Genomic DNA, 56,467 nt, shown 5'->3' on the forward strand with positions numbered 1-56,467 from the left:
TTGCTCCATAAGACGTACTCCCGTCCCCCAAAAGTGGAGAGGAAAATGCCCATGCATCTTATGGAGCAAAAAATACGGTACATTTTTTTTTTTCCTTTTTACAGAGACAGAGAGAGAGTCAGAGAGAGGGACAGATAGGGACAGACAGGAACAGAAAGAGATGAGAAGCATCAATTATTAGTTTTTTGTTGCGACACCTTAGTTGTTCATTGATTGCTTGCTCATATGTTCCTTGATCGTGGGCCTTCAGCAGACTGAGTGACCCCTTGCTCGAGCCAGTGACCTTGGGTCCAAGCTGGTGAGCTTTTGTTCAAACCAAATGAACCCATGCTCAAGCTGGCAACCCTAGGTCCTTCCGCATCCCAGTCCAATACTCTATCCACTGTGCCACCACCTGGTCAGGCATGGTACATTTTTTAAAAAGATGTTTTTAGAAGGTAGTGCTTTTGTGGTTTTAGCAAGGTATCATGTAACAAAACAAATTAAGTAAACATTATGAGAGTTTTGCCCTAAAATAATTCCTATTACTTCAAGTAACTCCATCCTAAATATATGACATATAAAAATGAAAGCTGTAAGTCAGATCTGTTTTTTAATCTTTAGGTAAAAGTAACCAATAAATTTATCCTTCCATAGTATCCTTTCTATAAACTATCAGTTATTTACTGTTTTAAAACTGGCAGCTTAATTTAGGGTACAATCTCCGAAGACTCACTTACAGTGTTTTTGTTTGTTTGGGTAGAAGAATTCATGAAAGTGGAGAGATGTTGCCTGATGTTTTGGTTAATAAATTGGATCAAGTCACATTTTTAGCCCAGAACTTTTGTGGTTCATACTTTCAGAGAAAACATGCCAAAACATAAGTTTTGCGGTTATAAAAGTATTTACTACATTTTGAATATAATTTTTAGTACCATCTTAATACTAGATATAGAATGCAGAATATGCCTTTACATTTGACTTTCTTAAAAGAGATATGCTTTAGTAATGCTTAATTTGCTCAATATTGGCTCAGAAATTTAAAAGGGGATTTTACTTAACATTAACTGTTTTTGTAACTATAAAGCTCATAATTTCAACATTTGGCTTTTCTGCTATACTATTTCTGAATAGTAACAAAACATTATACTATTTCATTTGGACGATACTGATATACTTAACCAAGAAAATTTCAAATCAACCCGCTACCAACCATGAACTCAAATGCATAAGCATTTTTTGACGATCACCTGTATTATACTAAAATACTCAATAACCGTTACTTGCACATTACATGAAAATTTAATTTTTAACAAAACTTTATTTAAAGCATTAGGAAAATCATATTCAAAACACAGAAACAATCAGACTGTAACAATGCTGCATAGATACAAGTTCCCTGATGCTTAGTGACCTCTTCCTAAAACTTCAGTTTTCAAGTCACCAGAGAGAAAGTGGTAGAGAAATTATTTCATCTCTCTGAGGTTGGAATAATGGCTTTAATGGTGGGAAGTGACACCATTTAAACAAAGATTAGGTTATTCCCCAATTTAATTATATTCCCTTCTTATTTCCCACAGATAAAAATTCAGGATGTAAGGATTATCAGAAGGAAATAGGAGGTGTATTACCTCTTAGAAAATACCGTGGTCAGTGCTTGCTTTCATCATAAAAAACACTGAATTAAGTTTTAAAAATTACAACCACACCATTATGCTTAAAATTAATATGAATACATTTTTACATAATACATGTATACAAGAAAAAAAGATGACCTGTTTCCAATCCTTTCACCTTCAGTTAAAAAAAACCTGTTAATGGAGATTTGAAAAATAATGTTCATTGTGGAACTTTAGAACTTGAACATTATAGAGATTAATTTCTGAATACTGAAAATAGTCTAATTCAAGAAATTGCCAAATTTATAAGATTATTTTTCTTTTTTATTTTACTGAAGTGAGAAGCAGGAAATAGGAAGATTCCGCATGTGCCCTGACCAGGATCCACCCGGCAAGTCCCCCTATGGAGCAATGCTCTCTCTACCCATCTGGGGCTTTTGCTCCATTGCTCAGCACTGGAGGAGGAAGACACGGAGCCATCCTCAGTGCCTGGGGCCAACTTGCTCCAACGAGCCATGGCTGGGGGTGAGGGAGAGATAGAGAAGGAAGAGGGGGATGGGTGGAGAAGTAGATGGCCGCTTCTCCTGTGTGCCCTGACTGGAAATTGAACCTGGGGCATCCACACACTGGGTCAATGCTGAGCAAACCAGCCAGGGCCAAGATTACTGTTCAAAAGGGAAGAAAATTTATTTGGAAGAAATTTGTAGCTGAAAACATTGTTCATTAAAAAAAAAAAAAAGTTACCCTGAGACTTTTATATTGCCAGTACTAACAATTCAAGGCCCCTAAACAATTCAAGAAGGAGCAACTTTTAGGTTCTAGCCTCATATCGTTACCTACAGTAAAAAAGTTTTGACCTAAACAGTGATTTGGGCTTCTCTGCTATATTGGTAACAGGTCACAACCAAGACATCTGCATATGAAGGACTATAAGCAAATTCTGCATTCATTTCAGGTAGACTTCTTTATTTCTCTCTTAAGAGAGTTTGTAATTCTTCAAATAGTCTTGGACTCAAACCTACTGTTCACAAAAATAATCTTCTGTAAGCAAATTCGTAGTTTTCTTACAATAGTAAACAAATTGGTCTACATCCTCTAATCTATGCCTTGAAAATAAGGCATAAAAAATTCTTCACTGGCTATACTGCAGAGCACAAATATTTTCTTTCTAATGCAAACATTTCTCAAAGTGCACTGTTATTTTAACATCTCTTATGCTTTTACAGTCAGAATTTTTGAATCTCTAGATACTTTTAGTATAAAAGAATTCCAAACACCATACATACCATAATTACTTGAGAAAAGACAAAGTTAGAGCAGCTACAGAAGTAGCAGGATATTTTTCACAAATAAAATTGTACAAAAAAAAAAAAAAAAAGAAAAAGAAAAAGCAAATTAGTGGTAACTGGTAGTATGAACTCTCAATAAAATTCTACTTTGGCTTCCAAATTATGATTTGACAAGTTTGAAGCCTTGTCCTGTGTCCAGCACAGTAGGAAGAAACCAACTCATTTTTAATCTCTTCAAGCACCTAAAACAACTTTGGCAGATCCAAAAAAGGTTCAGACCACACAACCAATTTGCCAAATGTACTAGTGGATATGTAATACGAGGAAAGTGTAACATCCAGTGCTTGGCCACATCGCTTCCCGTTGGCAAGTGCAGAGTGTAGTCACTCCACTGTTTTGATACACCATATACTGCTTTCACTGTGCGTCCCTTCTCAGTCCAGCAGATGTTATTATTGGAGTTGCAGTTATATTCTACCCAGTCTTTTGTAAAGTCACCCAGTTGTGGTGGGTCAGCTTCTTCAATATCTATTGTCTTAATCATCTCTGCTCCTTGTACTGCTATGTATTGGTCATTGATTTTTCTTACTTCTTTCACCCAAGGGGTTGAATTCTCAGAGTCTAATACAATAATAAGTCGGGAACAGAAGGAACCATTCTTTTCTCTCCACCATTCTAAAAGTGTGTCAAGGCGTAGGATGTCTCCACCTATAAACAAATGAAAAAATTCAATAGAGTAATAATTTCTGAAGCCTTTCAATAAGAATACCCTTTTGTCTTAAGTGTATTTTCTTTAAATTCTTGGAATTAAATGTTAATAGAAAAATAGAGCCTTCCTTTCAAAATACCTTTTCAGAAGGTTTTTTTAAAAAAAAACTTTCAACTTCAGGTAAATAGAATATAACAAAACCAATTAACCTTGGTACTCACAAAAAATGAGGTATATTGCCCTGACCAGTTGGCTTAGCAGTACCATCAACTAGCGTGTGGCGTGTGGAAATCCTGGTTCAATTCCCAGTCAGGGCACATAGGATAAGTGACCATCTGCTTCTCCACGATTCCCCCACCTCTTCCCCGCAGCCATGGCTCATTTGAGCAAGTTGGCCCCTGGCACTAAGGATGGCACCCATGGCCTTGCCTCAGGCACTAAAATGGCTCAGTTGCCGAGCAAGAGTGCAACACCCCAGATGGGCAGATATCACCCCCTAGTGGGGCTTGCTGGGTGGATACTGGACAGAAAGTATGCAGGAGTCTCTCTGCCTCTCCACCTCTCACTTAAAAAAGAAAAAAGATACTATAATAATTTTTTTTTTTTTCATTTTTCTGAAGCTGGAAACAGGGAGAGACAGTCAGACAGACTCCCGCATGTGCCCGACCGGGATCCACCCGGCACGCCCACCATGGGGCGACGCTCTGCCCACCAGGGGGCGATGCTCTGCCCATCCTGGGCGTCGCCATGTTGCGACCAGAGCCACTCTAGCGCCTGAGGCAGAGGCCACAGAGCCAACCCCAGCACCCCGGCCATCTTTGCTCCAATGGAGCCTCGGCTGCGGGAGGGGAAGAGAGAGACAGAGAGGAAAGCGCGGCGGAGGGGTGGAGAAGCAAATGGGCGCTTCTCCTGTGTGCCCTGGCCGGGAATCGAACCCAGGTCCTCCACACGCTAGGCCGACGCTCTACCGCTAAGCCAACCGGCCAGGGCCTACTATAATAAATTAAAATAGTTTTATATGCTTAAATTTGATGAAACAAAATTATGAAGGAAAGCTTATATTTTACATCAAAAGTAGCAAATATGGCTGATGGTCTAAGTCCAGCCCATTACCTATTATAGTATAGACTGAAAGCTGATAATTGAAGTTACATTTTTACATGGTTGAAAAACATTTTTAAAAAGATATTTTGTGATATGAGAAATTACATTTTTCGCTCCATAAGATGCATACCCCCCCCCCCCAAAGTGGAGGGGAAAAATGCCTGTGTGTCTTATGGAGCGAAAAATATGGTATTTTATTAAATATTTTAACACACCATTGGTTCAGAATATTTTATTTTCTTATTTTCCTCCTTAAAACCCTAGGTGTGTCTTATGATGAGATGCGTCTTATGGAGCGAAAAATATGGTATATAAAATTTTATTTCATATCATTGTTTCCATAAATAACACTCATTTGCATTCTGTCTATGGCTGCTTTCAACTACATTGGCAGAGCTGAGTAGTTGCAACAGGGACATTATGGCCCACAGAGTGAAAATGCCTGGTCCTTTACAGAGGGTCTGTCATCCCTGTTGTACACCACTCGTATATAGATAGCTACTAAGTGTAAAAGAAACTCTTTTTTGCTAAGAATGAATTTATAATAAATTTATTTTTAAATCAGTTTTATCCCTGAAAAACAACAAAGAATTAAAAATAGTTTACTGAAAAAGGTGTAAAGTAAATAAATTTAACCTTAAAACCTGTCTTATAGCTAAGAGGCTTTCCATCTGGTTCTTTGTGGGTAGTTTTTGCATTAATTTTAATTTTTAAATATGCTACATTAAAATATTATCTTGATAATTTGATTTTTGGTACATGGATGAGACAAGTGCCATCACCTCACCCCAGTCCTGGCTCTGTCTCAATGGTACACTGTATCAATTGTCCCAATTCTAGATATTTATCCTAAGGAAAGAGCAAATATTGGGGCAAAAAATTACATAGAAAGATCTTTTCTCTGCTAAGAGAGTATAAAATCTGAAACAATCAGTTAACAAACAATAAACTATGGTAAAACCTTATGAAGGAGCTTTATAGTATAGTGATATTTATAAAGAAATTTTAATAATAAGAGAATTATCTATGAAATGAGGAACAAGTATGACATAGAAGTGTTAAAAATAACAACTGGTTATTGCTGAGTGTTTAGATTTCAGGTGGTTTTTATTATATTTTCCAAGTTTTTTAAATTGAGTATGTTACTTTTAAAATTAGAAAAACATTTTAATATGCTACAATTTACTAGCACAAGATCCAAAACTTAACTTCAAAACATACATTTATAACAAGAGCAACCATCCTCTTTTCTAAACTATCAAAATGACAATACTAGAGTGAGAAAGAATCCTTTATAGTTCACATCCTATTAGTAATATAACCTCTGAAGCCAGGGTATATTACATTCTTTATGAATAATTAATTTTCTTTTATTCATTAGCTCTGACAATGAAAAACTTGCTTTATGAGTTGGTCTTACACATGCATATCATTTCAGAGACATTATTTCAACACATGGCCTCCACACATTACTAGTGTTTTGCATCACAGATACTTTCTGATATTTACCTTTGCAAAAATGGTGACATAACTTTTCATTATTGCCAATTCTATTACATTTCTCTAGAGATCAGAGGACGACATAAATTACATCTATTATACAAATTCCATCTACCACAAAACATCACTACCTAACTTGCCTTCTACAACTATTTGAATAAATATTCTTCAGCATATTCTACACTAATTATCTCATATATATGCTCTTCAGATATTATCAAGACTTAAAGCAGCATTAAAACCTTTTAAATTATTTATCTTCTCTTATTTTGTTTTGCTCTGCTTTCTCCTATGAACTGGAAAAAATTCATTTTTGGCCCAGATACAAAGTACTTACATTTACCTTAGGTAACAGCCATTTCATGCAGTTCAAGTAATTGAGATTGCATTTTAAAGGCTTTGTTAGTCTGTGATAAAGTGCTTTACAGATTGTCTACATATTTTTCATTTACAAAGTGGGGCACAAGTACGTTTTCAGTTGTTCCTATGGAAAATATTACAATAATTAAGAAAATAATAAAAGAATAAACTTTTTTGTGTATTCACAACTGTAAACCTACTTTTGTCCCACGCTGTATTTCTCTCATCATTACCTCAAAAAAAGAGTAAAAAATACCAGATTCCATATTATAAAACCCCATAAATGTAAGAAGACTACTACATATTCTAAGTAGTACTATTAGTAAAGGTATGGGATAAAGGGCCAATAGAGATTCTCTTTCTCACAGTGATATTTAGCTCTGGACCTGCTCCTAATTTGTTAACTCAAGAAAAATCCAGTGATGATTTCTTGTTTTAAAGATTTTTAGAAAGGTAACTATTAAAAAATTCTTAGAGCTTAGCTGGACCAGTCGAGCACTGACCTGGGGCACTGAGGTTCCAGGTTAAAAAACCTGAGATTGGGCCCTGGCTGGTTGACTCAGTGGTAGAGCATTGGCCTGGAGTGTGGAAGTCTTGGGTTCGATTCCCGGTCAGGGAACACAGGAGAAGCTCCCATCTGCTTCTCCACCCTTCTCTCTCTATCTCTCTCTTCCCCTCCCACAGCCAAGGCTCCATTGGATCAAAGTTGGCCCGGGCACTGAGGATGGCTCCATGGCCTCCGCCTCAGGTGTTAGGCTGGAATGGCTCCGGCCGCAATGGAGCAATGCCCCAGATGGGCAGAGCATCACCCCCTGGTGGGCATGCCAGGTGGATCCTGGTCGGGTGCATGCAGGAGTCTGACTGCCTCCCTGCTTCTAACTTCAGAGAAATACAAAAAAAAAAAAAAAACACAATAAATAAAACAACAGAAAACCCGAGATTGCCTGGCTTGAGCACAGGCTTATCTGGCTTAAGTGTGGGGTTGGCAGCTTGAGTGTGGGATCATAGACATGACCCCATGGTCACTGGCTGAAGCCAAAGGTCGCCAGCTTGAGCCCAAGCAAGCAGTCACTGGTTCGAGCAAGCAGTCACTGGCTCCACTGGAGCCTCCCATCAAGGTATATACGAGAAGCAATCAATGAACAACTAAAGTGATGCAACTACGGGTTGATGCTTCTCACCTCTCTCCTGTCCTGTCTCTAAAAAAAAAAAAAATTCTCAGAGCTTAGAGCTCTTTGTCACTTGCTTTATAATGGATTAAAGCATCTTCTTCAGAGCAGGGGTATCCAATATTATATCTGAGGTAGATTCAGCCACTGAAGGCTATGTCCGGAGCAGGCTAGGGCAAGAACTGAATGCACAGAGCGCTCAGCCTCTAGGCCTGGTGCAACCTAATTACCAGCAAGTGGGCCAGATGCTTCAAGCTGTGAGAGTATGCAGTTGCTGAATTCTGGACAAAACCTACCCCTCTTTAGGGCTGTGTCAAGCCATGTCTCTCCATTGTTACCCTTTCTTTTTTGCTTTTGATAATAAAGTCTCTGACATGCAGAGTAATACATGTAGGAATAAATCTTCTTGGCTAACAAGGGAAATCCATAATGGAAAACTTAGTGGTGATATACTTCAAAAAAATTATAAAGATAATGTTCCAGAATGTAATTGCTAGACAGTTACTTAAAATAAACCCCTACATTAGAGATTTTAAGTTTTCACAAATTACTCCTGATAGTGAATAAAAATTTAACAAGATCGATATACCATATTTCTCCATGTATAAGACACACCTTTTCCCAAAAAAATTCAGGGTCTAAAAACTGGGTATGTCTTATACAGTGGTTGTAGATTTTGTTACTTGCACTTCCCGCTTTTTTGTGTGGATGAGGAATTGTATGAATTTTATGATGAATAAAACTTGAGTTCAATAACTTTATGTAATTAATTTTTTAATTTTGGGCCCCAAAATTAAGGTGTGTCTTATACATGGGAGCGTCTTATACATGGGGAAATACGGTATACAGTATTTATTTTGGTGTCTATTTACTTTTCCTAGAAAAAAAGTTGATATAAGTAACTAGGGTCTGGCCTAGTGGCTCAGTTAATAAAGTGTTGTCCAGTACACTGATGTTGCAGGTTTGATCCCTGGTCAGGGCACATAGGAGAAACAATCAATGGGTATACAGCTAAGTGGAGCTAGGTGAAACAGCCAGTTGATGCTTCTCTCTCCCTTTTCCTGCTTCTCTTCCTCTATCAATTAAAAAATTAAAAATATATATATTAGTAAAATGATCATCTAAAATTTATTTCTGAAGTCATCTTTTTTCTATTCTTTTTTTAAGAGAGAGGAGGGGAGATAGTGAGATGGACTCCCGTATGCGCCCTGACTGGAATCCACCTGGCAACCTGTCTGGGGATCAATCCATTTGGGGCTGATGCTGAAATCAACTAACCTATTTTTAGTGCCTGAGGCTGACTTGCTGGGACCAACCACCAACCAAGCTATCCTCAGTGCCCTGGGCTGATGCTCGAACCAATTGAGCCCACTGGTTGCAGGATGGGAAGAGGTAGAGAAGGGAGAGATGGTAGGGTATAGAAGCAAATGATTGCTTCTCTTGTGTGATCTGACTGGAAATCAAACCTAAGACGTCCATATGTCAGGCCGATGCCCTATCCACTAGGCGACCAGACAGGGCCTCAAGCAGTTTTTAAGTTGACTACCTTCTACATTCTAATGTTTTGAAAACAGATCAATCATGCTAACAAAAACATCTACAAGCCAGAATATGCCATTTCCCTATCTTCATGTTTTTTGCCTTTGGAGGCAACTTGGTACACTGGGGAAAAAATACACTTTAGGAGTCAGGCTTATCTGAGCTTGAATCATGGTTCCTCACTAGCAGTAGTATAAGCAATAGATAAGTGATGTAACCACTTTCAGCTTTCATTTTCTCCTTTGAAAAATGGGAATGACAGAGCTGACAGTATTTACCTCAAAGGATATCAGGTAAAGATTAACTCTAATGTGTACAAAATACCAAGGACAGTAGCTGTGCTACATTAAAATATTATCTTGATTATTTGAGGGACAAATACATATATATGGTGACAGAAAATGATTTGACTTTGGATGACAGGTATACAACATTATCAACAGTTCAAATGCTATAGAAACTGAGTTACCACTGAGCTACCTGAAAGCTATGCCCTTTTTTTTTACAGAGACAGAGAGTCAGAGAGAGGGACAGAAAGGGACAGACAGACAGGAACAGACAGACAGGAATGGAAATGAGAAGCATCAATCATCAGTTTTTCGTTGTGACACCTTAGCTGTTCATTGATTACTTTCTAATATGTGCCTTGACTGTGGGGCTACAGCAGACCGAGTAACCCCTTGCTCAAGCCAGTGACCTTGGGTCCAAGCTGGTGAGCTTTGCTCAAACCAGATGAGCCTGCGCTCAAGCTGGCGACCTTGGGGTCTCGAACCTGGGTCCTCCGAATACCAGTCCGACGCGCTATCCACTGCGCCACCACCTGGTCAGGCCCTACGTACTCTTATTGATCAATGTCACCCTGTTAATTTTCTAAATTAAGAAAAAAAAAGTAGCTGTGCTTTAAATGTGCCCAGTAAACGTTAGCTCACCGTCATTCCTAATCAGCCATTAATTTGTTCAATATTTACTCACAGAAACAATATATTACAAAAATATTTTTCTTTATTATAAAGCCCTGGTTACACATCTGGCATGAAATTACTAAGACCATGGTTGTTTAAAATCATGTCTACATAACCATAAAGTTTATTTCCTTCCTTCTGGAACTTGTATATTGGCAACTCTGCCTCTGTCCTCCTATACTTCTGTTTATATTTTTCTTATCTGAATATCTATTTCTACTATTTTATGTTTTGTATGTGTCCTTGGTATAAATGTAAGATTTTATGAAAAAAAGCAAGATATAATTATACCAAAAAGATGTATTTCTAATCTAAAATAAGAAAATTACCCTTTTTAATGATTCATCTGATGATTTTATCCATCTACTAATTATTTATGGGCCCTCTACTATGTGCCAGACTCTGTTCTAGGTGCTAAGCAAGTATTTAATAAACAAAGCCCTTAACTTACAGAATGTCTTATTCTAGTTGATGAGAGCAACATATTTACATATAATATATAGAGAGATCTCATTTCTCCCTTGGGAGGTGGCTTTAACATTACCCCTTCATTTTACAGAAGAGAGAACTGAAGCCAAGAAAAGTTAACTTGCCTAAAATAACACTATTGTTACAAATTAGGACCCAAACCAAGGTCTCCTGACCTAAGTGTTTATCATATTACATCATCTTCTGTTTAAAATTCTGTTGAGGGCCCTGGCCAGTTGGCTCAATGGTAGAGCATCGGCCAGGTGTATGAACATCCCAGGTTCGATTCCCGGCCAGGGCACACAGGAGAAGCACCCACCTGCTTCTCCACCCTTTTCCCTCTCCTTTCTCTCTGTCTCTCTCTTCCCTTCCCACAGCCAAAGCTCCACTGGAGCAAAGTTGGCCTGGGTACTGAGGATGGCTCCATGGCCACTGCCTCAGGCACTAGAATGGCTCCGATTGCAGTCCCAGACGGGCAGAACATCACCCCCAGTGGGCTTGCCGGGTGTCCTGGTCGGACACATGTGGGAGTCTGTCTCTCTGCCTCCCTGCTTCTCAATTCAGCAAATACAAATAAATAAACAAATTTCTGTTGAGCATCCTAAATTAAATAAAATTGAATGTGTAAAATACTATTAAAGTCAGCATCTATAAAACTGAAGGACTTAAAAGCACTAGTCAAATTAATCAGCTTCTGAAAACTGTTACTGTATTTAATAATTCTGAAAATACTTTAAAAGGAAAATGATTATCAAAGTCTAAAATCAGTTCAATTTTTTTCTTTCAATAAATATAAGACATAATTCTCAAAACCTTTGGAGATTACTAAAATTATGCTATATAGGTAAGCTAGAGCAGTGGTCCCCAACCTTTTTTGGGCCACGGACCGGTTTAATGTCAGAAAATATTTTCATGGACCGGCCTTTAGGGTGGGACGGATAAATGTATCACGTGACTGAGACAAGCGTCAAGAATGAGTCTTAGACGGATGTAACAGAGGGAATCTGGTCATTTTTAAAAAATAAAACATCGTTCAGACTTAAATATATATAAATAAAACCAAAATAATGTAAGTTATTTATTTTTTCTCTGCGGACCAGTACCAAATGGCCCACAGACCAGTACCGGTCCCTGGCCCAGGGTTTGGGGACCACTGAGCTAGAGAAAAGAAAAAAAGTCATATGTATACTTGGTGAACATAAAGTAGAAAATTGAGAACTTTGACAATTTAATGTTTCAGTGTAGACAGATTTCTATATCAAGTGCATTTTCACAACTGTGAAATTGCCAAGAAGTGACTTTACCTGCAAGAGCCCACTCTCCAGTACTATGGGTGTGCCCACTGTAATACAGAACATAAGTATCATGTCTAGGTCCATCCACAGTCCGAAGTTCAAGAAAAGCTTTCAGTTTGGAATGTAGAGTATCAAAAGACAGTCCACTTGTGGAATAGTCACATCCATAGGTCTCAATCATATGATACGCGAAAAATCTTTGGATAGCATTGAGCATGCCAGTAGACCTCAAATTTAACTCCTGTACATGTTCCGGCGGAAGAAGTGTTGGCTGGCCATCAGGACTGAAGAAAGAGAAAAAAAGATTATTTTTGGATTTAAGAAGTATTCATTTTTTCTCATATTGATAATTACTTAAAAATCCTAATAGTTGCTAACTAAATGGCAGAATTTTGAGAAAAAGCCATCTTTTTTGAATTCTGGATGCTAAGAACTAAGCTTTCAAAATCAAAGCCTAGTTCCTAAAAATTATATTTATTAATAAAGCAATAAACAAACATAAAGGTGGGAGAATAGTATCTCCAAATGCAGTCAAGAACACTCTATGTTCTTTACTCAGATCTTCTCATCAAAAAATTAGTATTGAACAAGACATTTTAAAAACAAAATTATACTGCCCTGGCCAGTTAGCTCCGTCGTTAGAGCGTTATAGCAAAATGGCAAAGTTGTGGGTTTGATCCCTAGTCAGGGCACATACAGGAAGCAAGCAATGAATGCACAACTAAGTGGAACAACGAATGAATGCTTCTCTCTCTCTCCCCTGCCCTTCTGTGTCTGTGAAACACTTAACAATAAGTTATATAAAAATTAAAAGCAAAATTATACTACTTTTACCGTCAATGGGTTTCAAAAACAGATGTGAGACTATTATGAAAACTTTTCTTTCTTGAGGAAAAAAAAGTATGAAAACAATATTTTAAATCATATATTTCATTTTTATATTTAAAAGGAGTCTTTACAAATCAAGTTTTACTAAAATAAGGTGCATAAATTACAGAAAAAAATTACCTATTAGTAAATGCCATTTTAAAACAATTATTAAAATATAGATCCATTGCCATATCCTACTGAACACCAATTGAGGAACCAGATCAGCCCCTGAAACAACTGTAAAGTGATACTCTAGTAAACATGATAGATCAAGTCCTGCAACTAGCAGAATCAAAATATTATTGATATAGAGGGGTGGGGGGCGGGACGGTGGGAATCATCAATCCTATCCAGAAAAGAAATTTCTATGAGAAGTTTTGAAAACTTTACATTTTGCTTCATAAATATTGTAACTGCAAATAAGATTTTAGTTTTTATTACAAGAATTAAACATTTGATTCCATACTTATATCATTTAACAGTCATAAAAAAGTAAAAAAAAAAAAAGGCATAAACAAAAATAATGGAATAAAAACCTAACCATGCAAATTGCTTTTTCCACACACTCTTTCTGCAGAGTTATCACATCTCACTTTATGGGACCCTTCTAAATCTATTTTACTTCTCATGAGAATCTCCAACTTTTATTAAGCCTTTAACATGGAGAAAAATATTTAATATAAATAATCCATTTGGTGTTTTGGGGTTTTAAGAGTTTTTTAAAAAATATTTTATTTCTTGGGTGCTAAGGACAGCTCTATGGCCTCTGCCTCAGGCACTAAGAAGAGCTCGACTGCTGAGCAATGGAGCAACACCCCAGATAGACAGAGCATTGCCCCCTGGTGGGCTTGCTAGATAGATCCCAGTTGGGGCACAGGTGGGAGTCTGTCTCTACTTCCCCTCCTCTAACTGAATTAAAATAAAAATAAAAAGATTTTATTTTTATTGATGTTTTTAGAGAGTAGAGAAACAGAGAGAAAGAGGCAGAGAGGACAAGTGGAAAACAATAATTCTTAGTAGCTGCTTCCCATATGTGCCTTGACCGGGCAAGCCTAGGGTTTCAAACTGGTGACCTCAGCATTCCAGGTTGATGCTTAATCCACTGCTCTACCATAGGTCAGACAGTCTATTTGGTGTTTTTTACATCAAATATTTGAAATCAGATAAAAACTTTTTGATTTCAAGTTTCCCTCACCCCAAGGCAAGTATGGTACTTGCCTATCAGAATTAATTAATGGCAAAGAACTAATTTTTTATTTACAGATTCAGACAGGTATACCACATATTTAGGATAAAAAATGTTTTAAAATAAAACTACAATCAAATATATATATTTATATTCATACCAAATGTCTATTTACATATATACATAAACACTGACAATCTTTTGAATTCCTGGTACTATATTTGTATGACATTTTCCAGTGGGAAGAGTATTTTTATATTCATATTCTCATTAGCTCTTCATAACATTCCTTTGAGATGGGTGAATGGGTATTGCCATTTGCACTTTAGATACAGACACTAAAGTTCGTAGAAGTTATGATGTGCCTAAGGTGACAGCTATGGATAGGACTTAGTACTCCCAGGTTCAGTACACATTCTATTCTATTTTACCATGTTGTTCCACAGGACATTTTCTTAAACAAGATATCCCTTTCTAAAGAAAGTATAGGATGTTTCCTAAGAAAATTCATCCATATTTTCTGATTTCTGGCTAAAATATGTTAATCACATTTATTAAAAAAATTTAAATAGAACCTTGAAAACTATATTACTGAGTGTAAATACTTTTAAACATTTGGGATAAAAATTGTATATTTAAAAAACATTAGTTTTGAAAAAATGAGCTATATTTTATATTTATTGTCACACAAATATTAAGAAAATGTTAAAAAGAGTCAAATATATAGTTACTACTAATTACTATATTCTAGATTACTGTACCTGCAGAAGTTGGTAGGAATAACAATAGCATATCCAACAGATGTTCCTCCTAAACAATTACCCAATTCATGGAAGAGCCCATGAGCCATGGATTCCAATGGCAAAACAATTAGAAACATGCTCAAGAAGATTCCATTTGTTGGCTAAAAGAAATTTAAAACATTATGTTTATATAGTGTGACTGCATTTATGTGTGCATATGTATGTATATGTACATACACACATATTTACTTACATTTTTGGCCACTACTTCCAAAAAGAAAAGGATAATTAAATGATCTAAAAACAATTATAAGCTGGAGCAGACAAGAATATGTGGATGAGCAACAAATCCTATACCATACTTACCTCTAAGGTTTGTGGCAATTGTGGCAAAGCAAATACAGCACATATTTTTGTGTCAGATAACATTCTACTTAAAGTAAAAAAATCCAAACCAGAACAAAAATATAACCAGTTTTGACCCTGGCCAGTTGGCTCAGTGTTCAGCCAGGCATGTGGAAGTTCCTGCGTTCAATTCCCGGCCAGGGCACACAGGAAAAGCACCCATCTGCTTCTCTACCCCCCCCCCCCTCCTTCCTTTCTGTTTCCTCTCTTCCCCTTCCTGCAGCCAAGGCTCCATTGGAGCAGAGTTGGCCCGGGCACCGAGGATGGCTCCATGGCCTCTGCCTCACTCACTAGAATGGCTCTGGTTGCAAACCGGAGCAACGCCCCAGATGGGCAGAACACCACCTAGCGGGCTTGCCAGGTGGATGCTGGTTGGGTGCATGCGGGAGTCTGTCTCTCTACCTCCCCGCTTCTCACTTTAGAAAGAAAAAAAACAAACAAACAGAAAAACTCACAAGAACATAACCAGTTTTAATACAACTGAGAAAAAGTAAGAAAACAAATCCTTTTCTGTTAAAACCCATATGCTCTAAATTATTTTTCACATAACACACTCATTTACTTTATCAGAAAAAATATTTTAGAAAGTATTCTTTTTATGAAGTCCAGAAATTAAAAAAACAAAATTTTAAAGATCGTAAGTCTATCAAAATGAATTCAATCAATCCTTATATTTAATTAAACTATTAATGTTTTCCTTTGAAAAGCTTTACTCTTTATGAACTAAATTTAAAACCGCAATAAATAAATAAATAAATAAATAAATGAAAAACATATACGCATCCCAAAAACAAAACAGAAAAAAAATATTGCCTGATCAGGCGGTGGCGCAGTGGATAGAGCGTCGAACTGGGATGCTGAGGACCCAGGTTCGAGACCCTGAGGTCACCAGCTTGAGCGTGGGCTCATCTGGTTTGAGCAAAAAGCTCACCAGCTTGGATCCAAGGTCGCTGGCTCCAGCAAGGGGTTACTCGGTCTGCTGAAGGCCAGTGGTCAAGGCACATATGAGAAAGTAATCATTGAACAACTAAGGTGCCTCAACGAAAAACTGATGATAGATGCTTCTCACCTCTGCCTGCCCTATCTATCCCTCTCTCTGACTCTCTGTCTCTGAAAAAAAAAAATATATATATATACATATATATATACATACATATATATATATACACACACATATATATATATTAAAAGGAGGAGACAAGATTAGGTAGTAACTGCAAAAAAGGAGAATAAAATAAAGTTAAAGGACCCATTTAAGTGAAAAGAAATGTAGGAATGACAGTCCTGATCCTTCCATTACTGACAGACACTATTGCATATTGTGTTATTAGGCACATAATACACAGTCATGTGCTTATGTGCGTGAACACACATTTTTCTAACACTATATGGTGGTTCATTTGATCAGAATTCAGCAAAACAGAAAAAGAAAAGAAAGCTGATTCTCATAATGGAAAAATAAACATAATGCCAGTTATTTAAATAATATAGTATATGCCCAATTTAGAAACATTAATAAAATACAAATAAGTAAAAAAGATGTCATTAAAATTATTCCAAGTATCATCATTAACAGTTTCTAACTTTTAAAAATATTTCCACATTTCATGCACTATATTCTCAAATATAAATATATATATTTTTTACTTAAGTGGGATTATATTATATAATGTTCAATTTAAAACATACTGTAAGCCGATTAGCATAACTCTAAAAATCATTTGAGACCAAATGGCATTCCTGTCATCTGATAAAATCTTAATTAGCTAATTACCTATTATTGCTATTTAGATTCCTTTTCATACATTCACTGATTGTTTATGTGCCCTGACCAGGAATCGAACCTGCAACCTTTAGAGTATTGGGACAATGCTCTAATGTTACCAACTAACTAGCTGCTGGACCAGGGCCAGGGCTAACATTATTATTGACTTACAAGTTTGTTTTTCTTTCAACATGTTTTAGATAAAAGTCTTCTGTTGGTTGTATTGTATATACAGTCATAACAAATTGTATTGTGCTTCGCTTTACTGTGCTTCCCAGATACTGTTTTTTTTTACAAATTGAAAGCTTATGGCAACCTTACAGTTGAGCAAGTCTATCAGTGCCATTTTTTAAATAAAATTTCAGAGCACATTTACTAAAGCTGAGGACAGTGAAACAAGGAAGGGATTAGGACAGAGCCTAAGTGGGGCTGCTCTGGCTCCCCAGAAATGGTTCAGGGAAGAAATGCCTAGGCGGTGTCGCTTTGGCTTACTGGAATGTCAGAGATAAGGGGGCCTTGGAGACAGGTTCAGCAGGCTGGCTCAGAGAGAGCTGCTGCTCCCCTGGTTGTAAGTCTCATGGGGACCCTTAGAGTTCAGGAGACGCACAGAGGGAAGAAAGGTGTGCTCCCGGGAGGGAGAGTGCTTCCGAGCCTTTTTTTCTAACAGTATTTGCTCACTTCATGTCTCTGTAGGTAATTCTCAGAATATTTCCAACTTTTTCAATATCTCTATATTTCCTATCCTGCTCTGTGATAAATGAACTTTGATGTTACTATTTTAATTGTTTTTTGGGGGGCCATAGACTGTACCCATATAGAACGGTGAACTTAATAAATGTCATTTTGACTATTCCTCCATCTCTCTCCTCCCCTAGGGCCTCCTATTCCCTCCGACACAACAATACTGAAATTAGCTCAATTAATAACCCTACAATGGCCTCCCTCCAAGTGTTCCAGTGAAAAGAAGAGTTGTGTGTTTCCCACTTTAAATCAAAAGCTAAAAATGATTCATGCTCAGTGAAGAAGGCATAGTAAAAGCAAAAATAGGCAAAGGCTAGGCAGCTTATGCCAAACAGCCTAATCCAGATGAAGGCCCGAACTTTCCTCAATTCAGTGAAGGCTGAGAGATGAAGAAGCTGCAAAAAAAAAAAAAAAAAAAAAAAAGCTGCTAGCAGAAGCTGGTTTGTGAGATTTAAGGAAAGGAGCCATTTTTATAACATCCACGAGCAAGATGAAGCAGCAAGTGCTGATGCAGAAGTTGCAGCAGGCTATCCAGCGATCTGGCTAAGATAATGAAGGTGGCCACACTACACAGCAGATTTTCAATGTAGAAGAAACAACCTCTCATATTGGAAGATACCACTCAGGACTTTCATTGCTAGGGAGAAGCTAACTCCTGGCTTCAAAGAATTCTCGTTAGGGTTGACTTTAAGTGGACATAAGTGCTCATTTTCCACCCTTCAAATCCTAGAAACTTCAAGAATTGTGTTAAATCTATTTTGCCTGTGCTCTATAACTGAAACAACAGAGCCTGGATGATAGCACACCTGTTTACGACATGAATTTCTGAATGTTTTAAGCCCACTGTTAAGACCTATTGCTCAGAAAAAACAATCCTTTCAAAACATAACTGCTCATTGGCATGTACCTGGTCACTCAAGAGTTCTAATGGAGTTGTACAATGAAATAAATATTGTTTTCATGTCTGCTAATACAACATCCCTTCTGCAGCTCATGTCAAGGAGTAATTTCAGCTGTTAAAACTTACTATTTATGAAATAAATTTTCTAAGACTATAGTGGCTGTTGATAGTGATTCCTCAGATGAATCCAAAGTAGATTAAAAACCTTCTAAAAAGGATTTACCATTCTAGATGCCTTTAAGAAAACTCATGGAAAGAGGTAAAAATATCAGCATTAACAAGAATCAAAAGAATTGATTCTAACCTTCATGAACAACTTTGAGGGATTCAAGACTACAGTGGAGGCAAAACTAAAACAAGTAATTCAAAAATTTATATAGAACCACAAAAGACCCAGAATAGCTACAACAATCTTGGGGAAAAAAACAAACAAACCAAAGAACAGAGTTAGAAGTATCATGCCACCTGATATCGAACTATAACACAAAGCCATAGTAATCAAAACAGCATGACACTGGCATAAAAACAGACATAGATCAATGAAACAGGAGAGTCCAGAAATAAACCCACACTTAATGGTCAACTAATATATGACAAAAGAGGAGAGAACATACAATGGGATAGAGACAGTCTCTTCAATAAATGGTGTTGGGCTCTTTCTGCCATCCTGGGTCATGAGGAGGCCTGCTGGGAACAAGACTTCTACAACAAGTATGCCTGGAATGCTGTGGTGCAAGGCCCTATTTGCTGGCTATGACCGGGGACTCTGGAACCAGAGGGAACACACAGATTTTCTTAAAATTGAAGATGTGTACCTGTGAGAATGGATGTTCTCAACAAGTCAAGTAGTAGTAAGTGTTGAAAAGGTTGTAGCGAAAAAGGAACCCTCATTCACTGCTGAGGGGAATGTAAATAGGTACAGCCACTATGAAAAACACTATGGAGGTTCCTCAAGAAATTAAGAATAGAGTTACCATATATAATCCAGAAACCCCTCTTCTGTGTATTTATCAAACAAAATTGAAAAAATTAATTTGAAAAAATATGTATATGTACTCTATGTTCACTGCAGCATTACTCACAGTGGCTAAGACATGGAAACAACCAAAGTGTCGTTCAAAACATGATTGGATAAAGAAGGTGTGATATATAGATACTATGGAATACTTCTCAGCCATTAGAAAAGATAAAAACTGCCATTTGCAACAACAGATGGACCTTGAGAATATTATGCTAAGCAAAATAAGTCAGAAAAAGTTAAAAACCATATGATTTCACTCATATATAGGGTATAAAACTCAAAGTAATAATTGAACAAACAAAAAAACCCAACCGAACAAAAACTTATATAGAGAGACAACAGTGTGATGGTTATCAGAGTGAAGGGGTGGGGGAATAGTAAAGGGTAAAGAGGGTCAAATATATGGTGACAGAAGATGATTTGACTTTGAGTGGAAGAAACACAATGCAATACATAAATCATGTTATCACAGAAATGTACACTTGAAACCTATATAATCATGATTCATTTTTTTAAAAAAGATTTTATTTATTCTTTAGACAGAGAGAGAGGAAGAGAGAGAAAAAGAGAGACAGGGGAAAGTACAGGAAGCATCAACTCCCATGTGTCTTGACTAGGCAAGTCCAGGGTTTCGAAACAGTGACCTCAGAGTTCCAGGTCCACACTTGATCCACTGTGCCACCACCACTGGTCAGACTGAAACCTGTATTATCTTACTAACCGATGTCGCCCCCATAAATTTAATTTTAAAAAATTGGCCCTATCCATGTGGCTCAGTGGTAGAGCATTGACCCAACATGTGGATTCCTGGGTTTGATTCCTGGCCAGGGCACACAGAAGAAGCATCCATCTGCTTCTCCACCCTTCCCCTTCTCGCTTCTCTCTCTTCCTCTCCTGTAGCCATGGCTCCATTGGAGCGAGCTGACCCCGGGTGCTGAGGATGACTCCTAGGCTTCAGCTTCAGGTGCTAAGAAGAGCTCGGTTGCGAGCATGGCCACAGATTGGTAGAGCATCGCTCCCTAGTGGGTTTCCCGGGTGGATCCTGGTTGGGGTGCATGTGGGAGTCTGTCTCTGCCTCCTTTCCTGTCACTGAATAAAAATAAAAAAAATTGAAGGTGTTTATGCTTGTATAAACTACATTCTATATTTAGGCAAGAGATGTGATTATGCACACATAGCAAAGAACAAAACAGTGACACCTGGTGGCAAAATGAACAAAACCAGAGTAATCTGGGGAAAAGGTATCTGGAAAAAGGTAATGGGCTCTCAAGTAAACAGTGGCCTGGTTCATGACAAATTCTTTATAAAGCAAACTTCCAGCTAAGGCCACAGGACACAGAATCTGTGTAATGTGGTACCCCTCAAGGACTTAAATTAATTAGAAATAAATACAAATGGCTCAGTTCACCTATAAAACATTTTCTTCCCCCAGCCAGTGGACAGAACATCGGCTTGGTGTGCGGATATCCTGGGTTTGATCCATGGTCAGGGAACACATAAGAAGTAACCATCTGCTTCTCTTCCCTTTCCTCTCCCCTTTTTCTCCCCCCATCTCTCTCTGTTCCCCTCATAGCCAGTGGCTCGATTGGCCCTAGCTCCGGCCTCAAGCGCTGAGAATAACTTGGTTGATACTGTAATAACTATGTATGGTGCCAGATGAGTACTGGAAATATCAGGGTGAATACTTTGTAAAGTATATAACTGTATAACCACTATGCTATATACCAGAGAGTAATTCGAAATAATATTAAATGCAAACTGTAATTGAAAAATAAAATTAGAGAAAAAGACATCGTTGGAGGAAGTAACTGAAGTGTAGATACAGACAGCTGGAATCAGAAGTGGAGCCTGAAGATGTGACTCAACTGCTGCAATCACATGATAAAACTTGAATGAAGAGTTCCTTCTCATAAATGAACAAAGAAAGTGGTTTCTTGATATGAAATCTACTACAGGTAAAGGTACAGTGAAAACTGTTGAAATACGAATAACAACAAAGAATTAGAATTTACATAAACTTAGGTGATAGCCCTCGTCAGGTAGTTCAATTGGTTGAGTGTCATCCCCATACACCAGGAGTCAGGAACCTATGGCTCGCGAGCCATATGTGGCTCTTTTGATGGCTGCATCTGGCTTGCAGACAAATCTTTAATAAAAATAATAATGTTAAAAATATAAAATATTCTCATGTATTATAATCTATTCATTTCCTACCACTCTATGTTCATGGTTGCAAGTGGCTGGAGCCAATCACAGCTATCCTCTGAGACCACACCAAGTTTTTACTGGATAATGCGTAATGTACACGGGTCGTTGTGAGGTCAGGAAGTAAACATTCCTCCTTTTAATCAAGTAGTCAGCTAGCAAATTGCAGAAACCCTTTTGACGAAGAAGATGGCCAAAAGAAAAAAAGATGAGGAGTATTGTACTTTTCAGCAGGAATGAACAGGGGAATTCGCCTTTGTAGAGAGAGCAGGTTCTGCAGTGTCTAATATGCAATGATAAAATTGAATCGGTGAAACGGTCAAATATAAAGTGGCACTTCGATACACGCCATACTACATTTGCATAGAAATATCCAGCAGGGGACAGCAGAAAGAAAGCATGTCAAGAGCTACTGTGCAGAGTGTAAGCTAGTCAGCAGCAACTCCATGTTTAGATCCAACAAAGTGACTGGAATTCGGCTAGCTTTGCTGATGCTTTAGCAATTGTGATAAATGGGAAGCCATTCACAGATGGGGAGTATGCCAAAACATTCATGCTTGATGTTGCCAATGAACTTTTTGACGACTTTTCGGATAAAGACAAGATAATCAAACGAATAAAAGACATGCCTCTGTCGGCAAGAACTGTTCACGATCGTACCATCATGATAGCAAATCAAATTGAGGCAACACAAGTGAAAAACATAAATGCAGCACCATTCTTTTCTCTCGCTTTGGATGAGTCAACAGATGTAAGCCATTTATCCCAGTTCAGTGTGATTGCAAGGAATGCTGTCGGTGACACACTATGTGAGGAAAGTCTTGCTGTTTTGCCTATGAAAGAGACAAAAAGAGGGAGGATTTATTCAAGTCTTTCACTGAGTTCGCTAAAGAAAAATATCTACCAATGGATAAACTTATTTTGGTGTGTACTGATGGTGCTCCCTGCATAGTGGGAAAAAACAGAATTCGTAGTGCTTCTTCGTGAACATGAAAAGAGACCCATCCTAAGTTTTCACTGCATCCTACATCAGAAGGCGCTTTGTGCTCAGATGTGTGGCGAGCAGCTTGGTGAGGTGATGTCGCTGGTCATTCGGGTGGTCAACTTTACTGTTGCCCGAGCTTTAAATGATCGCCAGTTTAAAACACTGCTGGATGAGGTTGGAAATAATTATCCTGGTCTGCTTCTTCACAACAATGTGCGTTGGTTATCAAGAGGGAAGGTGCTCAGCCGTTTCGCGGCTTGTCTGAGCGAAATCTGGACTTTTCTTGAAATAAAATACGTTGAGCATCCTGAATTAGCTGACACTGAGTGGCTCCTGAAGTTCTACTATCTTGTGGACACGACTGAACATTTGAACCAGCTCAATGTGAAAATGCAAGGCATTGGAAATACAGTCTTATCCGTTCAACAAGCAGTGTTTGCAATTAAAAACAAGCTGGAATTCTTCATCGCCGACATTGAAACAGGTCACTTACTACACTTGGAAAAACTGGGAGAGTTTAAAGATGCATGCACAGCAAGTAACCCTGCTCAACATCTTGATCTCCAGCAGCTAGAGGGCTTCACATCTAATCTCCTGCAGTCATTCAAAGCGCGCTTTGGATAATTTTTCATGAGCGCACTCCGTCTTTTTAAGTTCATCACCCATCCACATGAGTGTGCAGTGGACAACGCCGACCTGAGTTACATTCCCAGTGTCTCTGTCAGAGATTTTGAGCTACAAGCTGCTGACCTGAAGGCCTCAGACAGGTGGGTGAATAAGTTCAAGTCACGGAATGAAGATTTGGAAAGACTTGCATGACAGCAAGCAGAGTTGGCGAGCAAACAGTGGGGAGAAATGAAAAAACTTCAACCAGCGGACCAGCTGATGTCAAAACTTGGAACGCGTTTCCTGTCACATACCACACACTGCATCGTGTGAGTATTGCTGTACTGACAATGTTTGGCTCTACGTATGCATGTGAGCAGTCTTTCTCACATCTAAAGAACGTTAAGACCAACCTATGATCACGTTTTACGGATGAAAGTCTCAACGCCTGCATGAAGCTTAACCTCACCATGTATCAATCAGATTACAAAGCCATCAGCAAAACCATGCAGCACCAGAAATCGCATTAATGGTAAGAAGTACTTTATTCATCACTGGTTAGCAACAGCATAACAATGTTATTAAAAAGAATTCAGAGACTTATTACACTTTAAAAGTGTTGGTCTTACATAAAATGCACACATTTACTTGTATTTAGTATTAAACATATTGTATGGCTCTCTCAGCCAAAAAGGTTCCTGACCCCTGTGATACACCAAGGTTATGGGTTCAACCTCCAGTCAGGAAACAAATAATCAACCAATGAATGCACAAATAAGTGGAACAACAAAGCAATGTTTGTTTTTCTCACCCCCCCACTTCTCTTTCTGTAAAATTGATTTTAAAAAAAGTTCTACCTTGAGTAAAATGCTATCAAAGAGCATTGCATGCTACAGAGAAATCATTTGTGAAAAGAGGTCAATCATTGTGGCTAAAGAACTGGGAAACAAAAAAAACTGTATGGCTAACTTTATTGTGATAGTTTATTGCAGTAGTCTGGAACCAAACCCATGATATCCTCAAGGTATGCCTGTACTTTCCCCCTCTGTGACTCCTGTAATGCTGTTTTTTTGTTGTTCTTTAATATAAGTTTCTAAATGTAATGCAGTTATCTGTGTCATAAAGAAATTTTCCTCCACTCAAAAAATTGTTTTACATTATTCTCTAACACAGTGGTTTTCAACCTTTTTTACACTTGGGGACCAACAAAAATAGATTTAATTTGAGGACCACTAAGGCAGAATTCACTCTGAGGATAAACGAATTCAACTAAGATCATAGGGTCTATAATCTTCATACATCAGGGTGGTTAACTGTTTTGTGGATTGGCATGAAATTTTGGGTGCACCAGTCCATGGACTAGCTGTTGAAAAACACTGCTCTAAAGACCTGTTTGTTTTTTCCTTCATTTAGGTCTATAATCCAAATATAACTGATATTTATAATAGTCTGATTTCATTTTTTCTATATGAACATCCAATTTCCAATTATTAAAAGTATCAACTACTCTGTATCACTTTGTCAAAATTAAGTATTCAGAGATCTGATTTTGTACTCTCTTCTGTCCCAATGTATTTGTATATCCTTTCACATATTTACTATGGTCTTTTTTCCTGGGAAACCTATAAAACACAGATGATATCTTTTCAGTACATCCTCTTTAAATCTTACCCTTTTCTTCTGTGTAGTATGATATTTTCTCTATTTCTTTTCTCTTCTGTGCTCCTTCTTATAGAGTGTCTTCTGACCTGTGCCTTCCATATCACTAATGCTTACTTCAGCTTTACCTAATCTGTTAAAACTTGCACACTCAATTTCAGGCACTTTATTTTCTGATTATAAAACTTCCGTTTGGTTCTTTTTCCAAGTTTGCCTCATCACATTTTTACAGTTTCCAACTTTCTACCATTATATACTATCTTTGCTTTTATTTCTATCAACTCAGTAAGTATGATGGTCTTCTCTGATAATTGCAATCTCTCTCCTTATTGTTGCTTCTGCTTCTTCTTGCTCTGGTGCCACGTGTTTGTATACCTGGTTATATTAATGAGCTAAACACTGTACATTAAAAAATTATCATAAGGCTAACTGCAGGCCTAGGATAATGATACTTTCTCCAAAAGGACTTCTGTTTGTTTCTTCTAGGGAACTGGGGCATTACTACTCTACTTATCTTAACCCAGGTTTGACCACTTAATCCATATAGATTAAATAATAACAGAACACAAGGTCAGCATGCAGGTTCATGAGAGAACTGTAATATGCATGGCTTGACAATTTTCCTTTGGTATGTTACTTTAAAATGAGAATTTACCAGAAATCCCCTCTGAAGGCTTCTAGCTTTGACATTTTGCTCATCTTGACAGCATGAGAACTGCAGCTCAGCTCTGAAAACTGTCTCTATACTAACAAGTGTCCTCACGGTACATTCTTGAGTCTTTCTTTCTCAGAAGGTCTGTTGTATTTTTCCATTTCTTCATGTCTTCTTTTATGACCTTCAGTGGAGTTTTATAGTATTTCTTTATAAAAATTTCATGAGTTTCTTTTAAACTTTATTTCTAGTTTGTTCTGTGTTTCTATATTTATGTTTCCGTTCCATGAATAAAATAATTCCTATAAATGAAGTCATTTCCATTATATTTTATGATTACTACTTTCCAGAATATTGGTTTTTGTATACTTACATGTTATTATTTGCCACCTAATTAGTGTCAAAATATATTTTCAAAGAGTTATGTCAGCATCATGGCAAAGTGAGGTGATGTGTTTGGGTCTACCCTTAAATTTACAAGTTGGAGGTCTATAATCCAACAAAGGTTCTGTTCAACACATAAACATGTCTGAGCAAACCACAAGTAGGTACATCTGAAGATGGGTATATTGGAACACATAGGGGAATCAGGATAAGGGGAAGGACACACACACAGTATCAACAGACACAATTCAGTGCCTGCCATGACCCCAGCTAATGGGTGGTGATGGAGAGTTGGGCTTCAGACCCACATTACACTTGGTAGAGGGTAAGGGAGCCATATGAAGCATCAGTGCCTGAGAATCTGGCAAGCTCCCTCACCACGACAGCGAAACATAGGAGTAGCAGTAAAGAAGTATCTAAATTATTCAGGCTATTTCCTGACCCATAGTGACACAGTGGATAAAGTTAAAGCGTTGAACTGGAATGTGGAAGTCACCAGTTCAAAACCCCAGGCTTGCCCAGTCAAGGTGCATATGAGAAGCAACTACTACTGTGAGTTGATGCTTCCTGCACCCCACCCCACCTCTCTCTCTCTCTCTCTCTCTCTCACCTCTCTCAAAAAATCAAATAAAATCTTAAAAAATAAATTCCTCAGGTTACAACACCACTGTAGAAGCTGTGCTGAAGATTTACAAACCAAGTACCCCACCACCCGCCTAATCCCCCTTTAATAGTGGTGGTGCCATGAGACCTAGGGGACCAAGACACAGTAGGTACAACCATCAACCTGGTCACCCAGGAGTTAATTTCGATGACGGAAGCTACCACCCCCACCCATCAAGAGCCCCAGAAGCACAGGTAGTCCAGATAAGAGAAAAATATTTGTGCTATAGCACCACGAACTGGAAAACAAAAAAAAGACCTCTACTCATAAATCTGATTTAAGATCAAAATGGTATCTGCATAAGAAAAGAGTTCACTATCTTAAATGCACCGGCAGAGAAACAATGCAAGTACCATGAACAACCAAGGCACACACACAGAAAATGACAATCTCCAGAAACTAAACTCAAGCCGTGAAGGACTCATTTAAATGACAGAGAATTTAAGACTGCAGTTATGAAGAAACTCAACAAGTCACAAGAAAACTCAGAGAAGCAGTTCAATGAGCTCAGAACAACAAAAAACTTTACCAAAGAGACAAACTAAAAAAAACACATAGTTTGGTGCTAAGAAACTCAATAAATGAGATGAAGAATGCATTAAGAAGCACAGGAAAAAGAGCAGACCAAATGGAAGAGAGAATTAGCAAGCTCAAAAATAGAAATCTAGAAATGATTCAGGTAGGAGAGAATGTGAAGAGTTAAAAAAATAAAAGAACTCAACCAGAATTTTCTGTGTCCATTAGAAACATTAATAAGTATCCCAAAGAGAAGGGAAAAGAGAGTCTATTCAAAGAAATAATTGATGAGAACATCCCAATCTTAGGAAATAGGCTGGACGTTCAAATAAAAGAAACTAACAGAATACCTTATTATCTTAATGCAAAAAGATCTTTTCTAAGATACATTGTATTAAAACTTTCAAACGCTAATGATAAAGAATTCTTGGCCCTGGCCAGTTGGCTCAGTGGTAGAGCGTCAGCCTGGCGTGTGGAAGTCCCGGGTTCAATTCCCGGCCAGGGCACACAGGAGAAGCGCCCATCTGCTTCTCTGCCCCTCCCCCTCTCCTTCCTCTCTGTCTCTCTCTTCCCCTCCTGCAGCCAAGGCTCCACTGGAGCAAAGATGGCCCGGGCACTGAGGATGGCTCCATGGCCTCTGCCTCAGACGCTAGACTGGCTCCGGTCGCAACAGAGCGACGCCCCCGATGGGCAGAGCATGGCCCCCTGGTGGGCGTGCCAGGTGGATCCCGGTCGGGTGCATGCGGGAGTATGTCTGAATGCCTCCCCGTTTCCAGCTTCAGAAAAATACCAAAAAAAAAAAAAAAATTTTTTTTTTAAATTAATTTTACTAGGGTGACATCAATAAATCAGGGTACATATGTTCAAAGAAAACATGTCCAGGTTATCTTGTCAATCAATTATGTTGCATACCCATCACCCAAAGTCAGATTGTCCTCTGTCACCTTCTATCTAGTTTTCTTTGTGCCCCCCTCATAACCACCACTCTTATCAATGTCTCTTAGTCTCGTTTTTATGTCCCACCTACATATGGAATAATACAGTTCTTGTTTTTTTCTGATTTCACTTAGTATAATGTTATCAAGATCCCACCATTTTGTTGTAAATGATCCGATGTCATCATTTCTTATGACTGAGTAGTATTCCATAGTGTATATGTGCCACATCTTCTTTATCCAGTCTTCTATTGAAGGGCTTTTTGGTTGTTTCCATGTCTTGGCCACTGTGAACAATGTTGCAATGTACATGGGGCTGCATGTATCTTTACGTATCTATGTTTCTGAGTTTTGGGGGTATATACCCAGTAGAGGGATTGCTGGGTCATAAGGTAGTTCTATTTTCAGTTTTTTGAGGAACTACCATACTTTCTTCCATAATGGTTGTACTACTTTACATTCCCACCAACAGTGAATGAGGGTTCCTTTTTCTCCACAGCCTCTCCAACATTTGCTATTACCTGTCTTGTTAATAATAGCTAATCGAACAGGTGTGAGGTGGTATCTCATTGCAGTTTTCATTTGCATTTCTCTAATGACTAATGAAGATGAACATCTTTTCAAATATCTGTTGGCCATTTGTATTTCTTCCTGGGAGAAATGTCTGTTCATGTCCTCTTCCCATTTTTTTTACTGGATTGTTTGTTTGTTGTTGAGTTTTATGAGTTCTTTGTATATTTTAGATATTAGGCCCTTATCTGAGCTGTTGTTTGAAAATATCATTTCCCATTTAGTTGGCTGTTTATTTTGTTGTCAGTTTCTCTTGCTGAGCAAAAACTTCTTAGTCTGCCTGACCAGGTGGTGGCGCAGTGGATAGAGCATCGGACTGGGATGCGGAAGGACCCAGGTTCGAGACCCCGAGGTTGCCAGCTTGAGCGCAGGCTCATCTGGCTTGAGCAAAGAGCTCACGAGCTTGGACCCAAGGTCGCTGGCTCCAGCAGGGGGTTACTCGGTCTGCTGAAGGCCCACGGTCAAGGCACATGTGAGAAAGCAATCAATGAACAACTAAGAAGTCGCAACGCGCAACGAGAAACTGATGATTGATGCTTCTCATCTCTCTCTGTTCCTGTCTGTCTGTCCCTGTCTATCTCTGCCTCTGTAAAAAAACCCCCCAAAAAACAAAAAAAAACTTCTTAAGTCTGATGTAGTCCCATTCATTTATTTTTGCCTTCACTTCTCTTGCTTTTGGAGTCAAATTCATAAAATGCTCTTTAAAACCAAGGTCCATGAGTTTAGAAGCTATGTCTTCTTCTATGTACTTTATTGTTTCAGGTCTTATATTAAGGTCTTTGATCCATTTTGAATTAATTTTAGTACAAGGGGACAAACTGTAGTCGAGTTTCATTCTTTTGCATGTGGCTTTCCAGTTTTCCCAGCACCATTTGTTGAAGAGGCTTTCTTTTCTCCATTGTGTGTTGTTGGCCCCTTTATCAAAAATTATTTGATCATATATATGTGGTTTTATTTCTGGACTTTCTATTGTGTTCAATTGGTCTGAGTGTCTATTTTTCTGCCAATACCATGCTGTTTTGATTGTCGTGGCTCTATAATATAGTTTGAAGTCAGGTATTGTAATGCCCCCAGCTTCGTTCTTTTTCTTTAGGATTGCTTTGGCTATTCGGGGTTTTTTATAGCTCCATATAAATCTGATGATTTTTTTGTTCCATTTCTTTAAAAAATGTCATTGGAATTTTGATGGGAATTGCATTAAATTTGTATATTACTTTGGGTAATATGGCCATCTTGATTATATTTATTCTTCCCATCCAAGAACAAGGAATATTCTTCCATCTCATTGTATCTTTTTCGATTTCCCTTAACAATGGTTTGTAGTTTTCATTATATAAGTCCTTTACATTCTTTGTTATGTTTATTCCTAGGTATTTTATTTTTTTTGTTGCAATCGTAAAGGGGATTATTTTTTTGAAGTCGTTCTCAATTGTTTCTTTTTGTTGGCATATAGAAAGGCTATGGACTTTTGTATGTTAATTTTGTATCCTGCGACCTTACTGTATTGGCTTATTGTTTCTAGTAGTCTTTTTTGTAGATTCTTTGGGATTTTCGATGTATAGGATCATATCATCTGCAAAAAGTGATACCTTTACTTCTTTTCCAATATGGATGCCTTTTATTTCTTTGTCTTGTCTGATTGCTCTGGCTAGAACCTCTAGCACCACATTAAATAAGAGTGGAGAGAGTGGACAGCCCTATCTTGTTTCTGATTTAAGGGGGAAAGCCTTCACTTTTGTGCCATTTAATATGATGTTAGCTGATGGTTTATCATATATGGTCTTTATCATGTTGAGATATTTTCTTTCTATACCCATTTTGTTGAGAGTCTTAAACATAAAATTGTGTTGTATTTTATTGAATGCCTTTTCTGCATCTATTGATAAGATCATGTGGTTTTTGTTCTTTGTCTTGTTGATATGGTGTATTACGTTAACCGTTTTATGTATGTTGAACCATCCTTGAGATTCTGGGATGAATCCCACTTGATCGTGATGTATTATTTTTTTAATATGTTGTTGTATTCGATTGCTAGTGTTTTGTTTAGTATTTTAGCATCTGTATTCATTAGAGATATTGGTTTGTAGTTTTCTTTTTTTGTGCTGTCCTTGCCCTGTTTCGGTATAAGGGTTATGTTGGCCTCATAAAATGTGTTTGGAAGTATTGCTTCTTCTTCAAGTTTTTTGGAAGACTTTGAGTAGAATAGGAACCAAGTCTTCTTTGAATGTTTGATAGAATTCGCTAGTATAACCGTCTGGGCCTGGACTTTGATTTTTGGGGAGATTTTTAATAGTTTTTTCTATTTCTTCCCTACTAATTGGTCTGTTTAGGCTTTCTGCTTCTTCTTGACTCAGTCTAGGGAGGTTGTATTGTTCTAAGAATTTATTCATTTCTTGTTGATTGTTGAATTTAGTGGCATAAAGTTTTTCATAGTATTCTACAATAATTCTTTGTATATCTATGATGTCCATGGTGATTTCTCCTCTAAAGAAAGAATTCTTAAGGCAGCCAAAGAAAAGATGACTGTAACCTCAAAAGGGAACCTAATTAGATTATCATAAGATTTCTATGAAGAAACCCTACAGGCCAGGCCAGAGTAGAATAGTATATTTAAAATATTGAGAGAATGCAGCAGCCAAGAATAACATATTCAGCAAAGTTATCTTTTATATATGAAGGAGAAAATAAAGACTTTCCAAGACAAACAAAAGCTGAGGAAATTTACCAATATAAGACCTGCATTACAAGAAATAATGGAATTAGCTCTGCAACCTGAAACAGAGAGATAAAAATATACAAAACTCCAAGTATGGTGACAGATAGACAGAAGTAGGAAATTGCAACTCTATTTCACAACAGAGTATTAAACAATCATAACACAAAGGTTAAAAGAAATAAGCATTAAAAGTAACTACAACGATTACAATTTGTTAACAAGTACACAACATAAAAAGGCATAATTTATGGCAACAATAAAACGGGAAGAGGAAAAACAACTGAACTTCTATAGGTGAATGAAGATGCTATCAAAAGAAAAAACTATTTTAGCTGAGACATTTTATGTAAATCTCACAGTGACCGTAAAACAAAAATCGACAGCTGAGGCACAAAACATAAAACAAACGAAAATAGAAAATCATAATAGCAATCCAAAATTGCAGAAACACAAGGGAAAAGAAACAATGGGGATACAGAGCAACCAGAAAAAAGATAAAATGACTGTAGTAAATCCTCATGTATCAATATTAACCTGAATGTAAGCAGACTGAACTCACCAACCAAAAAGCAGAGAGTAGCTGGATTAGAAAACAAGACTTGGCCCTGTCCAGTTGGCTCAGCGGTTGAACTTCAGCCTGGCGTGAAGAAGTCCCGGGTTCAATTCCCAGCCAGGGCACACAGAAGAAGTGCCCATCCGCTTCTCTACCTTTCTCTCTCTCCTTTCTCTCTCTCTCTCTCTCTCATTCCCTCCCACAGTCAAGGCTCCACTGGAGCAAAGCTGGCCCGGGCGCTGAGGATGGCCTCCACCTCAGGCGCTAGAATGGCTCCGATTGCAGTGGAGCAAAGCCCCAGAGGGGCTGAGCACCGCCCCCTGGTGGGCTAGCCAAGTGGATTACTGTCAGGTGCATGCGGGAGTCTGTCTGTCTGCCACCCCGCTTCTCACTTTGGAAAAATATAAAATAAATAAAACAAAAAAACCCCCCAAGACTTAACTATATACTACTTTCAGGAGATCTATTCAGCTCAAAGTGAAGGGGTTGAGCATGACACTCTATGTAAATGTTAACCACAGAAAAGTGGATGTAGTCATACTTACACAAAATAGATTTCAAGACAGAAAAGGTAATGAGACAAAAATAATCATTGTATAATATAATGATAAAAAGGACAATCCATCAAGAAGACATAACACATTAATAGATATACACTCAACCTAAGAGCACCAAAACATATGAACAAGTTGTTAACATATGTAAAGGGAAAAACTGACAGTTTAACAATAGTAAGGGGCTTTAATACAACACTACATCAATTGGTAGGTCATCCAGACACAGTTAACTAGGATACATTGACCTTAAATGACACATTAGACCACATAGCATTAATAGATACAAATAGAACTTTTCATCCCTAAACAACAGAATACACATCCTACTAAAGTGCATGTGGAACACTCTCAAGGGCAGACAACATGTTCAGATACAAAACAAGTCCCAGTAAACTTAACAAGACTGAAATCATAGTAAGCATCTATTGTAGCAACAACAGTGTGAAAGCAGAAATCGACTATAAGAACAACACTAGAAAAGATCAAATATGAGCAGATTAAACATGTTACTTGAACAACTATTGGGTCAAAGAAGAAAATTCAATGAAGAAAGAAATCAAAAGATATGTGGAGAAAAATAAAAATAGCAGATACCAAAATTTTTGGAATGCAGCAAAAGCAGTACTAAGAGGAAAGTTTATAGTAATACAGGCCTACCTGAAGAAACAAGAAATAACTCAAATAAACAATCTAACATTCCATTTGAAGGGACCACCAAAAAAAAAAAAAAAAAAAAAAAAAGAAAAAACAAATGAGCCCAAAGTAAGTAGTGAAATGTACAAAAGAAAGGCTCTTAGCCTAAGTAACTTTTGGCAGAACTTCCTTTCTCTAAAACAAAGAGACTTTCAGTAGAACTTACTTGTTTCTAAAAAACTCCATACCCCTGGCCTTGAGGCTAGTTTCCCAGGCTGTGGCCTTGGGATAGTTCTGCAAGGGTGCAGATGTTCCCAGAATGTTTCTCCCTGAATTAATCTTATAGATAAACATTGTAAAAGAGCTTGTTTCACTGTTTTGTTTTACTGCTAGGCTTCCCATCCTCCCAATCCCCAGTGTGTAATTTTGTCTTTTAAACCTAACCTCAAACTGTATTCAGGGCTGCACGATTTGAATGACTTAGGTCTCCGTGCGGTCCCAGCTTTAAAATAAAGACTCCTTAATTTGGCTACTTAATTGTGTGCCAAAACATCTGTTTCTCACTGTTCTGATACAACAGAAGAAAGAAAATAAAAATCAGAGAGAAAAGAAAAGTGAATTAAGAAAAGACAATTTAAAAATGATAGAAATAAAAAGCTGGTTCTTTGAAAAGATAAACAAAATTGACAAACCTCCAGCTAGGCTCACTAAAAATAAGAAAGGGATGATTCAAATAAATAAAATCAGAAATAAAAAAATGTTACAAGGGATAACTTGTATACACAGAATATAAAAATTATTTAAGAATACTATGAAAAGCTATTATATGCCACCAAATTGACAACCTAGCAGAAGTGGACAAATTCTCAGAACCTTCCTAAACTGAATTATGAAGAGTTGGAAAACTTGAATAGGCAAATTACTACTAGTAAGGCTACTGAAAAAAGTGTAATCAAAAACCTTCTAATAAATAAAAGTCCGGGACTAGATGGCTGCACTGGTGAATTCTACCAAACACTAAATTAAGATGATTTAATACCTATCTTTCTCAAATACTTCCAAAAAATTGAAGAAGAGTGAATGCTTTCTAATTGATTTTACGAGGCCAACATTATCAATACCAAAACCAGGCAAGGAGATCACAACAACAAAAATCACAGGCTAATATCTATGATGAAACTAGATGCAAGAATACTCAATAAAATTACTAGTTAATGGAATACAACCCAACATGAAAAGGATCATGCACCACAATCAAGATATGCAAGTATGGTTCAACATCTGCAAATCAAATCAATCAATGTAACCTACCACATTAACAAAATAAGAAATAAAAACCATGATTATCTCAATAGATGTAGAAAAAAAGCCTTTGACAAGATATATCATGCATAATAACTTTCAATAAAATGAGTACAAATATTGACTTACGACCTATGCAACTTACAACCATTCGACTTGATGACCACAATTGCTAGCCTTGATTGCTCTGTCTGGCAGCACAAGTGCCCAGTTGGGTGTACAACAGTGCGGACCCGCTTCTGGCAGCACTACCATCTCCACGTGCACCATTTCAATTGTTATCCCAGACTTGGTACAGCAATTTGTGTTTTGTGTCTTGGATATTTTTCATCAAACCCCTCCCAAGATGTCTACCAAGAGAAAATTGTGTTTGCAAATATTAAACCAGTTGTACTGGTAATGTAGTGTTTTACTTAAACCTGACGAATGTAAAAATAAGAAACAAAATGGTGTAGAGATGATACAAATGGCATAAAATGAACAAAGAAAATTATGATATATAACAATAATGAAAGAAAATTATGATAAAATATGACTTAAAGATTTTTATAACATCATTTCACAGTACTGTACATATAGCCTACTCAACTTACGACCAAATCGTGTTACGACTGGTCTGTCAGAACCAATCGTGGTTGTAAGTTGAGCACTAGCTGTATAGAAGAAAAGTACCACAAAATTGAGGCCATATATGACAAACCTTCATCTAATGTCATACACAACAGTGAAAAATTGAGTGTTCCCTCTAAGATAAGGAACAAGAGGATGACCAAGGATGCCCAGTCTTGACATTATTATTATTTTTTTTAAGTGAGAGGAGGGGAGATAGTAAGACAGACTCCCCGCATGTGCCCCTAACTGGGATCCATCTAGCAACTCCCAGGAAAGCCATCTAGGGCCGATGCTCGAGTACTGAGCTATTTTTAGTGCCTGAGGATAACGCTCTGGCTAACTGAGCCATCCTCAACACCCTGGGCCACACTGGAACCAATCGAGCCACTGGCTGCGGGAGGTAAAAAGGGGTAGAACGGGGAGAGGGAGGGGGAAAGAAGCAGATAGTCACTTCTCTTGTGTGCCCTGATTGAGAATCAAACCTGGGATGTCCATACACAGGGCCAATGCTCTATCCACTAAGCCACCAGCCAGGGCTGACACTATTACTCAAAATAGTACTGGAAATTATAGCCAGAGCAATTAGGCAAGAAAAAATAAAAGACATCCAATTAGAAAAGCACAAGTAAATTTATCACCATTTACAGATAACATGATTTTATACAGAGAAAAAACTATTAAAGGCTCCACCAAAAAAACTGTTAGAGATAATAAATGAATATGGTAATGTTGCAGCGTACAAAATCAATATATAAAAATACGTTGCATTTCTATATATTAACAACAAAATATCGGAAAGATAAAGAAAGTCCCATTTATAATCTCAATATAAAGAATAACTTCCTTAGGAATAAACTTAACAAAGAATTTAAAAGACCTGTACACTGAAAAATACCAGACATTGATGAAAGAAATTGAAGAATATACAAGGGAATAAAAAAATATTCCATGATCATCAACCAGAAGAATTAACATCGTTAAAATGTCCATAATACGAAAACTAGTCTACAGATTCAATGCAATCCTATCAAAATCCCAATGACATTTTCCACAGAAATAAAACAAATCTTCATTTGTATGGAAACAGAAAAGACCCTGAATTTTCAAAGCAATTCAGAGAAGAAAGAACAAAACCAAAGTTATCGCATGCCCTGATTTCAAACTATACTACAAAGTTACAATAATCAAAACAGCATGGTATTGGCAGAAAAAAAGACCAAGGAACAGAACGGAGAGCTTTAAAAACTCCACACATATATAGGCAACTATTTTACAACAATGGAGTCAACACTATATAATAGAGAAAGAAAAATCTCTACAATAAAGGGTGTTAAAAAGAACTGACAGCCATATGCAAAAGAATAAAAATAAACTGCTACCTTAGAACATATACAAAAATTAAGTCAAAATGGATTAAAGACTTGAATGTATGATCTGGAACAATTAAATACAAGGTGGGGCAAAGTAGGCTTACAGTTGTTCATATGGAAAGTAATATAATAATTAATAAATAATACAAGAATAAACTGTGTTTTACTCACAATTGTAAACCTACTTTTGCCCCACCCTATATATAGTAAAAAACATAGGCACCAACCTTCTGGACATTGGTTTCAAAGTGTTTTTGTAAATTTGACTCCAAAGGCAAGAGAAACAATAGCAAAAATAAATAAATGGGACTACTTCTAAATAAAATGCTCTGCACAGCAAAAGAAGCCATCAACGAAAACAAAAAGGCAACTAACCGATCCAAAGAAGATTTTTACAAACAACACCTCCAATAGGGGGCTAATATCCAAAATATATAAAGAACTCATATAACTTAACAAAAAACACAATCTGATTTAAAATGAACAGTGAATCTGAATAGACATCATTCTAAGGAAGACATACAAATGGCAAAGTGGTATATGAAAAGATGTTCAACATCACTAGTTATTACAGAAATGCAAATCAAAACTACCGAGCTATCAACTCACACCTATCAGAATGGGTATTAATGAAATGAAATGTGTTAGAGAAGATGTGGAGAAACAGAACCCTCCTATATATTGTTGGTAGGGTTGTAAATTGCTACAGCCACTCTAGAGAACAGTATGAAGTTTCCTCAAAAAATTAAGACTAGAACTACCACATGATTCAACAATTCCTCTTATGAGTATTTACCCCCCCAAATATTATATTAATTTGAAAAGATATTATGTTGCATTATTTACAATAGCCAAAATCTGAACACACCCAAACTGCCCACTGACTGATGAATGGACAATAAAAATGTGGTAGACCTATAATGGAATATTACTACTCAGCCATAAAAGATGAATGAAATATTGCCATTTGGAACACATGGATGGATTGAGGTTACTATAGTAAGTGAAGTAAGTCAGACAGAAAAGGACAAAAAACAACAACAAAAATACCACGATTTCATTTACATGTAAAATAAAACAAAAAAACTAATGAAAACAAACAAAACCAAATTCATAGATACAGACAACAGAATGTTGGTTACCAGAGGGGAAGGTGAGTGGCAGAGGGTGACTTGGACAAATAAAAAATAAATGTATGAAACAAACAGGAAATAATATATACATATATATTTTCACTACAAGCACCTTTTGTATCTTCTTATACAACTTATATGAGTGCACAAAAATTTACATAGTTTTTATACTGTATCAATGAGCAAAAATAGCCTTTTACAATATAGCTATTAACTTTAAAGATACAACATAATTCTTACAACTATTACAGTAGTTTTCAATTGGTTTTTCACTTAACTCTGAGGTTTGTCAGATAATCATTTATAAACATTGATAATTTTCTTACTTTCTTTTCAATTTCTATAACTTTTATTGCATGTTGCTCCATTATGATAAAAATACTTTGCTCAATTAAACCTCTATTCACATAAAAGTATTACTTTCAAATTATGTCAGCTATTCATATAACAAATACTAAAATAAATAGCATGACCGATACACAATAACTTTATTATTTCTACCTTTAACTATACTTAGCTAAGTACATTTCTGATCAATATAAGAAAACTAAGTAATTTACCATTTTATAATTTAAAGTGAGTGTCACAAATTCAGATGCCTTGAGGAGCCAGAAAAGCAGATATGTGAAGAGCTGTGGAAGTTAAAACAGTCATAAGAATTGTAAGGAAAAGTGCATTGCTACCCAAAGGAATACACTTAAAAAAAATGTCAGGCCAAACAAAACTGGTCTACTCAATAATCTTATAGGCATACCTATTTATTTTGCTCTACAAACATAAGTATAGGATTTAAGAAAATAGAATTACAAGGAAATAATATCTTCTTTAAAAAACCATCTCTGCACACTAATCCTAAAATTAAGATAGTTTTAGAAGAGTGAGAAGTTCAGGCAGGCAAACAGCCTTTTTGTATGAACAGTTAGTAGGACATTTCACAACACAGAGAAAAATACGTATATTTTCAAAGAAAATTCAGGCCCTGGAAGGTTGGCTCAGTGGTAGAGTGTCAACCTGGTGTGTGGATGTCCCAGGTTGGATTTCTGGTCAGGGCACACAGGAGAAGCAAACGTCTGCTTCTTTCCCCTCCCCCTTCTTTCTTTCTCTCTCTCTTTCCCTCCTAGCCATGGCTCAACTGACTGGAGTGCATCGCCCCACACACTGAGAATGGCTCTGTGGAGCCTCTGCCTCAGGTACTAAAAAGAGCTCAGTTGCAAGCATGGCCCCAGATGGGCAGGGCATCAGCCCCAGATGGAGGTCCCCAGGTGGATCCTGATTGGGCACATGAGGGTCTGTCCATCTCCCCTCCTCTCACTTAAAAATTAAAAGAAAATTCAGAGACATCCACAACCATATCAAAATTCCAACTAACCTACAAAACAACCATCATTCAGAACAACCTGAAATCTGGCTTAATGGAAGTCCTACAACTAAGGATGTAATGAAGAAGCTGTACTGAGACTGGCAGGAGGGGCAGAGACTGAAGAATTGGCTGGTTCAACAAACACATGTGATGGATAAAAGTTGGGAGGGCTCAGAGGGCAGATTAAGGTCGGTTGAGGTGCCGGGTGCAGAAGAAAATATTGGGCCCTTTAAATAAAAGACAGGGAAAATAAAAATACATGTTAACCATATTTTTAATTAAATGAAAAAATTATATACTATTAATGTTAAAACTGCACATATGAAACCAAACTTGGTGTCACTAGAAAAAAGTGTAAAGTTGGGGTTTTGTGGGGCCCGTCAGAAGTTAGGGTCCAGGGCATGTGCCAAGTACGTCCGTAGTTAAATCTGCCTCTGGGAGGGCCATCTCAACTGAAGAGGTCCCGCACGATGAGTGAGACACCCCCAGCCCAGGGTTCCAGTGCCAGGAAAAGAAGTCCCCATAACTTCTAGCTGTAAAAACAAGCAAGGATTGAGGCTTAGGAGAACAAAGAACTGCTTGAGTCCTAAGCAGTTCCTATAAAGGACTAGTGCATGGACTTACTTGGACTCACTGCTTCTAAGCACCAGTGCTGGAGCAGCAGCTGGAAAGGCACCAGGGGCATATGAGGAGGAACTGAATTGCCTGGCATCAAGACAAGGGTCGAGTACAGCTTTCTCCTAGACAGAAGTGCAGACACAGGCCTTGGTTGATGAGCCTCCGCCCATACAGCAATCAGGCAGGCGTCCTATCCGAGTCTCTATCATCCTGCCTCACACTGTTCACCTGCCTGGGTGACTTCCTGAGGCTCTACCCAACCCAACTCTCAGGCCCACCCAAGCTGTTTCCAGCAGCTTTTCCATACAAATGGCATCTTTTGGCTCATGTTTCATATTTTCCTAAAAATCTCGCAAACAAGCATCATCAGGCCTTGGCATGCCCCGTACCACTCCAAAGTGGCCGCATGGGCCTGCACTAGCAGCAGCCAGTCTTGATTTGCAGCTTGGCCTCACCTGGGCACCTCCAAGCTCAGCACAGCAAGCAGACATCTGCAGATCACTTTGCAGCTCATGCAGAACACAGGCAGGGGCTGACCTTGTCCTGCATCACCCAGGCGGCTCCAGGGCCAGCACACCCAGTGGACAGCTTCAGACCATGTTGAAGCATCACTACCCAACTACCTCCACAAGTGACACATTAAAGTGGTGAATTCAGTGGGCATGAGTGCCCTGCTGAAGTAAGTCCTGCTCTGCGGTGTGGACCCTGCACAGCTGATTCTCAATGATGGTTGGAGGTCAGTGGTTGGTAGCCAAAGCCAGTCTTTGCAGTTGACTGGCCTGGGGCTAAATCTCTCCACTGATATGCCAACAGTAATCAAGACACAACTACAAGAGGAGGGTGTAGCCCACTCAGGCAGGGGTATACCTCAAGTACCCAGTTTGGGTGATGGGGGTGTTGTGCCACTGGACCCTACAAGACACCTACTATATTAGTCCACTCTACCAAGTCCTGCAGATGCTACTGCTCTACCTAATACATAGAAACAAACACAGGGAAGCTGTCAAAATGAGGAGAAAAAGATATATGCCCCAAATAAAAACAGAACAAAATTCCAGAAAAGAACTAAACAAAATGGAAGCAAGCAATCTACTAGAGGCAGAGTTCAACACACTGGTTATAAGAATGTTCAATGGACTCACTGAGAACAACAGTATAAAAAAGGTGCAGTCAGAAATAAAGGATACACTAACTGAAATGAATAATAATTTTCAGGGAATCAACAGTAGATGGAGCCAAGAATAAAAATAGCAATTTGGAATAAAAGGAAGCAAAAGGCACCCAATCGGAACAGCAAAAGGTTTTTTTAAAAATCCAAATAAAATGAGGACAGTGTAAAGAGCCTCTGGGACAATTTTAAGTGTACCATCATTCACATCCTTGGGGTACCAGAAGAGAGAAAGAAATTGAAAACATATTTGAAAAAATGACAGAAAACACCCCTAACTTGGTGAAAGAAATAGGCACGCAAGTCCAGGAAGCACAGAGAGTTCCAAACATGATGAATCCAAAGAGGCCCCCACCAAGACACATCATAATTAAAATGCAAAAGATTAAAGACAAAGAAAGAGTCTTAAAAGCAGCAAGAGAAAGACAGTTACCTACAAGGGATCTCCCATAAGACCGGCAGCTGGTTTTAGCTGGTTTCTCAACAGAAACATTTCAGGCCAGAAGGATTGGCAAGAAATATTCAAATTGATGTAAAGCAAGGACCTATAACCAAGATTACTCTACGAGCAAAACTTTCATTTAGAAAAAATGGTCAAATAAAGAGCTTACCAGACAAGAAAAAGCTATTATTTCATCATCACCAAATTAGTATTAAAAGAAATGTTAGTAAGTCTTCTTTAAGGAGAAAAAAAAAAGATTAAATGTATGAATAATAAAATAGCAATAAATACATGTCTATCAACGATTACTTTAAATGCAAATATATTAAATAGTCCAATCAAAAGACAAAGAGTGGCTGAACAAAAAACAAAACAAGACCCATATATGTATAATATATATGCTGTCTCTAAGAGACTCACTTCAGATCAAAAGACACACACCAACTGAAAGTAAAGGTATAGAAAAAATATTTCATGAAAATGGAAACAAACAAAACAAAGCAATACTTAGAGCAGACAAAATAGACTTTAAAACAGAGGCTATAATGAGACAGAGAATGACCCAGCAATTTCACACCTGGGTATTTAGCTGAAGAAACCCAAAACACTAAATTGAAAAGAAATATGCACCCATATGTTCACTGTAGCATTATGATAGCCATGATACAGAAGCAACGTAAGTGATCATCAACAGATGAATGTATACAGTGGTGCATACAATGGAATGTGACTTACACATAAAAAAAGAATGAAACCTGGCCATCTGCAACACCACGGATAGACTTAGAGCAAGGGTCGGGAACCTTTCTGGCTGAGAGAGCCATGAACGCCACATATTTTAAAATGTAATTCCATGAGAGCCATACAACGACTCGTGTATGTTATACATTATCCAATAAAAATTTGGTGTTGTCCCAGAGGAAAGCTGTGATGGGCTCCAGCCACCGCAACCATGAACATGAGCATAGGAAATGAATGGATTGTAATACATGAGAATGTTCATATTTTTAACGCTATTTTTTTTATTAAAGATTTATCTGTGAGCCAGATGCAGCCATCAAAAGAGCCAGATCTGGCTCGTGAGCCATAGGTTCCTGACCCCTGACCTAGAGGGTATTATGATCAGTGAACTATTCAGACAGAGAAAGACAAATGCCAGATAATTTCACTTATAAGTGTGTATGGCCTGAGGCCGCCACTGTCATGGCCATGCACATGCATGTTCGCACTGGATTTGGGCAGATGGTAAAGAAACAGTGGACTGGCCCTGGCTGGCTGGCTCATTGGTAGAGTGTTGGCCCAGCGTATGAAAGTCCTGGGTTTGATTCCTGGCCAGGGCACATAGGAGAAGCGCCCATCTGCTTCTCCACCCTTCTCTCTCTCTCCTTTTTCTCTGTCTCTCTCTTCCCTTCCTGCAGCTAAGGCTCCATTGGAGCAAAGTTGGCCAGGGTGCTGAGGATGGCTCCATGGTCTCCACCTCAGGCGTTAGGATGGCTCGGGTAGCAATGGAGCAACGCCCCAGGATGGGCAAAGCACCACCCCCTAGTGGGCATGCCAGGTGGATCCAAGTTCAGCGCATGTGGGAGTCTGTCTCTCTGCCTCCCCACTTCTCATTTTAGAAAAATTAAAAAAAAAAAAAAAAAAGAAAAGAACCAGTGGAGCCAAAAAATGATGGGCCATTCCTTTATTAAAGTCTCGCACTGGCTGTATGAGCAAACAGGCAGGGAAAACACTTTCCTCTCACTCAGGGCTCCCAAAGCCACTGACACATTCTCCAGTTCCATAACCAGGAGAATCTTCTCTGGTTTCTCCTAGACTCAAAGGCCCTACCAGTCTTAGCGGAGTTTGCAAAGCCCCTCAGCTCTGGTTCCCCATCTGCACACCTTCTCTCTCCCTGCCACCATGGCTTCTTCTTCAGCACTCTGCATTCTCTCTGCTCTCCCTGCAAAACTGGCTTCTTCCTCCTCCTCCTTCTCTTCTTTTCAAAACTTTCTGGCAAGAAAACCTCTCCTCCTGCAAACATTAGCAAAACAATGGCCCTTCCCCACAGGAAGGTAATTTGCAATTTCACAGACCACAGATACCTGGCACAGCCCAGCCCCCAATGCAAACTATGTATATAAATGAGCAAACATAAAAATCATATTTTACAAACTTATATGACCAACAAAGTGAAATCTACAAAACAAAATAAGCAAATAAGCAGAACAGAAACAGACTCATAGATACAGAAAATAAACTAATGGTTACCAGAGGGGAGGAGTTTAAAGAAAAGGGTAAAAAAGGTGAAGGGATTAAGAAGTAGAAATTGGGAATTACAGAACTGTCATGGGGACGTAAAGTACAGAATAGAGAATATAGTCAATAATATTGTGGGCCCTGGCTGGTTGGCTCAGTGGCAGAGCGTCCGCCCAGCATGTGAATGTCCTGGGTTCAATTCCTGGTCAGGGTACACAGGAGAAGTGCCCATCTGCTTGTCCATCTTCCCCTTCTTTCTATCTCTCTCTTCCCCTCCCACAGCCAAGGCTCCATTGGAGCAAAGTTGGGCGCTGAGGACAGCTCCATGGCCTCTGCTTCAAGCACCAGAATGGCTCCGGTTGCAACGGAGCAACCCTCAGATGGGCAGATCATCGCCCTCTAGTGGGTAGGCCGGGTGGATCCCACTCGGGCACATGCAAGAGTCTGTCTCTCTGCCTCCCTGCTTCTCACTTCAGAAAAATACAAAAAAAATTTAAATAAATAAATAAATAAATAAATAATATTGTGATAACTATATATGGTGTCAGCTGGGTACTAGATTTATTGGGGTGATCACTTTGTAAGTTATATAAATGTCCAATCACTATCAGGCACGCTCCACGCAGCCCATAACACTTTGCTCAGCCACACCCCCACGGGAAACAGCAGTGATAAAAATTGAGCCATGAACGAAAGTTTGACTAAGCCATGCTAATATAGGGTTGGTAAATTTTGTGCCAGCCACCGCGGTCATACGATTAACCCAAATTAATAGCTATCGGCGTAAGGCGTGTTTAAGGTAATAACCCAAAATAAAGTTAAACCCTGACTAAGCCGTAAAAAGCCCTAGTCTCTGTAAAATAACCCACGAAAGTGACTTTAATAGCCTGAACACACGGCAGCTAAGATCCAAACTGGGATTAGATACCCCACTATGCTTAGCCCCAAACCTAAGAAGTTAAACTAACAAAACTGCTCGCCAGAGTACTACTAGCCACAGCTTAAAACTCAAAGGACTTGGCGGTGCTTTATATCCATCTAGAGAGCCTGTTCTGTAATCGATACACCCCGATAAACCTCACCAACCCTTGCCAAATCAGTCTATATACCGCCATCTTCAGCAAACTCTAAAAAGGATTTTAAGTAAGCACAAACATTACACATAAAAACGTTAGGTCAAGGTGTAACTTATGGGTTGGGAAGAAATGGGCTACATTCCCTATAAAAGGTCATAATTAATATAAACAGATGCTATAATGAAATATATAGCTGAAGGTGGATTTAGCAGTAAATTAAGAATAGAGCGCTTAATTGAATATAGGCCATGAAGCACGCACACACCGCCCATCACCCTCCTCAAACAATACCAATCTAAAATAACCATATTTAAAAGATTCCACTTGCAAGAGGAGATAAGTCGTAACAAGGTAAGTGTACTGGAAAGTGCACTTGGATAACTCAAAGCATAGCTCAATCATAAAGCACCCGGCCTACACCCAGGAGATACTACGACTACTGAGTTGCTTTGAACTAATTCTAGCTCGAACCTGCAAAACTCAACTAACACCTACAATTAAAACAAAACATTTACACAAATAAAAGTATAGGAGATAGAAATTATATTTGACGCTATAGAAAAAGTACCGCAAGGGAACCATAATTTAAAAGTAAAAAAAAGCAAAGCTTACCCCTTTTACCTTTTGCATAATGATTTTACTAGAAAAATTTTAGCAAAGAGAACTGAAGCTAAATACCCTGAAACCAGACGAGCTATCTAAGGACAGCCCAAAGGGGCAAACTCATCTATGTAGCAAAATAATGAGAAGATCCTTAGATAGAGGCGACAAACCAACCGAGCCTGGTGATAGCTGTACACCCAAAACTAATATAATATTGTAAGTCAACTGTAATGGAAAAATTAAAAATTTTAAAGCATCTTTTCCAACCAAAATTGTATGAAACTAAAAATCATACCATATAAAAACTGGAAAAAACAAACAGATGGAAGCTAAACGACTTGTTTATAAATAATCAATGGTTTAAGGAGGAAATTAAAAAAAAACAAAAAACTCCAGATAAATTAAAATGGCTCCAAAATCTATGGAACACAGGAAAAGCAATTCCGAGAAGGAAATTTATTCAATACAGGCCTATCTCAAGAAACAAGAAATATCTAAATAAACAATCTTATCTTATACCAACAGGAACTAGAAAAATAACATAGCCCAAAGTTAGTAGAAGAAAGGAAAGTAGGTAAAGACCAAAGTAGAAATAAATAAAATAAAGAGTAAAAATTAATAGAAAAGATCAATGGAAACTAAGAGCTTATTCTTTATAAATATAAACAAAATGTATAAACCTTTAGCTATAGACTCATCAAGATAACAAGGAATAAAATAAACTCAGAAATTATACATATAATTAACATCACAGAAATACAAAGAATCATAAGTGAATACTATAAATTATACACTAGCAAACTGGCCAACCTAGAAGAAACAGATAAATTACTAGAAATATATAATTTTCCAACCCTGAATCAGGAAGAAACAAAAGTCTGAGCAGACCAATTACTAGTAACAGCATTGAATTAGTAATCAAAAAACTTCCAACAAACAGAAGTCTAGGACCAGGTGGCTTCACAGGTGAAGTATATCAAATATTTTAGAAAAATTAATACCTACCCTTCTCAAAATATTCCAAAAAATTGAAGAGAAAGAAATACTTACAACTCATTCTACAAAGGCCAATGTTACCCTGATATCAAAACAAGGCAAAGACTACAAAATAACTAAATTACAGGCAAATATTCCTGATGACCATAGATGCAAAAATTCTCAAATATTAGCAAATCAAATTCAACAACACATTAAAAGGATCAAACACTATGATCAAATTTATTCCAGGACTTATTCCAGGAATGCAATAGTTCAATAAATGTAATTCAACACATTAACAAAAGGATAAAAATCATAATGATTTTAACAAGATGTAGAAAAAGCATTTGACAAAATTCAACATCCATTTATAATTAAAACTCTCAAAGTGGAAAAAGAGAAAACATATCTCAACATAATAAAGACCATATACGACATACTCACAGCAATCATCACCTCAATGGTGAAAAGCTAAAAGTTTTTCTACTAAAATCAAGAATAAGGTAAGGATACCAACTCTCACTTTTATTCAAAATATTGGCAGTCCTAGCCACAGCAATCAGACAAGAAAATAAAAGGCATACAAATTGGAAAGGAAGAGGTAAAACTGTCACTATTTGCAGATGATACTATGTATAGAAACCCTGAAAGCCTCTACCAAAAGACTGTCACAGTAAATGAATTCAGTAAAATTGCAGCATAAAAAATTAACATACAGAAATCAGTGGTATTTCTAAGCCCTGGCCGGTTGGCTCAGCGGTAGAGCATCGGCCCGGCGTGTGGCAGTCTCCTATTTGATTCCCAGTCAGGGCACACAGGAGAAGCGACAATCTGCTTCTCCACCCTTCTCCCTCTTCTTCCTCTCTCTCTCTCTTCCCCTCCTGTAGCTAGGGCTACATTGGAGCAAAGTTAGCCTGGGCACTGAGGATGGCTCTATGGCCATCACCTCAGGTGCTAGAATGGCTCCAGCAGAGATGAAGTGGTGCCCCATATGGGCAGAGCATCGCCCCTGGTGGGTTTGCCAGGTGGATCCCAGTTGGGTGCATGTGGGAGTCTGACTGACTGCCTCCCTGCTTCTACCTTCGGAAAAATACAAAAAGAAATCAGTGGTATTTCTATACATAAATAATGAATTACCAAGAAAGAAAAATTAAGGAAACAATTCCATTTACAACTGCATCCAAAACCAACCTACCACCCAATCAACCAACCAACCAACCAATCCTAGAAATAAACTTAAACAAAGAGGCAAAGGAAAATTATAAGACAATGAAGAAAGAAAATGAAGACAACACAAATGAAAGGAGATTAGAAGAATTAATATCGCTCAAAAAGCCACACTACCCAAGTAATCTATATATTCAATGAGGAAATAATCCTAAAATTTATATGGAACCACAAAAGTCCACAAGAGTAATCCTGAGAAAGAATATAATTGGAGGTATCACTCTCTCCGATTTCAAGCTATACTAAAAACAGTACGATACTGGCACAATGAAATAGAATATAAAGCCCAGAAATTAACTTCCTGTTATATGGTGAATTAGTCTACCACAAACAAGGCAGCAATATACAGCAAGGAAAAGACAATCTCTTCTATAAATGGTGTTAGAAAAACTGTACAGATAGATGTATGCCAAAAAATAAAGCTGGACCACTTTCTTACATCATGTACAAAAATAAACTCAAAATAAAGACTTATATGTAATATCTGAAACCATTAAACTCTTAGAAGAAAACAGGTAGTAAACTCTGAACGAGGGAGAGGAAGGAGAACTCTTGCTTGAGTTCTGAACATTACCCATCATCATCATCATCATCATCATCATCATCATCACCATCCTGATAGTCCATAGCATGAGCAAGAACGTGAGGAAGACACACGCCAGCAACATCTACAATGCTTACATCATTTGGTTGACTCCTACAAAGCCTCCCTGACCCAGCCCACACTGACTAAAAAGCACCAAACTCAGTTAAGTCTTCACACTTCCCTTCAGATATTCACATCTAGAAATCACTCTGCAAATACTCTGCAATAACCAATGAGGGCAAAGCAGAGAACTGCACCAAGCAGAGTTGACCTTCAATTATGCCTTATATCCCAACCTGATGTACTCAAATTATATAATTTTTTGGCTGTAATAATTGTTTGTTTACATGCCTACTTATTCCCCATCCCATTAGAGACTATGTCTGCTTTAAGAACAGAGGCATTCCTTAGCCATCATGAGATCATCAACACAGTACAGTACCTGACATATGGCTCAGTCAATAAATGTCCCTAGAATGGAAGATTGTGTTTATTAATACTCTAGATATAAATTCCAACCACATAGTTTGAATGTCTTTGTCTACAAAGGTCCTTCCCCCTTTTTTCTTTTTTTAAACATTCTGTGGATAGCAAATGTATTGTAAAACCCATCTTATTCTTTCTTAGGAGAGCTTTTAATCTGTAATTAAGTACCTGATATGTTATTATATATCTAATCACATTTTTACATAAAATCTTTAGGAAAATAGCTAGGTAAAAGAAATGTGCTGTAGTGAGGAGACCAGTGGACACATAGAAGCTAGGTAACCTGGATGTGGTTATTACCAGTGACTCTGAATATGTCTTCTCTGGCTTTCAGTTTCCTCATGTATAAAAATAAAAGAATAAAGCACAATCTCTAAGCACCCTTAAAATGTTCATCTTCTTTAATCTATTAGTGCTTTAATCTATGAGGGCTTCATTAACGAAGAAGTAAAAGGTAGGAGGCATGTACCTCTTTGCTAAAGATCAAACTAAATTATCCTACCAATATTCATTTAGTACTTCAATTCTACAAGCAAAATTAAGTAAGTGCCAAAAAGAGAATCTCCTTTTGAAATCAAGAACTTGACATTTCAATTCTAGTAATTCCACACTAGAAGCAAACGTTTCATCACACATCACAGACACTGACATAATAAAATATAAGCTTACCTGCCAGGAAACTGCTCCCAAAACAGCAGTTGCAAGAAGACTAAAAAATACTAACTGCTCTGAAATTAAGCAAAAATGGCGCATCCCTTTGGATGCCATGATTCTATCAAGGCTGTTGTTATCTACTCTGTGGGTAAAATACACTTTATGGCAGTCATTTAACTTGGTATGGAATCCCCAAAGAGTTAAAAGAAATATAATATGGCAAATCATCCAGAAAATTCCAAAAATGGAAAAGCCTGGTATCACAAAATACCAGAGATGAGTGTCTCTAAGTTTAAATGCTGAAAGAATAAAAAATGTAAGCTCAATCATTCCAGTGAAAATGACTGAAAGTCTTCTGCAAATTCTTCCACGGTACAAAAAAGGTTTCCACCTCTCAGTCACTGAAAGCCCACTGAAGTAAATGTCAAGGAAAGGGTCAATTACCAAGCAAATAAAAAAACATGCAAAAGCAACTGGATTTTGGGGATTTTCAAATGAGGAGAAAAACAGTAAGACTACAAAAATAACTAAGTTGAAAATAGCTAGGAAAGACTTCATTCTCAGGTCAATAATCAGCATGGCCAAAGCTACAACAAGTAAAATGACACTGAGAGACTTCTCCACCAACATAGTGGTGCTGGCGATGGCAAATCCAACAAGTTCCAGAAACTCAACTGTGGTAAGTAAAGTGGGTCGATGACGGACATAACCAGAAATCCTCTCCACCAAAGCACATAATATCCTTAATACTATAGAACTTAGAAGCAAATATTTGGTTGATTCTTCTTTCACATCATTTTTAAAGAATGAATTATCAAGAAAGCATAGGAGGCCAAGCAAGAATCCAAACCAAAGATTGGAGAGACTTAAACTTGCTGCTTCCATTGAAAAATAATAATAGAGTATGCTGGCAATTCCAAGAACAAAAAGACCAAGAATAAAAATTACCAAAAGTAAAGAATTTGCTGTTTTTTCCCATCTTACATAGAGACCTAAACAAATAGCAACCAGTAAATTGATTCTGGCTAAATAGCCAAGATAACGCACTGAAGAATGCATGTTCACTTCTCTGTTTACTTCTTCCAGTCTTGTCATTGCTAAATAGAGACAATGACTAAAGCAATAACGCAGTGATTTACACATGAAATCTGGCAATTTGAGCTTTCTGCCCACGTTACAAAAATTAACTGCTTATAGTTCATCCAGCAAATCCCAGGTATCCGTAACTCCTATTTCAGCATTTTCTCTGGTGGAATTTTTGTTTAGTGATCTAAAAAGAAGAAAAAATATTTCAGTGTTAATTTGATATAATTTACCTTTCACATGTAGCTTCTTTATACAAAATAATGAATAACAGAAATAAAAGTTTCTTCTGTAACCCAGTTTAAAATGTGACTTGCTTATACCTTAATGGTAATTGTCTCTGACTTAAAAATTCAGCAGTTTCTCCAAACCAAAAGGGCTGTGCTCTCTATTCATCATATGCCAGGATTGTATGACTAAATGATCACCAATGAAACTGTTTTCCCAGAAGTGGTGAGGAATTTGCCTAATTAGTTCTTACTCCAATATCTGGTTTTTCAACAACACTCAAATGTGAAATAGTCTACTTAGCTTAGATTGTAGCAGATGGGTTTGGCACAATGAAAACCTACTCAGATCTTCAACAAAATGATTTGAAAAGCACCACCAGTACAGTAGTAATGAGCGATCATTACTACTTGCCTAAAATCCTTTACATCTTTTTATAAGGCAACTCTAAAATGCTGCAAAAAAACTTAGTCTTTACATTGTTTAACTAATAAACTTTCTAGAAGCAAAGTTTAACTGTAGTAAAGTTACTCAGTTCCTAACGATGACCCCTAATTCTCCCTGCACTTTACCTCTACAACATTACTTTATCAAATCTACTTTCCAAATCTAAGTACTACCACTGAAACAAACCAATTCCTGACTTTTCTAGGCAAAACTGAAAAGTTGGAATGCTGACCAATAGTTATTATAAATTAAAAACTTAATTTTACATTTAAAAAGTTACCACAATTTGTTAGAGTACCAGATTTTATTTCAATCTTAAGTGCCCCAGAAGTTCCACTTAAAACATGACAGTGGTCAAAATGGTTTAATTATTTACTAGGTAATTCTTCAATTTTTCAGAACTGTTCCATGCAATGGCTTATGATCACATTGAATATCCATGGAGAATTCAACGAGATAGAAATTCAAAAAATAACTAGTTTGTGATCAGCTTACTTATACTCCAATAATGGGACATAAAAATTAAAAACACAACAGGAACATGAGAAACCTGGAATAAATCCTTAATTACCCATTTGGCTGGAGAAGAATGTCACTGGGTAACCTTAGGGTGTCTGGGAGGTTCCAAGTATGTATTATTACTAACTCTATTTCTATATGTACAACAAGTATTTTTTACAGCCAAATCTATTTAACTAAGAACTGTAAATGGTTTTCCTCAATTATATTTTCATTCAATAATTTCCCAAGATACCACACACCTCTAAAGAAAATATCTTCCATTGGTATATTTTGGTTTTATCTTTTCATTTAAATATGAGAAACTGGTAAAATATAGAAAGCATTGCATTCTTTAACATCACTTCTCTGTGTTAAATTCATTCAACAAATATGTTGAAATATATATCCTCAAAGGGTTGATTGTAGAGTGTGGGCTTAGATAACAGAAGATTGCTGGAGAAAAAAAAAAATCAAACTCTAGGCTAAATGATTGCCACTCCACCACAGACATCCTTCTGTATTTCCCTGGTCAATGCTCTACCCCTTCTGTGATTATCAAAACCTCTCTTCCCTGTCTTCAAACTCTGACACCCACTTCCCACTGCATTCTCAACAGATGACTTTACCTCCAAAAGAATATGTGATCAGAATGGAGTTGACTTAAGATTCCAACTCCACAAACCCACCTTTACGTTTATCTCCTGATGCAAGAAAAGAAAGGTGTCCCCTCCCTGACACTAAATTTCAGACATACCAGGTATCCCTTCCCCTCTGCATCTTCCAGAATTTTACACTTCTCTCTCTTCAAAATCCCACTCTTCTCTTTATCCATTAGAATTAATGGCAAAGCTCTTTTCAAAAACAAGAAAAACAGGACAAAAAAAACCGCACCCAGAACAAAACAGTAATACTCACTCAGCCCCATTGTCTCTGTCAAGTTCAATCTTCTGTACTTTTGATAGTTAATATTTGATTGCTTCACTCTTCCCACTACTGAAGTACGGTTTCCACCCCACAACAGTCAACTGCTTTGCCAAGTTAAATTCCTAAATCCAATGAGTACTTCTCACTCGTTAAGCTGTACATTCTTTGAACAATCTATCACACTGTTGACTCCTCTCACCTTCTGAAACCCGTCCTACCTTTAGCTTCCAAAGACCCATCTCTAGATTTTCTTCCTTATTTATTGATCACTCCTTCTGTCTTGCAGGCTGTTCATTCTCAATCCAACCTTTGGATATTCAATACCAAACCTAGGCTTTTCTCCTACTACATACTTTCTATGAGCAATCTCATCAATTTCCATATCTTCAGTTATTATCTCCCCCTAAGTATACCTATATATTAATAGAAAAGCACTAGCTCAGTTCTGCATTGTTAATAGACGTAATAATCTAGAAAAAAGTAAATGTCAACATATAAATAAAGTAAAGCACATCTGCACCGGATGTGAATAACTCTCCTGCCTTGTGAACTTCCTCTTGAACACTGTATTCCAGCCACAGTGATCTTTCAATACTTTCAATGCTATTCCCTCTCCAGGTGTACTCTCTTCCTTCCGCCTTGACCCACCCCAGTCGTGTACTAGCTCACTCCTCCTCTTCAGGTCTCAGCTTAAATGATTTTCTTAGGAAGACCACTTCTGACCCATATACACGATCCCTGTACTTCCTCTATAATAGCAAAATATTGATCATGACTTGTCTGCATTTTTCACTAGATCACAGGGTCTCTGAAAATTTGTCTTTAATGTGATATGCTCAGTGTCTTGCAAAGTCTGGTACCAAGTAGGTATTTTACAAATACTTGAAAAAATAAAGACTAATCCAGAAATAACTATAAAATGTCAATCGTTGTAAAACCCTAATTAATACATAAAGACAATAATCAAGTTGCCTAATATCCCGCAGCTAGTTAAGTAGTAGTAGAGCGAAGGGAGTCCATGAGTTTATGGATTGTTTTCTCTCTTGGCCTTACTCCAGCCTTCACTTAATTCATTTGAATTCCTCTAAATCAGTAAATTCCCTTCCATGCCTTACCTTATAGGGAATGGCTCACTAGGGAGTCCAAGACACCCTATCACTTGCATCGTCCTTCAACTCTAAAACTATTTCCGTTCCATCAGGGGGAATTGTCAAAAGAACCATACTGAGCGGTCGGAGAATTCCAGTGCTGCGGGTCTATAAATTCATTAAACTCTCTAGGTCCATTTCATAAAAGGAGAATGGCGCCCCTAATATTAAATACCTCAGCAACAGGGCAGCTTTAGCAATTCTTGATTTCTGCCTCCTTCCAGCAAGACGGGGAGGCAGAAGGCGCCCGGCAATCCCCAACCACCTCCGCACTGTGGGAGAAGGCGACGCCAACCGGGCGCCCAGCCCAGGGGGGAAATGCTGGGGGACACCACCTTCCATTCTCCACGTCGGCCCTCCGCCCACGAACTTCTCTCCAGCAGGTGTCCTCCCTCGGCCCCGGGAAGTCCGCTGGGCAGAAGCTGGGGCCGGACCACGCGAGCCTGAAAGGTGCCTGTGCCCAGGTCCCGCCGCCCGTTGTTCAGCCCTCAGCCCTACCTGACTCGGCCGCTGCCACCAGCGCTGTGCACTCTCGGAGCCGGCTCTGGGGCAACACAGTAAAGCGGGGACCCTAGGGTTGTGCCCGAGACTCGGGACGGGGGCAGGGGCGGGGTCGGGCCGAGAACAGACCAATCTCTGGAAACTTACTGAGATCCAGGCCCCGCCACAGCCGCCATGTTCCCACCACCAACCACGCTGGTACGGAAGCCGCGGGAGCCAAACCGCTCGGCGCGCTCCTCCCGGAAGCAGCCCCTCCCCCCAAACCCGTGGCTGTTTGATCGCGGGTGTTCCCCACGCCCCGCGAGCACCCAACTAGGGCTAAGCGCGGCCTCCCTTGCCACCGAGACCTGGAATAAGCGGCAGAGAACAGGGAGCGGAAAGACCACGAAGAATCACAGTAGTGTCCATCAAGCGTCTAGGCCACCGCATCGGGCTGGACCGAAACTGGGGCAGGATGGCCCCACGCGGATTGAAAATACTGCAGGAGACGTTGCTGCTCTTTAATACCTTTCGAATAATATATGCCTTTGTGTCCATCGAACAGCTAAAGCCCAAGCTCCTTAGGCTCGTCTTTATAGCTCTTCTTGCTACCTTTTCTGACTCGAGACTCCCTTTAATATACCCCATCCACGGACAACCTCTACTGTCCTGTTGCATTCTCCCAACTTCCCCTTGTGCCTTACACGTTAAACCAGCTGCAAATCCTGAGGTGTCATCAAACTCCAAGGATGACGTTCATTTGCACTCTGAATGCACAGAAGAAATGTAGGGATTGTGGAGAGAACAGCTGTTATATGCTTGCTGCTGGTTTCCCCACTGCAAATACTTGGCAAGTTTAGTGCGAGAATGTGGCAGAAAGCCACGTGTGTGTCTCTATGAAAAGCTATGGGTGCTACTTCAGGGTGGTGATACTCCCAGATCGCTCTCCCACTGAGAGGTGCAGTTCTCTGATTCCTTCAGTGCCTAACTTGAGGGCTGGTATTCCTGATCCTTGCAGTAAGGCCAGGCAGGTTCACGTTGGATTTGGGCAGATGGTAGAGAAACCGCAGAGCTAGAAAGTGTTGGGCCATTTCCATTTAGTAGAGTCTCCCAACGGCAGATGAGTAAACTGGCTGGTAAAAAACCACTTCTCGGCCAGTTGGCTCAGCGGTAGAGCGTCGGCCTGGCGTGCGGGGGACCAGGGTTCGATTCCCGGCCAGGGCACATAGGAGAAGCGCCCATTTGCTTCTCCACCCCCCCCCCCTTCCTCTGTCTCTCTCTTCCCCTCCGCAGCCAAGGCTCCATTGGAGCAAAGATGGCCCGGGCGCTGGAGATGGCTCCTTGACCTCTGCCCCAGGCGCTAAAGTGGCTCTGGTTGAGGCAGAGTGATGCCCCCTGGTGGGCAGAGCGTTGCCCCTGGTGGGCATGCTGGGTGGGCGCATGCGGGAGTCTGTCTGACTGTCTTTCCCCGTTTCCAGCTTCAGAAAAATACAAAAAAAACCCCAAAAAAACACACACACACACAAAAAAAACCACTTCTCACAGCAGCAGGTGAACAAACAGCAGAATGAACAGCAAAAATGGCCCCTCACAGTGGCAGGCAAGCAATCTGCAATCTGCCATCCGCTGATGGCAGGCATCAGTTGCCTTACAGAGATTATACATACATGGCGCTGCCACATGCTCACACATTAATCAGGTAAAGTATAAGCGAGCAAGCCCAACACAGCTGTTTTCCAAACACTTGCCCTGCACTGCAAAATCGGATTTTCTTTGCTTATTCCCCTGCCCATCTCTGAAAGCTTCCAATAAATGGGTAATGGCCCAAAGCTTTCCAGCTTCTCAGTTCCTACCATCTGCCGGATTTTAATGTGAACCAGCCTGGCCTTGACCACCAGCATTACAGGGATATAATCTGGAGGCAGCGTGTCACAGCAGCCATGGAACAGGACAGTCTTGGGGTTTGAATCCTGGTTCTTCCCCTTCCTGTATGCAACCTACAGTTCTCCATCTAAAAATGATAACGAAACCTTTCTTGCAAAGTTGTTGTGACTAGTTAGTGAAACTATTATTTTTTCTGGCATAAGGTAGGCACCAGAAAGGTATGAATTTTCCTTCCCTCTGTTGGGAAAACAGCTGTGTTAGTCTTGCTCACTTGCACTTTGCTTGATTAGTGTGTGAGCATGCGGCAGAACCACGTGCGCATAGCCTGTGTAAGGCTACTGTGCTTTGACTCAGGGTAGATTACAGATGGTTTGCTCACCATTGTGAGAGGTTGTTTTACTGTTCATTCGCCGGCTGCCATGAGAAGTGGTTTGCCCCTGCCTGTTTGTTCCTCTGCTGTTGCAATACTCTATTAAATGGCAATGGTCCAATGCTTCCCCACTCCGCAATTCCTTTACTGTCTGCATGAATCCAATGGGAAGCTGCCTGGCCTCGGCCACTACAATACATATGGTGTAGTGGGCAGGATTCAGATCAGATGGGTGTAGAGCCACCAACATCCTTAAAGGATGGAATAGAGGAGTGGCTGTTCCCTGAGC

The 56,467-nt window shown here is 38.5% G+C and overlaps 2 protein-coding genes across 3 annotated transcripts; one reads left to right on the forward strand and one right to left on the reverse strand.

Moving 5' to 3' along the window:
• Nucleotides 1–1,276: 1,276 nt before the first annotated feature.
• On the reverse strand, nucleotides 1,277–54,143 carry TMEM168 (transmembrane protein 168). 2 transcript variants are annotated; one of them, XM_066262140.1, is made up of 5 exons: nucleotides 54,093–54,143; nucleotides 49,129–50,383; nucleotides 14,811–14,953; nucleotides 12,003–12,277; nucleotides 1,277–3,595 (listed from the first exon to the last, which is right to left on the reverse strand). In XM_066262140.1, exons 2-5 carry the CDS (start codon nucleotides 50,254–50,256, stop codon nucleotides 3,048–3,050), a joined length of 2,094 nt encoding a protein of 697 aa, XP_066118237.1. In that variant the 5' UTR covers nucleotides 50,257–50,383; nucleotides 54,093–54,143; the 3' UTR covers nucleotides 1,277–3,047. The 2 variants fall into 2 exon arrangements, with proteins under 2 accessions (XP_066118237.1, XP_066118238.1); XM_066262141.1 differs by lacking the exon at nucleotides 54,093–54,143 and adding an exon at nucleotides 53,943–54,086.
• LOC136323401 (large ribosomal subunit protein eL33-like) lies at nucleotides 19,318–20,949 on the forward strand. Its single transcript, XM_066255237.1, has 2 exons — nucleotides 19,318–19,400; nucleotides 20,730–20,949. The coding sequence occupies exons 1-2, from the start codon at nucleotides 19,318–19,320 to the stop codon at nucleotides 20,947–20,949; spliced, it is 303 nt and encodes a 100-aa protein (XP_066111334.1).
• Nucleotides 54,144–56,467: the final 2,324 nt, after the last annotated feature.

Source organism: Saccopteryx bilineata, chromosome 2 (genome assembly GCF_036850765.1).
Source record: "Saccopteryx bilineata isolate mSacBil1 chromosome 2, mSacBil1_pri_phased_curated, whole genome shotgun sequence".
In the NCBI taxonomy this organism is placed as follows: domain Eukaryota; kingdom Metazoa; phylum Chordata; class Mammalia; order Chiroptera; family Emballonuridae; genus Saccopteryx; species Saccopteryx bilineata.

Coding starts and splice junctions, on each gene's coding strand:
- TMEM168 (XM_066262140.1), bottom strand. CDS start 50,256: ATGTGTAAATCACTGCGTTATTGCTTTAGTCATTGTCTCTATTTAGCA. Junction 12,278..14,810: donor ATTCCTACCAACTTCTGCAG/GTACAGTAATCT, acceptor CTCTTTCTTCAG/TCCTGATGGCCAGCCAACAC. Junction 3,596..12,002: donor TGGAGAGTGGGCTCTTGCAG/GTAAAGTCACTT, acceptor ATTTGTTTATAG/GTGGAGACATCCTACGCCTT.
- LOC136323401 (XM_066255237.1), top strand. CDS start 19,318: ATGCCTGGAATGCTGTGGTGCAAGGCCCTATTTGCTGGCTATGACCGG. Junction 19,401..20,729: donor AGGGAACACACAGATTTTCT/TAAAATTGAAGA, acceptor AATAAAAATAAA/AAAAATTGAAGGTGTTTATG.